The sequence below is a fragment of the Glycine soja genome, chromosome 3, assembly GCF_004193775.1.
Source record: "Glycine soja cultivar W05 chromosome 3, ASM419377v2, whole genome shotgun sequence".
NCBI classification, from domain to species: domain Eukaryota; kingdom Viridiplantae; phylum Streptophyta; class Magnoliopsida; order Fabales; family Fabaceae; genus Glycine; species Glycine soja.
Window position 1 is genome coordinate 2,699,161 of NC_041004.1, and position 72,089 is coordinate 2,771,249.

The 72,089-nt window shown below is 35.1% G+C and overlaps 3 protein-coding genes and 2 pseudogenes across 3 annotated transcripts in view; 3 read left to right on the forward strand and 2 right to left on the reverse strand.

Moving 5' to 3' along the window:
• Positions 1–12,160: 12,160 nt before the first annotated feature.
• Positions 12,161–13,319, forward strand: LOC114405873 (ruBisCO-associated protein-like). Its single transcript, XM_028368389.1, has one exon. It carries the CDS (start codon positions 12,218–12,220, stop codon positions 13,085–13,087), a length of 870 nt encoding a protein of 289 aa, XP_028224190.1. The 5' UTR covers positions 12,161–12,217; the 3' UTR covers positions 13,088–13,319.
• A 6,404-nt stretch (positions 13,320–19,723) lies between these two features.
• On the reverse strand, positions 19,724–21,460 carry LOC114405630 (annotated as a pseudogene).
• Positions 21,461–35,132: 13,672 nt separating this feature from the next.
• On the reverse strand, positions 35,133–57,034 carry LOC114405371 (annotated as a pseudogene).
• A 7,818-nt stretch (positions 57,035–64,852) lies between these two features.
• LOC114405874 (zinc finger CCCH domain-containing protein 1-like) lies at positions 64,853–67,316 on the forward strand. The gene is made up of 4 exons (XM_028368390.1): positions 64,853–65,065; positions 65,588–65,644; positions 65,762–66,594; positions 66,903–67,316. Exons 2-4 carry the CDS (start codon positions 65,590–65,592, stop codon positions 67,005–67,007), a joined length of 993 nt encoding a protein of 330 aa, XP_028224191.1. The 5' UTR covers positions 64,853–65,065; positions 65,588–65,589; the 3' UTR covers positions 67,008–67,316.
• Positions 67,317–69,642: 2,326 nt separating this feature from the next.
• The window catches only part of LOC114405875 (probable protein S-acyltransferase 14), a 4,353-nt gene continuing 1,906 nt past the window's right edge, over positions 69,643–72,089 (forward strand). The window contains exons 1-6 of the mRNA XM_028368391.1: positions 69,643–70,202; positions 70,642–70,858; positions 70,957–71,048; positions 71,399–71,522; positions 71,602–71,687; positions 71,999–72,064. Coding sequence (XP_028224192.1) covers positions 69,993–70,202; positions 70,642–70,858; positions 70,957–71,048; positions 71,399–71,522; positions 71,602–71,687; positions 71,999–72,064 — 795 coding nt within the window. The 5' untranslated portion in view covers positions 69,643–69,992. The remainder of the gene's footprint in view (positions 70,203–70,641; positions 70,859–70,956; positions 71,049–71,398; positions 71,523–71,601; positions 71,688–71,998; positions 72,065–72,089) is intronic.

The following is a 72,089-nucleotide window of genomic DNA, read 5'->3' on the forward strand; positions in this document are numbered from 1 at the left end:
TCATGCTTAATTACAATGCCCAAAATCATATTGGAAAAATACAAATTTACAGGGACTAAAAATAAATATAAAAATTTACAAGGATAAAAATGGAAAAAACACATACTTACCAAAACTAAATATGAATAATATTTTCACAAAGATCAAAATTTAAAGAAAATACAAACTTACAAAAATAAAAATGTATTTAAATCATTTAATATGATGATTGAAATATTTATCATTCAACATTGAGATTTTAGTTAATTGAACTAATTGTATTTAAAAGAGATTTAATTGATATGAATTTACAATTAAAGTGTGAAAATTAAAATTTATCAACTATTATTTATCAATAATCAATGATAATGAGTTAAAATCATGATTTAGACATTCTTAAATCATCTTTTCATGTCAGATAACAGAAAAAATATTTTTTTAAGAAAATATTGTTTAGATTCTTTGAATGAAAATTGATTTTGAGGGTGTAATAACCAAAATGGATTTTAATGTCTATGTACACTCAATTTTCTATTATAATTAGTTATATATATATATATATATATATATATATATATATATATAATTAAAATTAAATGGACATAATTAAAATTAAGATAATATGTGTATAATATGCTAACATGAAGGCAATCGGATTCAATAATGAAATCATCAATCCCAAATCTTTGAGCCATTAGAAGGCTACCAATATGGCTAGGGCCTTCCTTTCATGGGTTTAAACGGGGAAGTGTTAGATAAAGCCATGACAAAGTGTCCTCTATCATCCGTGATACAACAACCAACTTAAAAGAATTTTCTTATTCGCCAAAAGCAGCATCAATATTGCATTTTAATGTCCTTAGAGGAGGAGGTTCCCACCTTACTACCATCAGATTTGCATTGGGTCTTAAGTATGACTTCTAAATCACTCAAGCATTTCTCCGATCGTCGAGAAATTCCTAATCTTGATATACCTCATGCTCAGTGCGCAATCACTTACAACAATTCTATTTTACATACAAGCTTAGTGCGACATGCTAGGCTAACCGTGCAGGCACTTATGCAGAAACAACAGTGCAACGCATTTGACCCTATTTAAGCTCCAAGGATGCAAATAGAAGGTAGATAACTGGTTGGGGGACTATCTAGGGTTTGAGGTTGCAGGTGCAAAGCTCTCCCTTTCCCTCCATGTCTTCCCTACCATTTCTCATCATCTATTTTCTTCTTGTAGTTAGGTTTACCCATTTTAGGGGTTGATGTAGTTGAATCCATCCTGATGCTTACATTTTGATTATTAATGTATGTTTATTGTTCATTATTATGTGCTTTCCTCTATGCATTAATATTTGCTTTGGCTTGACCACCCTTTTCTTGATGTTGTGGTTTGAATTGTTAGTGGAAAATGCTTTGAAATTTAGAAATATAGAGGAACACCTAATGCGTTTTGTGTCTAGAGATAGAACAAAGCTTGTTAGTCATCTTTTAACTCTTGTTTTTAAAAGCAAGTCATTTGGGTAGATTAGTCAAGGGATTGGTAGTTTGGTCAAGGGGCTTAGATTCTTTCCATCTGAGCGATCGGGGTTTGAGTATTTTTGTGAGTTGATTATTATAATTGTGCTTTGAACTAGATTAGTGGTCTTTTTTAGCATGAGGAGGTGGTTTAGTGAAATCAACCCTAACTCTTTTATTCTTTGTTATTTTACTTCTTTTTATCGCACTCCAAGTGTTCATAAAAATTTCCCAAAAAGAGTTTCTTGTTCTTTTTCTCTTGAACTTTATGTTTATTTCATTTCTTATTATTTATATTGTTACAATCAAATTCTAATTGTTGTTTCTGAAAGCCATAGTTAGTCAATATTGCTATTTTTTCGAGTATGACGCAAGTGTCTATGAATACGGGAGTGGAAACAACGAAATAGCGAAGGTTCGAGAGGATGAGACGGTTTCAAAGTGAGTCAGCGCCAGAGGTTTAGAAATACTAAAAAAATAACTAACATCAATTTTATTTAAAAATCGATGTTATCTACTCATTTGACAAATCGATTTTCAAAAACCGATGTTAACTAATTACAAACAACATTGATTTTTTTTTTTAAAAATGATGTTAACATTGTACTAACAACATCAGTTTTCAAAAAACCGATGTGAAGTTTCTGGTAGTAACATCGGTTTTCAAAAATCAATGTTAAGAAGCTCCAAGTATTTAAGGAAATATCACCGCGTATAATTTAACATCTATATTTCTTGTGACCGATGTTAAATTGGGGATGTTGAATGCATATTTTGTTATAGTGTGGGATATCTTAAAAATCTAACCCTTTATGTACACGTATTTATGGGTCATATGGTCCATGGGCATTGCCTTTTTAATTAAGGGAATGTTCATCCGAAATTACATGGTAGTAAGTCCTTGATAATGATTGGATTACGTTAAGATAAACTATATTCTTTAATCTTCACAAAAATGACAAGTATATATGTATTAAGAAAGTTTACGTCTATTCAGCCCTATAGAGGGATAAAGGTCCACTCAGTCTTCAATATGATCGAAGGGTATTCGTCCATACGATACACATGCCCCCTAAGCCTCAATTCATTAAGGGGACAAATCAGATTACTATTAGCCAATATCATACAAAGCATACTCTTTTCTCTAGTATTTTAGAGTGTGTTATGTATTAGCGGGTACTAATGACCATCTGGTCTTTTGTAGGACCAATCATTCATCAAAGGGTATTTGTCCATATGTTACCTTGCTCCCTTAGCCAATAAGTTCTTAAAAAAATGCAGAATCTTGACATAATTGTCTTATGCCAAAAGGTTTTCATCCCTTCTCATGAATGTTGTAGTCAAAGGTGTTTGATTTTCTCTAGATATCTCATGTGTTGTATCTAGAAGCATGTTAGGATGAGTTGCTTCATTTTGCAGGTAGAATCATGATAGTTATAAGTTTCGAAAATGAAGTGACACTATTTTTCTAGACCATTGATCTCACATGATCCAATGTTTGGGAATAGTCACAATATTTGGGCCTCCATAGGCCCAACCTCTATGTAGACCACTTTCTCGTCTTTCTCCTTCCACACTTCATTTTCTCAAACTTCATCTTTCATGCTACCAAGCACTAGTGTCTTTTTAGGATGTAGTTATTCATTTACTCATTTACTTTAATTACTTTTTCATCTATTTATTTCCTATTTTCTATTTAATGAAATGTCAACTTTATGGTGAAGATTATTCAATTAAATGTCACATTTGATTTTGCACATGTTTTAAAATAATTTATAGGTGGTTGAGTAAGATGCGTGTTGTAAACCTCCTGATAAATGTCTTTGATTTCAATGGATAAAAAAAGTCACAATTATTATTTTTATTTCCTTTCCAATAATTTTTTCAGACATTTTTTTATTTATTTCATGATTATTATAATTACATGCTTAAATATGAACATTTGAGTGTTTAGTTTTATTTATTTGTTTAAAATAATAATAATAATTTTAATACTATTATCATGATTTTAACTTTATTTATTTTTTACTTAGTGAATTTTATAATCTATGAAAATATTGTGCATGTGTGTATTTCTAGAAGTAGAAGGGAAAAATGTATATATATATATATATATATATATATATATATATATATATATATATACACACACACACACACACACTAGTATTAGAGCCTGTGCAATGCATAGGCAACCAGATTTATTGTAAATTATCACAAATTATAATTATTATATGATTGAATTTAAAGAAAAACTAATTTTACATTGTATTGCTAGGTTACAGCTGAGACTATTAATCTTGCATCAAAAACATGTTTCTTGGATACTATTGTGTTGCAGCTATATAGAATAGAATTTCTTCTTTTAAACTTTATTTGTTTAAAAAGGGTGTTGCTAAGAGGAGTGAGGAGATTGAATTTGTTGGTATTGCACATTTTCTTGAGCTTCCAACCCCAGAAATGTTGCAAGGACTATAGGTACCATTATCTTGTTGTTATTTCATGTGATATTTAATATATTATCTTGAATTTAAGCTTCTTTGTACAAATTACATACAAATGCAGTTGTTGTATTAACTTGTTTGACAAAATTTGTGCTTATACTCCAAAAATGCAAAATAACAATTTGATATGTGTAAAACTATTTTGAATAATTGAAGTACTAATACATGAGTAATATAATTTACCAATTGAAGATCAAAGTTAACCTGATTATTGAGGATGTATTTCATATTGAGGATGTATTTCATATTCTGCACTATGAAAATTGTATCTATAGTTGACATATTTCTGCCCGTAAATTAAGTATAAATTTTCTTACTTGCTTTAAACATAAATTTCATATTTTTAATTCTATATGTTGTTTCTATCTTTAAAAAAATGTTCATCTCCACAAATTAAGTATAGATTTTGTTACTTGTCTTAAAAATATCATTTTCATATTTTTAGATAATCTATTGGGAGAAGAAGAGAAAAGAAAAACTCCACCTCATAATTTTACATATAAATTCTAGACATTAATTTGACTTATACTTGGTATTTTAAATAAAATAAAATATTCAATGAATTAGTTAAGTGAAAAGAAAATAAGCAAGAAATAAACCAAAAAACATTTCCATTAATCTCATTAGTTATATTTTATTAATCTTGACCTGATTGGGTTTTGTTAAAATTGGTGACTCAAGAATTAGTTAACTTTCAACATCGTTTCTCGCCAGCACTGATGTAGTAACCTGTGCTTTCAATATCGTTTCTTGCCAGCACCGATGTAGTAACCTGGGCTTTCAACATCGTTTCTCGCCTTAGCAATGATGTAGAAATATCCGATTTCTACATCGTTGCTTACGCCAGCACCAATGTAAAAAAATTAGCAACCTGCATAGTAATTAATCAATATATATGCTTGATGTAATAATTGTTTATAGATAAAAACTGAGAATGAGTGGTAAAAATTATCTATATTTTTAATAATTAATAAATATAATAAAATAATAATTAATTAAAACCTAACAATGAGTAATAAAAATTATCTATATTACTAATAATGAATAAATATACTTATATAATATTAAATTAAGTAAAAGCTAACAATGAGTAATAAAAATTATGTATATACAATGAGTAATTGATGTTAAAAGAGGGTTAATTAATTACCTCTGTGTTTTGTTGCCGCACCAAAGTACTAAAAATGAATAATTGACCGAAGGTGATGGCTGAAAAATTCTATGTTAGATTGATATAATTTCATCAAGCATCAATGCAGAGCCATAGACAGACTATAGAGTGGATTCATTTGAGTCTTTCTTCCAGAAGAATCTTCGAATACCCATTTTTGAAAGCTGCAATCTGCAAGCATATACAACAACAACAACAATAACAACGCCTTATCCCACTAGGTGGGGTCGGCTACATGGATCAACTTCCGCCATAATGTTCTATCAAGTACCATACTTCTATCCAAATCATTTAGTTCGAGATCCTTTTTGATAACCTCTCTTATAGTCTTTTTGGGTCTTCCTCTGCCTCGAATTGTTTGCCTTCTCTTCATCTGGTCTACTCTCCTCACTACAGAGTCTACCGGTCTTCTCTCTACATGCCCAAACCACCTAAGTCTATTTTCCACCATCTTCTCTACAATAGGCGCTACTCCAACCCTCTCTCTAATAACTTCGTTTCTAATTTTATCCTGTCTAGTCTTACCACACATCCACCGCAACATCCTCATCTCCGCTACACCTACTTTATTCTCATGTTGGCTCTTGACCGCCCAACATTCTGTTCCGTACAAAATCGCCGGTCTTACCGCAGTCCGATAAAACTTTCCCTTTAGCTTGATCGGTACCTTTGCATCACATAACACCCCCGATGCTTTTCTCCATTTCATCCATCCTGCTTGAATGCGATGATTCACATCCCCTTCAATTTCTCCATCATCCTGTATTACAGACTCAAGATATTTAAACCGTGTGACTTGAGGGATAATATGGTCTCCTATTTTCACCTCTGAGTTAGAAACCCTCCTTCTTTTGTTGAACTTACATTCCATATACTCCGATTTGCTTCTGCTTAGGCGAAAATCATGTGTTTCTAGAGCTCGTCTCCAAGTTTCCAACCTCTAATTCAACTCCTCCCTCGACTCTCCGAGGAGGACTATGTCATCTGCAAAAAGTATGCATCTCGGCGCTATCTCTTGGATTTGTTCCGTGAGGACATCCAGAATTAAGGTAAAAAGGTAGGGGCTAAGGGTTGACCCTTGATGCAAACCAATTGTGATGGGAAAATCGTCTGACTCTCCACCCTGTGTCCTAACACTAGTCGATACCCTATCATACATATCTTGGATAGCTCGAATTTATTAGGGTATATATGTATATATCATTTGTCACCTTAACATTCATAATGTTTGAAGTGGACTTTTCCACCTTATTATATATACCAACAATAATCTCACATGCTGCTCCCAGCTATAAATTCTCTTAAATTTGCAACTGTGCTTTGATATGATTCAAGAGTGGATAAGGAACAATCCTAAGGCCTCCATTTGCACTGCTGAAGGAGTAAACCAGTTCAAATATATTGCAAACTTTCAAGACTATCATGGATTGCCAGAGTTCAGAAATGTAGGCTAACTAATTAATTTGTGACTATATATGATCACAATGATTTGGAACATGTTTTAGCTAGGAAACTAAACTAAAATTGATATTTTATCAATTATCATCATATCATATAATATTAATATATGGATTTCCGTAGTTTTAAGCAGGCTGTGGCAAATTTCATGTCAGAAGTGAGAGGTGGGAGAGTGAGATTTGATCCTGACCGTATATTGATGAGTGGAGGGGCCACAGGAGCAAACGAGCTAATAATGTTCTGTTTGGCTGATGCTGGAGATGCTTTTCTGGTTCCTAGCCTTTATTATCCAGCATATGTGCCCTCTCTTTCATCACGCCTGTTTTCATTCAATGAATCACACTATTTCACACCCATCAAAACGTTAAAAGTGGACACAAATTAAAGCAACCACAAAGAGTAATAACTATTTTGTCTTCATTAAAAGGGTATATACCTGGCGGTGGCTTCATTGAAGTGGTGCTCAGAATTGTAAATTATTCAACAAAATTTTAGTTTTTAACCATATTAAACCTTATTAATCGTGTGGATGAAAATAGTGAATCAACTAATCAAGCCAAAGTTCTGGCATGAATCCTTAACTATAGTACCTGATGTTTGGCTATTATCAACTTTGTTCCAAGCTACTCGCCCTCACTCATCAGGATCACAAATTTCATTAGTGGTTATGCTTGATATGCCCTCTCTTTCATTAGCGGTTATGCTTGATATGCCCACCTTTCATAGCATATGTAATAATTAATACCATAATTTATGATAAAATGATAATATAAAATTATCATGTACATTAAAATCTTTAAATAATTTGTTTCGAAGTTTAGTTTGGAGCAATATTCTTTAGCTAAAAATTAGATTAGACAAAAAGTGTAAAAATTGTAACTACAAAACAGCTAGCAAACTTTGTAACCAAAATAACTTAAATACACACTTCAACATGCAAAAATTGCTTATATACCACATAAAAACACAAACTCAAAAAGAACTAGAGTGATATTAAAATAGTCCCATATAAAAGTTACTTTGTCTTCAGACTAAATGATGACCATCATATATCCAAATTCATTCATAGTATATAAATGGTTAAAATAATTAGTTAAAAAAAATTGTCATCGTGAGACATTGGCTGTTATCAAACAAGGATTCACCAAAGGCTAGGCAGTGATTAGAATCATCATCATTGAAGACTTTCCATGCAACAACCTGTTTAGAAGTTGTATGAGTTCGCTCAATTTCATAAATAATACTATACTTTTTTTTATCTTTTTTTTTATTAGTAACAAAAGATAAAAAGTCACCATAAATTAACGTTCTTGAAAATAATTGAATAAATGAATATTGAGAGTTTCTTTAAACTCTTCATATCATATTCTATGTATTATTTTTCAATCATTCTCACTTTCACAATTTAATTAAGTACCATGCATTAACAACTGCGAAAAAAAAAATAACAAACGTGATCTCCATTCCCATGTTTATGTTTATCTCTAATTCAAATTATACCCATTATTGTGCAACAAACTAGACCAATAAAGTCATAAGAATAAAAAAAGAATTTATAATGCAAATAGATCTAAGATTAATGAAGAGAAAAAATAGCAATCAAATAATTCCGTCGAATTAAAGAATTGTGACGGACTCTAACATTTTGACTATGATAAAAAAAAAAAACTTCTTTCAATGGAAAGTTTTATAATGGGAGGTGAGAACTAATTAACTTTGTGTTTTATGTAAACTAGCAAGTATTTGGTAGAATGTACAAGCTTATATATAAATATATGTGAACTATAAACTATGTCGGGAAATAAATATCTAACGTGTTATCCATAATTTTTAAGAATATTAGTCATTACTTTTGAAATAAGTTATTTCGTATTAATATTATGGTAAAAAAAAATATGAACTATAAAAAATACAAATGTAAAAATTATCTAGACATTATTTTTTTGTTAATATATAAATACAGAAATGATAATATAAACATGAAAACGTTTTAATTTTTGAAAAACATATAAAAAAAATAATTAATGTAATAGTATTATACTGAAGACTTGCAAATTAGTATTTTATGATGCTCGTTGCTTCACATATTAATTTAATTAAAAAAAAGAAATTCAATTTGTTTGCATAACTAATTTGTTCCTCTCTTGATAAACAAACAAAAATTGTTATATCCTCTTTATTTCATTTACAGATTTTATTGTTCATTATTAATGTTATAAGAGATATATTTAAGTGAAAAAAAAAGAAGAAAAAAATTATTTAAGATTTCATTTTTTATTTTTACACGATTATTATAATAAGACAAAATAAATATCCTGAATTGGAAACTACATTTATGATATAAGGGATTGACATAATTAATTGTTTCTTCCACATTTGCTCTTATTTAACATAACTTAGATAAATATATATGGATTATTCCACAACTACTCTCATCATAAATATCAAGTGATGATATTTTAGGTTAAATATATAGTTTGTAAGTACTATTCATTATTTCTTAAACTTTGCATATGAACTTTGAAAATCAATAGTTTAGGTCTAGAGAAAAAAATTAATATATTTTGGATTCAAATGCAAAAGTGACTTAAATAAGTCTTTAAGAACTTCGATAGGAGGACTCTTTCAAACATTCTCTATAATGTGTTATAATTTATTGAAAACTATAAAATTAAAAAGAAATAATTATTAAATACCATGTGAGATTCATAAAAGTTTTCTATTTTTAGTAAATAGCAATCAAGAAGAAAAATTGTGTTAAAAAAATGGTCAAGATCACATTATCTTTTATGGGAAGTAATCATATTGCAAATGTAGAAAATTGATTATAACTATACTGAGTTACTTTTCTACATATATTATAATTACAACCTATGTCAAATCAAAATCATTATTTTTGGTAAATAGTTGTCTAAATCACTTATTTGATATATAGTTTTACGTAATCACGTAATTTGGTAAAATCTTATTTTTGAAAAAAATAATAAGGTGTTAATGGTTTATTATTTAGTTTAAAAAGTTTAAAATATTGATTTATTTAAAACTAGATGCATTTTTACCAATTTATTTAGAGAAAAAAATTGCTAGAAGGAACACTTTCGTCCCTTTAATTATGTAAAATTAATCCACATCAAAAGAACAACAAATAAATTCGTTTCCACTACGCGTGGTAGACTTTTGGTTCTCTAATATTTACATCTCCTACTGATATAAATATATGATAACCAATGTCCAACTGGCTTCATATATTTCTGTATAGGGTATCTTTGGTATTTTCTTTAAATACAATATATTTCCTCAGCCGACAAAAGAAAACTAAAAAAATGCAAGTCAATGATTTTGTAAAAATAAAATAAAATTTGAAGTTATCGATACACACTATTTGGTATATGTTTTAGTTGTTTTTCATAAAAGAAAACGTTTCTGTAATGGTGTCAATAATTGATAGTAGTTTAATTAAAATAAGTGAAAAAATTTAATAGTGCATAAAAGGTGGCGAAAAGAATGCAAGTTTGTATAATTCAACAAGTTTATCAATGGAAAATACAGTGAATTTATCCGGTTGTAATAAAAAATAAAATATATTTTTGCACTCTTGAAATATTTCAAAATGTCAGTTATAATTCTTAATTATAAAAAATAATATTCTTTTAATTTCTACATTTATAAAAAGAAAGTGATGTGATTTCACTCACCCAGAGTGACCAGAAACATATGTTTCTGTGAAAATATAGGGATTAAAACCTTATTTTGAAATATTTAAAAGAATAAAAAAAACATTTTTATCAAAAAAATCACTTGGATAGGATTTGATGATTTAAAAAGATAAATAAATGAATAACAATCTATCTATTCTATTTTCAAATTTAATGGATCATCCAATTAACACTATAGAATAAAACTAGTTAAACAATTTTTTATATATATATATTTCAATTTCCTTTAAATTATTTATAAAAAATATTTTTCCATATATTATTTTATAGTACTTATTCATAGGAGTCTCTATTGGATGGAATAATTCATGTACTTGAATTGACCAAAACCCTTTAATATGAATTTTGTTGTTATTTCGGTAGAAGCCAAAACTGTATTTCAAATAAATAAGAAAGTGTTAATAACCATTATTTAATTTTAAAAAGTTTTAGGTATTAATTTGATAAAATAAAAAAATATTTCTTAAATGTTAATTTTAGAAAGAATAGTCTAAACGAACACTTTCGCTCTTTAGTCATGTAGATTAATTCATCTTAATGACAACTCACAAATTTATTCTGTGGATTTCATACATAAATTAAAACTCCGGAAGAAAAAAAAAATCTATATGACAATGATAATTGATATGCAGAACTAGAAGGATTAATTAGTGTTATTGACCTAAGTTTTATCCCATGTTTGCAAACTGTATGAGTTTGCTGAATTTCATAAATAATACTATAGTTTTTTTATATCTCTTATTGTTGTGATTAGTAACAAAAGATAAAAAGCTATATGTTAAGGTTCTTCAAAATAAATTGTATAAATGAATATTGAGAATTTCTTTAAACTCTTCGCATCATATTCCGTGTATTCTTTCTCAATCAATCTCACTTTCACAATTTAAGTACCACACAAAAAATTGGGGGAAAAAATAAACTTGACCCGTGTATATATTTATCTCTAATTAACCCAAATTATACTCATTAATTATTGTGCTGCAAACTAGACCAAAAAATCGTAAGAATAAAAAAAAAGTTAAAAAGGATATACAATGCAAGCATATGTAGATTGATAAAGAAGAAAAAGAAAACAGTGTATTTGTATATCTTTCAAACCGAACAGCTAGCTAAAGGTTGGAAATAAAATTTAGAGTAAAATATATAAATACTTACTGAGATTTCGTTAAATTTCTCTTGATACTCCTTATTTTAATTTTATTTTTAAAAAAAAATATAAATTTGTTAAGATTTCATATATTAAACATGTTTAATTTTATTATTTATTTATATTTAGTTATGATTAATTTGACTTGTTGGTTCAGTTTAAAGCCAAGATACATAAAAAATATATATATAAAGCCATTATGAACCATCAAATTTTCAGCCAAAGAAAAATTAAAGTTGACCAACATGGTCTAGTTTCACATTCTAGCCTATGCGCTGTCCAATTTGCCTCGTACCTCTAGAAATAATTGCACCAATTGTCTCTATGCATTTTATTTAAGTATGCAACAAAGGCATACGTCACTTTGTTTGCGCAGTGTGAAAACAAAGGCATATATGTCACTTTGGATCCCATGTATATGCTAAAAGTTGTTTCTTCATAAACATCGATCCATAACTTGTGGATCCCATGTATTTAATATAGTAAGACCTGAATAAGATGATTTAATTAAGAAGACTTTGATTAATTAAAATGTTTATCCAAAGAAGGTTAGTTACATGTTCACACACATAAAACAATAATTAACTAGAAATATTGTAGTAGGATTTAACAGATATTTAAAAATTTGATCCAATCATCTATATAAGAGGAAGGAGTGGTGTCCAATATAATCACACCAACCAAAGCCACAAAAGAAAAGCAATAGCAATAGCAACAGCCCATATAAAATATAATGGCCGAAACCTGCGACTCCAACAATAAAGTGATCCGTGAATACCATAGTGATGACTCCTTTATGTCAAGGTGTGACATCTTTACTGATGTTACCGAGTACCAACTGTGTCTGGCATCTGCCAGAGAATCTGGTCAAGGAAAGTTCGAACCTAAGTTGGACACAAAGATAGTCACTCCCCACCTTATCGAGCAGTTCAAGCTAAATTGTGCTGCCTCGAATCTGCCAGTCAAAGTGTTTGTCAGCATTGGAGGAAAACACCCCTTCAAAGTGGTTGCTGGTGGTGCCGATGATTGGGTTCTCAATGCCACAACCACACTCCACCACATGATCAACGAGTACCACATCGATGGAATCGATGTTAAGTACGCCAGAATCCTGTGCAACAAAGATATGTTTGTTAACTGCATTAAGGATCTCATAAGGGGCCTAAGGGAAGCTCTATGCACCACTGGGTTTGTGGCTTCCTTAGCTCCAAATGCTGCCACCAATGAGGCTTTCTACTTGCCCTTGTACCGATCTATTGATACTTCTTGGATTGGAACTGTTGTGTTTCAGTGCTTCGTTGATTTCGAACCTAAAGATCCTAACAGATCAGTTGAAATCTTGGTGCGCCAGGTTGAGAAGATAGTGGAAGAGTATGATTATTATGACTCTAAGATCTTGCTTGGCTACAGCGCCATTAAGGAGGATTGGAATAAAGTTTCACCACCCCTCTTCTTTCTTGCTCTCAATCGCCTAGTGCATTCTTGGCCTAGGGTTAAGGGCGCATCTGTCAAGGTTATTAGTGACAACATTGCCTTCATTCCCCCAACGTGGATCCCTAAACTCCTGTCTTTGGCCGTCTCCGATGTTGGAAAATATCCTTAATTGAAGATCCATAATTATTAAGTTCTATCTATGCATTCATGGCTCTAGCCATACTATATATGGAATAAGACCCGTATCTATTAATTGTATGTGTGTGTTCCTTCTCCCTATATCTATATATGTTGTGCGTGCATTTGAAAAAACAATGCATGGCATGCATATTTCTGGTGTGTTAATGCCTACGTGCATCTTTGTCTCATCAATAAAATACATTATATGTCTTAGTGCTTCATTTGCTTTCGATTATTGTATATATACATCAATAAAATATATTATCACTTAAATTAATCATTTTCTTTAATCTCGATGAGTTAGGTAATTCAATCTTATATACAGGAAATTTTATTCATAATAATGTGTATGGGCCTATTACTATGAAACAAAGTTGTAGAATCATCTATGGTTTGATCCCGAATCAGTGTGTAAACCAATTTGAGTTAGTATTTGAATGACAATTCATGCTGCTCAAATCCACCAACGTTGACCACATTGGATTTTGTTAAGGTCGGTGACCCAGTCCAGGTTGAGGAAGCTTTTTAAATGTTTAATTGATATGCTATATGTATTTTGTTATTATTTTTATATGAAGTAGACTCTTATGAGTCTACGAGTCGAATCCATTAGTCGAGTTTTTAGAACTTTCACAAGTTTATGCAGACAGGATCGAGTTTGATAACCTTAGTGTCAAGTTTATCTATGGGATGACCTCATGACCACCCATTAGTGAAGATCTCTTTCGATGTTTTATCCCTCTCAATTTATCAACAATTATACTTCTCCTAAAATAAAATAATAAATTCTAATTCACGTTTAGTAAAATTTGAATAAGAAATATATTAAAAATTAATATACTTGCATTCTTCCAAAATATTATATGATCTTAATAGGTTTAAATATGTTTTTAGTTCCCGAAAGTTGTTATTTTTCAATTTTAATTCTTATAAGTTTTTTGTTTATTTTTAATCCTTGTATTGTAAGTTTGTTTTTTTAACTTTTGTCCCTTTAATATTTTAATTTATTCATTTGTAATCTGCATAAGTTCATGCTTAATTACAATGACCAAGATTATATAGTAAAATTACAAATTTACAGGGGCTAAAAATTAAAAAAAAATTATAAGGACCAAAATTGAAAAAAACACAAACTTACCAAAACTAAAAATGAATAAACTTTTCACAAAGATCAAAATTTTAAAAAAAAATACAAACTTACAAAAATAAAAATGTATTTAAGTTATAATCAATGATATTGAGTTAAAATCATGATTTAGACATTCTTAAATCATCATTTCATGTCTGATATCAGAAAAAAAAAATTAAAAAAATATTGTTTAGACTCTTTGAATGAAAATTGATTTTGAGGCTGTAATGACCAAAATGGATTTTAATGTCTATGTACATTCAATTTTCTATTATAATTAGGTATATATATAATTAAAATTAAGACAATATGTGTATAGTATGCTAACTTTTGAAATAGAACCACATCTCTTATAAAAATAATTAAATTGAATGAAATAGATAATAAAAGTATTAACTCGACATAAGCATCTTAAAAATTGTTTTTTACAACACACATTCTAAGATGATTATAAGAAATCGTCTTAGAATGTGTCTCGGTGACAATTTTGTAATTAGAGGAAAAAATCCACGACGGTTTTGCATGATTACCGCCATCATTTTAATTCTCTCTAATTACAAAATTGTCACTGCGTTCCCTTTGAAATCTTAATCTAGTTAGACCATTCGTCCCTCAACCACTCTCTGTCATACCCACTGTCACTCAATCTCTGACGTGCCCTCCGAGACCCTCTTTCCTTTCCTCTACTCAGCGGCCATCGAACGTGTGTCACGCCACCATAGTGTCCTACCATTGCCATCCAGGTAAGTACCCATGTTTGTACGAGTTATCAATTTTGTATATCCATGTTATTTCGTTCTTCTTTTCTATACCTTGAGCTGCTAGCTTGGGATTTTTCTTTTCAGTGTATAATCAATGTCATTTTCATCATGATTTGATGGTATTTGGTTCTTGCTCTCATCATCATTTGTTTTTGACCTTGTAAAACTTCAACACATGGACAAATGACAGTCCGGTTGCGTCTGAAGTATCTGGTTACCAAACTCTTACTAATATGCAAATAAGAGGTACCCTTCTAACTTTCAACCATCTTTTTACCCTTTTATATAAATATATCAATACTATTAATTAATAATTACACTGTTTTTGTTATGTTTATGTGTATGTGCTGGTGTGAAATAGCTATAGGCATGTACAACAGTTTGAATACAATATGGAATATAATTGAAAACTTTGGAGCTAGCATTCAATCGTGCCGCCTTAGTCAAGATATGAGCAATATGATTGATTTGTCTTCCAACAAAACTAACCACTGACTTTGACAAAGATGTTAAAGCATCTAAACATTTTCCTAGAATGACATATTATTTGTTACTCCCGCTGAGGAAGTATTAATGTCATATGTTATTGTCTTACAATCCAATTCAAACACAACGTAAATTGTCAATTTTGGTTTTGGGATGCCTGATTGAGCTTTGTGTTTTTGTTGCTATAAAACTTTCTTGGTCATTGTGAATTATCATACCCACTCCAAAGCTTTGATTGTCATTGAAAATGGCGGCGTAGACATTACATTTGATCCAGCCTGCTTCAGGTTTCATCCAAGATATTATCTGTCAAGTTGAAAGCTTGTTGTGTCTTGATATTGATTCGTTATTTGTTGGATTGCACTCCATTCATCAAAGTATTGATATGCTAACAAAGATGCAGTAGCTGAACTCACTTCCTTTGATTCTCAAATCTTTTCATTCCTACATCTCCAAACGCACCATAGAATAACGACAATTTTTTGTTTGAAATCATCTGTCATTGTGTTGAGAACATTTAAATTTAGCTCCTTCATTCCATCTGCATGTTGAATCTTGGAAGCTACAGAATTTCATAGTCTCGCGGCTGTCTATATGGCACGAGCTTGATGACATTGAGCAAAGATATCTCATTCATTTCCTGGAATTGAGCTGCAATAACAGCACGAATTATCACTCTGCACTCCTTTCTTCTGGATGTTTTGTTTACAAGGTAGACAACCCTTCAATATAATCCAAAGAAAGTGCTTGAATTTTGGTGGGATCTTCAATCTCCAAATTTGCATCCAGCCACCTTCCACCTTTAAATGTTCATTGTCCAACATATTCTCCATAAGGTGATGATAAGCACTAAGAGAACTAAGTAATCTCCATTGTTGCCAAGCCTCCAAAAGATTTTATCTTGTCCAACAGCGTTGACTAAAGGCATTTGTTGTATCTCTTTGACATCTTCTTCATTGAATTATCTGTTCGAGAATTTCATTTCTCCAACAATTAAAATCATGGTCGATGAGAGTGTTTACCTTGTGTTGTTCGAGGCCATTTGGTGGGATAGATGAAGGTCTAGAACTGATTCTAGAAGAGCAAATCCATGGTTGATTCCAAACAGAAATTGATTTGTCATTCCCTACTCTCAATTTTATTCCCTCTTTAATCAATACCCGTGAAGCATGAATACTATGCCAAACGAAACTAGGATTACAGTCGACATGGGAATTCACAAAATCACAATTTGCAAAATATTTAGCTCGAAAAACTTGTAACCATTTGGTTGGTAGTTAATTTTCAGCCTTGCTTGCCTAGCATGGCTAGATTGAAACCATGAAGATGTCTAAAACCCATGTCACCATTTTCATTTTTCATACTCAGCTTCTCCCAAGATAATCAATTAATTCTCTTTCTTGCATTTCCATTTCACCAATTATCATACTTTCAACAATCCTCATACTAATCAATTGAAAGAAGAAACACATGTACAACTAGGACAGAAAATGCAAGAAGAGCAAACAAGGAAAAAAATGGACTGATCATAAATAAAAATGGTTGGTAGTGCTATGGCTAGCTTAATTGTGTCTGCACTGTGATTCAAACCTGTTGCCAACCCATGAAGACTTATAATTAACTTTTCTTTCAGGTCACAAACATGCCTTTTTTTGCACATCCCAAACCTAAAGAGGTCACATAATATTATGTACCTGAGACACCAACCGTTTCCATTGTATAATAGTACTGTGTAAGCTTTAAATATTAAAGAAAGAGTTAGGAACATATTTAGTTCAACAACAATGGAGTTTCTGCCCTGAAGGGAAAGATGATACTATCTGTCAATAACAACAATTAAAAATACAACAGGATGAAGACCGTCTTAGATTCCATGTTTCTTCTCGTGTTACCCTTTAGTCCAAAGTATGGATAGTTTGAAGAAGTTAGGGGAAAGAATTGTGTGAAAACACGAGCTTTGGGGAAGGAATCAAGTTGCAGACAATCTGCCCCAGTTTGGCCACTCTCTAGAAGGACATCTTAAGATCTTTGAGTTTGTTCCTTCCTCTTTGTTTAATGCCTTTTTGGCAGATGTAATCTCGACGGTTTGTTGTCTTTGTTTTGGGGTCTCTCCATTACTTCACCAAAAAAAATATGATGAACTAACTACTATTATCCATTTGCAGTTTTGGTCTTAAGGCACTAAACAAACCCTATTTCAAGAAAACCATGTAACAATATATGCAAATCTTTAAAGCGACATACGTCATGAGACAATTTTATTATGATCAGATCAGTTCATTGAAACATATATATATTGTTTATTATAATATCAGTCATTCACTGACACAGTTCTTTCAAGAGGATGTTTATGTGAAGAAGTTTTATAAGAAATATCCGGAATCCAAATACCATGATGCCATAAACTATTGCCCTTTTTCCTTGTCTCTAGTTTTTGTTCCATTTGCAGTGTTTGAGCATCTAGTTCTTGTTTCTGCATTGCTGAATGATGTGTTATCTTGTTATGTGTCTGGTCTCTGATGTAATATGATGTGGCCACGAGAGAAAATTGGAGGTGAGGTTCTAAGTTTTGATTCATGAAGGAGGGAAATCAGAATGCCATGCCTATTTGGTTTAGGGAAATGATATTTTTCTACTAATAATTACAAAAATGTCATTTTATTTTTAGTTTGTTTCCTTTTTTAAAATCTTTATATGAAATGGTAAAAACAATGAAATAAAAACTCAAAATTATTTTCTTAAAATAAACAGGCTCTTATCTTTCAGGTTCCATTTGATTCCTAGTATAGTAGTAAGTTAGGAAGAACTTGTTTCCTTGTTCTGTGACTACCCTTAAATTTATCAGTAGCCACATAATAGATTGCAACAGAAATTCCTAAACAGTATAAAATGTGTATCTAAATCAGTGCAACAACTGGGAAGAACTGAAATCCTAGTCTAGCCAAACAGAATACATCAGAAGGCAATACAAGAGAAGACAAAATCTGACAGTATTCGTATTTTCCTGATTCTGTTACTATACCTAATACTAACAGAATAACTCAACATTCCCTCAGTCACCTGATCAGCTGCCACGTGTACAGCATGTAGCTCGCTACCTCTTTGCTGTAATGTAGCACTAGCACCTTGTTTACTAGCTATAGTACTTTTGGATGGAATTTTTAGATTGTGTCCCACTCTTCGCATGATTATTTATGTGAATGTGTAAATAAGCATGTAACATAAACTGCTTAGTTCAGCATAATATCCTGTGCTAACAGGCAACTACAATAGTTAGCTTTTGTGCTGTGGTTCTCCTTCATTAGGTCCTTATATTTTTTTAAATGGTTTGAGATACTCAAGTGTTCTTTTTCCAACGAATGGGTTTTGATTTTCTTGATTTCTTAAAACTTATTTTGGATTTTTTTTTCTTTTGTATTATACATGTTGCACGCCAAAGGGAAAAAGAAAAATTCAATATATGCTGGTTTTGTCAAGAAAAGCTCTCATGTATGAAGACAAAGACAATACTTAGGTTTTGGGATTCTCCCACTAAGCTGGAGCATGTAAGACAAAAATCTCTTATATGCTCTAGATTGAGGGGGACGGTTGGAAATAATGTAATTTTATATTAATACATATAATAAGGCAGAATTATATGACAGTTAGAGTAATGCTATATTCTTGTAATTCTGTGTAATCATCCTTGTATTTATAACACTTAATATAAGTATATGCTCACGTCTCTTGTTTTCTCTCTCTAAACAGTGTCTTTGTCCTCAGTACCAATTATATTCTTCACTGATGTTTATTTATTTTGTTGATTCACGTTTGTGTTAGCCTTTTATTTCTATGTAATAGATCTCTTATAATGTTTTTTAATTAGCATTTAGAATCATCTGCTATTAGATTTCATGGGTCAAAGTTGTTAGTAGCATCTTTAATTTCTTCTAATGAGGAAATGCAGTATGGTGGGACTGCAAGAACTGGTTGCCACATTGGCAGAGGATGACGTCCTATTTCCACAGGAAAAAAAAACAATTAATGCATTAGTTAAATAACTGATCTAAAAGGGCTTTACAGAACTAGTGCTTGCAAGAAGGGTTGGCAGGAACCTTAGAAATGAAATTCTGCCAACTGCAGCATCTGAAAAGTCAAATAGTAGTGTAATAGTTGCATGTATTTTGTCAACAGAGAACCCCTGACTTTTCTTCCAAGTTTCCCGTGTCATACAATGACAATAATATTATGAGTTCTCAGATTCTCATTCTCAATAGGTCAGTATCATGATAGACGAGTAGTTCTGAAACACAACAACAAACACAACTTGCATCAAAAACTTTTTTTTTTAAAAATTTCCATATGCTGTTAGATTTTTACATTGTTTATTATAAAAAATAACAAACTTACCACATGACCATTCACAATTCAAATGACAGATTTTTACTTCATTTCCCAATGGGAGGTGGTTTATGAGAAGGATATCTTTGGCTTAAGTTTTTGTAGAAGTGTGAATGTATAATTGGAATTGCTTGTCACAAACCAACTATTCCAATTACTGATCTTGACAATAGAATTGACTAAATCTGAACTAATAATTGGAATTGCTTGTCACAAACCAACTATTCCAATTACTGACCTGACAAGTCACAATTTGTAAATTGCTAGACATGAAAGTAGAGATGTTATAAGTTACGTACCCTAAGTCTATGGTCACTGCCAATAATCTTGACACTAAGTTTATGATGATTGTCATCAAGAATCTCCAATCTCTCGGTACTAGTAGTTGCAGGGAGGCTGGACTTAACACCAACCTCTCTCAAACTTCCAATCTCAAGGTTTCCCCTCCCCACCCACTCACAAAAGGTTTATACTTGTGTGGCTCATCAAATCTCCTCCACAACGACCACACCTAAAAAAGATAAATTAATGATGAAATGAAAAGAATATAAAATAGAGAAATGGGAAGGAATTAGTACTTGCAATGAGAGAAAGTAGGGCCCTTATATGCTTAACGAGAGAAGAGCCACACTGATTGTCCTCTGCTGCCTCCTGCCTATGGTGTCTCCCTATGTATTCCATCTCTGTGCTGCTCAATTCTGTTGAATGTGTGTATCAACAGTTGCTTATCATGAATGTTTAGGACTGTTTATTTTCAATTATAATTGTTTTTTATGATTCCTTTCAGTTACAATAGCTATTATGTTAGTGGTTATTGTTTAGGAAGTCAGTTATTGTTTTTTATAATTTCGTTCAGTTACAAAAAATCTTTATTTAAACATATTATTATTCAATAAAATGTGTGCATTCATCTCCCTTCATTCTGTGAGTTAAGTTTTTTTTCCAACAGATTGGTATCAAGAGTCTTCTTCTTAAGAGGGACCTGTGAGTGAACCGAGTGAAACCCACCATAAAAAGCCAAAACACCTTGCTTCAATTCATCAAATAGATGGATTCTGAAACACCGTACACAACACTAGCACCACCTGTGTTTGATGGTGATAATTATCAAATCTGGGCAGCAAGAATGGAGGCACATTTGGAGGCAAATGATCTCTGGGAAGCTGTTGAGGAAGACTACGAAGTTCTTCCTTTACCAATCAATCCAACAATGGCTCAGATAAAAAATCAAAAGGAGAGGAAAGCAAGAAAGTCAAAGGCAAGAGCTTATTTATTTGTTGTTTTCTCAAAAGAAATTTTCACTAGAATAATGACCATCAAGTCAGCATATGAAATCTAGAGTTTCCTCGAATGAATATGAAGGAGATGAAAGGATTAAGGGAATGCAAGCCCTGAATCTTGTTAGAGAATTTGAGATGTAGAAAATGAAGGACTCTGAAACAATTAAAGAGTATGCTAACAAGCTTCTTAGCATTGCCAACAAAGTAAGATTGCTTGGAGAATACTAAGGATCTGTCAAAACTTACCTTGGCAGAACTTGTAAATGCTTTGCAAGCCCAAGAGCAAAGAAGAAGAATAAGGGCTGATGATTCTGTGGAAGGAGCATTGCAAGCTAAATTGCAAATTAACCAAGGAGAGTAAAACAAGTGAAAGAAATACAAGAAGAAGAATTCTAACACACAAGAAGCAGCGACTAACACTAGCAACAAAAGTGGAGACAACAACAAAGGATTTCCTCCTTATAAGCACTGTGGCAGAATGGGTCATCCTCCTTTCAAATGTTGGAGAAGACCCGATGTTAAGTGTGAAAAGTACAACAAGTTGGGGCATCATGTGAGAATTTGCAAAAGCAATCTTCAACAAAAGAATGAGGCTCAAGTTGCAGATCAACAAGAGGAAGAGCAATTGTTTGTAGCAACTTGTTTTACAAGCAGTAGCTCAACTGAATGTTGGCTAGTGGATAGTGGTTGTACCAACCATATGACCCACGATCAAGAGCTTTTCAAAGAGTTGGACAGATCACAGGTATCAAAAGTTAGAATCGGAAATGGTGATCTTATCACTGTTGAAGGAAAGGGAATTGTACCCGTTGAAAGTTGCACAGGTACAAAATTAATTTATGATGTTTCGTATGTACCTGAGATTGATCAAAACTTGCTAAGTGTGGGACAATTGGTTGAGAAGGGGTTTAAAGTCATCTTTGAAAATAAGCACTGTTTGATTAAAGATGTCAATGACAAAGAAATTTTTAGTATCAAAATGAGAGATAAAAGTTTTTCATTTGACCCACTGAAGGAGGAGCAAGCAGCCTATCCAATCACTATAAACAGTATAGAGGCTTGGCACAAAAGGTTAGGCCATTTTCATCATGTTGTTATGCTGAACATGCAACGAAAGGAGTTGGTTCATGGCTTACCTCACTTAGATTCTAAATTACCAAGCTGTGAAGCATATCAATATGGCAAACAAGCAAGATTACCCTTCAAACAATCAACCTGGAGAGCAATAGAGAAGTTGCAGTTGATTCACACTGATTTGGCCGGACCTCAAAGGACTGCTTCGCTTAAAGAGAGTAAATATTACATCATCTTTATAGATGATTTCACCAGAATGTGCTGGATTTATTTTCTCAAGTCTAAGTCAGAGGTTGCAGGTGTATTTTGGAGATTTAAGCAGTGGATTGAAAAGCAAAGTGGCTGCATGATTCAAGCTTTGAAGTCTGTTAACGGCAAGGAGTACACTTCAGCATAATTCACCATGTTTTGTGAGGAAGCAGGCATTAAGCATCAATTAATAGCTCCTTACACCCCTCAACAAAATGGGGTTAGTGAAAGAAAGAATCGGACGATAATGGAAATGATCAGATGTATGCTTCATGAGAAAAGGTTACCTAAGGAATATTGGGCAGAAGTTGCAAATTAAACACTGCATTATTCTTGCTAAATTGACTTCCCACCAAAGCAGTAAACGGGAAGACTCCTTTTGAGACTTGGTATGGTTATAAACATTCCTTGAAAAAATTTAAAGTATTTGGATGCTTGTGTTTTACTTATGTGCCACAGATTAAGAGAAACAAGCTAGACAAAAAAACTGAACTTGGTATCTTTGTGGGATATAGTTCAGTATCTAAAGCTTATAGAGTTTTCCAACCTCATACAAGGAAAATTCTGATAAGCAAGGACGTGTACTTCATGGAGAATGAGAAATGGAGCTGGAATGATACTGAAAAGATGTCAATAGTTGACCCTTTGCAAAATCAAGATGAGTTAATTGATGATGCACCCGTGAGAGGCACTAGATTGCTCTCAAATATTTATGAAAGTTGCAATGTAGCAGTTCTAGAACCTGTAGGATATTGGGATGCAAAGGAGGATCCAAAATGGAGTGCTACAATGCAAGAGGAGCTTGTCATGATTGATAAAAATCAGACTTGGGAACATCCTTGACCAAAGCTCTTCCAAGAAGCAGATTTGAGTTACTAAGAGAAAAACTTGGACTTGTCAACCACTGATACAAGGAGTAGTGTTGAATGTGTGTATCAGCAGTTGCCTATCATGAGTGCTTAGGACTATTTATTTTCAGTTATAATTGTTTTTTATGGTTCCTTTCAGTTACAATAGTTATTATGTTAGTGGTTATTGTTTAGGAAGTCAGTTATTGTTTTTTATAATTTCATTCAGTTACAAAAAATCTTTATTTAAACATATTATTATTCAATAAAATGTGTGCATTCATCTCCCTTCATTCTGTGAGTTAAGTTTTTTTTTCCAACAAATTCTCCATCATTCCATGCTCCCCTCATTCTCAACGCCAAACGACACACCGTTTTGACATTAATCAGATGACATACCAAAAAAGAACATCGCAACAATATATAGTATGACATTAAAAAATATTAGTACCTGCAGCATGGAACACCTGCACTAATAAATAATTCAGACGACGTCACTGTGGTTTTCACACCAAGAGTAACTGCTGAAACGAAACATGACCCGTGTAAGTTTGCAACCCATGGATCCACATATAAATACTAAAATCAAGTATCATCCTCTAAACATATGCAAGTATTTGAATTCCCATGAACCTCATATGTATGAAAACTCATTCACTGCATTGTTATTATAATTAATGTTTTTATGGCAATAGTTTTTAATTTTCAATGTTTAACAATTGGTTTTGGTTGTAGGTACAAGTATTTGAATGCCATAGGAAGTTAATTCACACTTTTAAGTTGTTTTGCTTTATTGAAGAGAAACTCCTATATACCACTGCCAGCATCGCACTCTCTATAATTGTTTGTGAGCATCTTTTGAGGTATGTATGTCATTGTCTCACTTATGTTTGCATTACTTGTTTATTCATGTATGAGTATTGTTAAATTTTAAGCTTATGTGTATTGTGAGTGAATCATAGTTTCCCGTTTGAGATTCAAGACAATGGTTAATACAGGCAGTTAAATTAATCATTGAATTGAATCTTGAATTGTCTGTTTGGACAATTTGGGAAGACTTTTTTAAAATAATTATTTCATACTTATAGGTTATCTATGTTGCATTAAATTTGATGCAATTTTGGTTTAGTGCATATTGCTTTGTTCTCCGAGTGCATACTTGATGGTGGTAAGTACATCTCAATGCTATCATGTCATGTACTTGGAGATCAATGCGAAATGCTGTCGAAATTTCATCAAATTTAACGCAACCTACTTAATTGGTGTGCATCTATCAAGTATTAAAAATGTCTTCCTTAATGGGATAGGGCCACACCTATTTTATAAAATAAAAAAAAAAGAGAGAGATTTTCATGCATATGGGATAACATTGTCAGTATCACAAAACACGAAACATAGATCGAAGTTGGATGAAAGCATCACGCGTAACTAACGAGTATGAGAGTGGGATTGAAGAATTCTTGCAATTTGCTGAATAAAATGCACATGTAATGGGTGGCAAATATTTTTGTCCATGTGTTAAATGTGGGAATGGGATATGACAGTCAATGAATGACATAAGATCTCATCTTATATGTGAGGGGATCATTTTGATTTATACGAAACGGATATGGCATGGTGAATTGTCACACATGTCAACAGTCCCTCACACTGAGGCGGTTGATATACAAATCGCGATCTTGGACAAGAGGGTTTTCAACAAGCTCATGCACCTTATTATGAAAAACTACAAACTGATTCTGAGAAGCCATTGTATTCAGGATGCACAACCTTCACACGATTATCGACGATGTTCGCTTTAGTGAACTTGAAGGCAAGATTAGGGTGGAGTGACAAAAGTTTTGCTAAATTGCTTGTGTTATTGAAGAATATGTTTCTTGAAGATAACAGGTTACCCAAGAATCACTACAAGGCGAAGAAAATATTATGTCGTGTGGGTATGGAGTACTAGAAAATGTATGCATGCCTTAATGATTGTATTTTGTACAGAGATCAATTTGTCAAAATCCGGCATTGCCCTATCATGGTACAAATTGAAGGATGACACATGTACTAATGATGCAACCACAAACAGACACTGTCCAACAAAGATTTGTTGGTATCTTCAAATAATTCCAATTTTTAAGAAATTATTTGCTAATGGGAATGATGCAAAAAACTTAACATGACATGCAGTTGGTAGAAAAAGTGATGGATTTGCTCCACCATCCCACCGATTCTCCCCAATGGAGAATCATTGATCGTTTGTATCTGGATTTTGGAGAGGACCCAAGAAACCTAAGGCTTGGTCTTACTTCGGACGGAATGAATCCTTTTGGTAACTTAAGCACCAGCCACAGTTCATGGCCTGTTTTTCTTATGATTTGCAACCTTCCTCCTTGGTTGTACATAAAGCAAAAATACATTATGTTGTGTATGATGATAGCGAGTCCAAGACATCCAAGAAATGATATTGATGTGTATCTTACTCCCTTGACTGAAGAGTTGAGAAAATTATGAGTAGACGGGGTTGATGTGTATGATGGGAATCTCCAGCAAACCTTCAAGTTGTGTGTAATGATATTTTGCACCATTAATGATTTTCCAACTTATGGGAATTTGAGTGGATATAGTTTCAAAGATACCACGCATGTCCTATCTGTGAGACAGAGACAAGTTACATCCAACTGAAACATGGAAAGAAAATAGTATATACAAGGCATTGAAGATTTCTGAAACCTTATCACCTATATCAACTACTGAAGAAAGCATTTAATGGAAGCCAAGAGATTGAAAGTGCGCCGAAACCCTTAGCTGGACACCAAGTTTTTGATCAGGTCAAGGACATCATAAATATCTTTGGGAAGACTCAAAAGAATGATGTATTTGAGAAGAACATTTGGAAGAAAAGGTCAATATTCTTTGATCTTCCTTACTGGAGCGATTTAGATGTACGACATTGTATAGATGTAATGCATGTCGAGAAAAATGTCTATGATAGTTTAATTAGCATCATTCTTAACATTAAAGGGAAGACAAAGGATAGTTTGAAATGTCATCAAGATTTGGTTGACATAGGCATACGAGAGCAATTGCATCTGATATCACAAGGTCAGGGAACGTATTTGCCCCCATCATGTCACACAATTTGAACCAAAAAGAAAAAAAGATTTTGTCATTGTCTAAAAAATCTAAAAGTCCCACAAGGATACTTTTCAAATGTCAAAAGCCTCGTATCCGTCAATGATCTGAAATTGGTTGGGTTGAAGTCACATGATTGTCACATGTTAATGTAACAACTCTTGCCTGCAGCCATTCGCAGTATCTTGCCTGACAAAGTTAGGGTTGTCATTACTCTTTTGTGCTTTTTCTTTAATGCTATTTGTAGCAAAGTTATTGACCCTCGACAGTTGGATGATTTGGAGAACGAGGTTGCCATTATCTTGTGTCAATTTGAGATGTACTTTTCACCTTCATTTTTTGACATAATGATTCACTTAGTTGTTCATCTTGTGAGGGAGATTAAGTTGTGTGGGCCTTTTTTTACAATGGATGTATCCAGTTGAGTGCTACATAAAGGTCTTGAAAGGTTATAGGAAGAATCAATACCAACCAAAAGCAAGCATTGTTAAAAGGTACGTTGCTAAAGAAGCTATTGACTTTTGTTCAGAGTACATAGAAACCGCTTCCCCTCTTAGGCTTCCTCAAATTCGTCATGATTACACACAGGGAAGTAGGGGTACACGAGGATACAATGTTGTAACAATGGATCACCAACAGGTCTCACTAACGCATTTGTATATATTAAACAACAAATTAGAGTATTCCATACATAGATACTCAAAAACAAAATATGTTAGTTACTCACCCTAAAATGAACATGAAGAGGGTGTTGCAAGAGTATAATAGATCTTTCATCAACTGGTTTAGAGAAAGAATCCTTGCTGATGACAGTACTTCAAAAACATTAAGATTGTTAGTTGTTGGGCCCAATCTCAATGTCCTCGCTTGGAAAGGATATGATATTAATAACTATTCTTCTACACAAAGTCATAGGATGATAAAAGTAGCGTTCAAAATAGTGGGGCGAGTGTTGATGTTGATTCGGATCACTTTTGTAGTGCATCAGATAATAACCTGATTTGAGCGTTCATACCTTACTTTGGAGTGATTGAAGAAATTTGGGAGCTTTCTTATAATGAATTTAGAGTGTCTGTCTTCAAGTGTCAGTGGGTTAATGGAAATACTGATGTTCATTGAGACAAAATGGGATTTACTTTAGTAGACCTTCAAAAGGTGGCTTACAAGGACAAGCATTTCATCATGGCAGAACAAGTTAGACATGTGTTTTACGTCCAAGATCCTTGTAACTCAAGATGGTCAGTGGTTCTACAAGGAAGAACTGGTGGTATCACTCACCAAAATGATGCTTCAACACTTAATATTATTGACACAATAGAGTTCTCCCCACACATGCCTTCCATAAATTAAGAACATGAGGTTGATGATGCACATGCAAATCATAATGATCATGATGAAGGTTTATAGGAGAACATTCCTACGTAACTACGTTTAACCAAAGTAATGTACATCATTTTACATTAATTGTAATCTATTTTTTTAATGTGAAATTTTACAATTTTATACCTATATGTTGTTTGTATTTGTTCTACATTAATGAATTTGTTTTATTTGCAAAGAGTCATGGCAACACCCGTAAGGTCCCCTCTGCATTAAGATGCTCATTCGAAGGCTACTTCTAAGAGTAGACAATCTGCCCGGCTAAGAAGGTTGACTGTCAGAAACTTGGATCAGTCAAGGCTCATGGTTAACGTCAATCTTGTCACTAGCAGAAGATCAAGGCCACCTAAAGAAAAGTTCCACAATTATCTGGGGGTTTGTTAACTCGTTGGCAAGTGTACCAAATTGTCACAAGTAGTAAAGTACTTGGAAGTCCGAGTGTTGAATCCACATGAACTTTGTTTGTACTTAGATTAATGCAAACCCAATTTAAAAGCAATAGATAAAGAATTTGAAATACATATAAGAAAATAGATAAGATAAAGATTTAAATATCAAAATAGAAGATAAAGAAAATAAGAAAATAAAAGTAAAAGATAAGAAAAATAAAAGAGTAAGATAAAGATAAAAAAATATAAGATAAGATAAGAAAAATAAAAGATAAAAATAAAAGAAAATCAGAGCGTGATAATGTTGGGACCTAGCATGCCTTGTTTGCCTAGGATGTATGAGTTTATGATTTTTTTTTATCAATTTAGGTGATTCTATTCTACCCACATCTGTTCATTTACTTGCCTCTGATTCCTCACAATGACAAGCTTATTTTACTTACCTATTTCCCAAATGTCTTTGAAAAGATTCAATAAATAAAATGCATGAAGATTTAATTCTAGATGTTTGCTTTGACGCATGGGCATAATGCAATCATTCTATGTCTAGCAATGATTTTATTAAAATATTATTTCTTCTTATTCTATTAAAGGTTGCCCTCTCTCGAGCATCTAACCCATAAAACTGATACATGCATAATCTCCTTAAATCTTAATTAAAGGTTACTCTCTCTCGAGCACCTAACCCCTAAAAGAATATACAGATGAATAATGCAAGATAAAAGAAGAAAAGATAATAGAATAGAAAACACCTAGTATTGCATTGATAAATAGTGAGTACATCATACATCGCTTTGGCTTTTATACATGTCAGGCTCTAACTAAGGGTTTAGCCTCTCACGGCCATTGAGGGCTTTACACTGAATGGGGTATAAAAACTGATAGAATAAGGGGGGTGAAAGAAAGAAAAGGAGAAAATGATTTCCCCTAAAGGGGATTCTGTAGTGGTGTCCCTTATCCCTTGGCCTGACTCTCTATTTATAGCTGCTGAAGTGGATTTGGGCCTTCGTATGCTCGCTTAGTGCGTCCTGCCTCGCTTAGCATGCGTGCTTAGCGAGCTCCTCTCGCTTAGCGTGTGTTGTTCTAGCGTTGTGCGCCTAGCGCATGCTGCGTGCTAAGTGCGACTACTAATTCTCGGTGTGATTAGTGCGAGCTGCGCGCTGAGCATGACATTGGGCTGGGCCTTTTTGATTCCTTCATTTTTTTGTTATTTTTCCACCTTTTTGCTTTTTGTCACTCCAGTTTTTATATCTGCAGCCAGGATTTAACAAAACATCAATTCTTAACAAATTAACACAAATAACTGCTAAATAATTATTTTTTAAAGGAAATTTTACTTAATTTTGGAAATTTTACTTAATTTTCTATTATCAAAGTACAATTATTTAGCAGTTACCAGGGTAATAGCACGAGAAAAAATCCCAATTGTCCATTCCAATTAGAAAGTAGTCCCAAAATCTCTAAAAAACCTAAGATGGGATGACATTTTGGTATGTGTAGTTGACAATAATACATTTGTATTTCATTTGCTTAATTTAAGTTGAAAAGGTCGTCATTCAATAACTATTACATAACAATTTATGATTGTAGGAAAAATTTGATATCCCTGAAGGTTCAAATGCCAAGAAGAAGGTTATGTCAATGGTCGCCACTAGATGGAGGCAATTTAAGTCTTCCCTGACCACTAAATATGTATATGTTGCCAATAACGGTCAAGCTAAATAGGATCCTTTTGGTAAGTATGGTCTGCATCCACAAAGTTGGGAGGAATTTGCAAAAAGTCGTCAGACCCCTAATTGGCAGGTTTGATCTGGATTGGTTTTTATTTAAGTTTAATTTAATTCATCTAGATGTCTTGTGTTTAATTTGTTGAAAATGGTTGTAATTTATGACAGGGCATACAAAAAATGGCACAAAAAATTTAAAAAATACAATGACTGCCCCCACTTACTATCTCGTGGGGATTATGATTTGCTTGAAAAAAAAAACTCATGGAGAAGAAAATGCAGAGATGACAATAGGACACAATCAATACTGAAAATTTAGATATGATCATCAACCCTCCATCCTCGATTGCAAGATGACCTCTACAAAGCGATATGGGCAGATGACATCTTTGGCAGCACAAGAAATATTTGATAAAATTGTGAGTTCTTGTTAAGGCTTAATCTGAAGGCTTATTTTTTGTATAATAAGAAGGACCTAAGTTGAAATCTAAATCCATGTTGTGCTTGTTAGAGGACTCTTTACAAGAATAGACGATGCAAGGTAGCTTTGTTCCCCATGGTCGTGACGACATATTAAATACTGCTATTGGGCGACCAAAGCATCCAGGTCGTGTTCATGCAGTAGGGACTGGTGTCACAATCAGTCAATATTTTGGACAAGTGTCATGTGGGTCCAACACTTCCTCTGCATCAATCAGCCAACAAAAATTGGTTGACATAATCGGAAAGCTGAAGGAAGAGTTGAGGAGAGAAGTTGAAAAGGAAAACAAAAATCTGAAGGAAGAGTGGAGGAGACAAGTAGAAGAAGAAAACATACAAAGTTTGGAGAAAATGAAACAAGAGTTGAAGGAGACAATAAAAATTGACTTATCCCAAATGGTGTCGCACCACTCACCCCTGTTGAGGTGCCAGATATTCAACTATTAGCTGCACGTGTCAACACCAAGGGGAGTTGTTTTGAAGACGTTGCCAATCCATCAGGGGAAAATGCAGGTTTAATTATGCCACCTACTATGGGGTTGTATGTTGAAGGTGATCATTTTACACACTTTGTTGCCTTAGGAAAAGTATATGACAGGGCGTCCACCATATGCAACGTGCCTTATGCAAATGATGTGGTGAAGGTGAGTGTTGTAGAAGTTTACAACGGTGACGCTCAAGTACTTTTACTAATGTCAGAGATTTAGTATGTCAGGCAAGCCATTGGCACATTCATTGCATGGCCGACACATCTTGTGAAACTTGTATCCCATAAGGTTTTTTTTTTGTTTAATAGTATTAAGACAATGTTAAATTGTTAAAAACACCAAGTCAAACATAAGGTTCATTATTATTTTCATTAACCATTTAGGATTCACATAAAAGTCCAAAGAAACCTATTTAAACATCAAAGACCGTTGTTGAAGTTGATCCCTTGGGTGAATTCATTAAGTGCATGTATGATGTTTACCAGAAGCCTGTTGAATTGTTGTGGGATGTGACTAAATTTGGGATTTCAGATGTCGAAGCATCCTTCTTCATAACACATTCTAATGTAACTGAAATAATATCAAATTACAAATGTTTGAACATGTCTATATGACAGTTGTGGAAGATGTAAGTGAATTCAATCTCAATGTTTCATCTAATTAACTAATAATTAATTAATATTTGTTATGATGTATATCATTAACAATTTTCATGTGATATGTAACAAAATAGGTTTATGGATGAGTGGAGTACGACGTTGGGTCATGGTTCGGTGTATGGATTCCTTGAGCCTCAATTCATACACAATGCAAAAGATAGACATGAAGAATGTCAACATTACATTGAAACATAGGTAAACAAAATCACAACGAGAGGTCTACCTAGGAGCTTACTTGAATCAATAAGTAAAATTTTTCATGTGCTTTAAAAAAAATGTTTGCATAATATGTACCTACTAAATATATTCTTGTATTTTTTATCCATTGGCAGCTTCTGTTGCCTGTCCTAAGGACAATATTGTTGTTTGGTTTTGTTTGTTGTGTAAAAAGTCCGATATTCACATCAAAGTTGCAATTAATAAGTATTAAATTATAACTTGTTTAGTGTATTATGAGCCAGGAAATGTAAATACATTGATACTCGTACATGTCTTATTTTTTTTGGTAATCAATGCAATGAAGACATTAAAGACAAGTTCCACTGATAAATCTGATCACTCTGCACCACACTGGATTGAAGTCAAGGTAACTTGTTTAATCAATGCTTCTTTCGGACTTCAAACATTTTGTAACTTTGTTATTCTAGGTTGTTAAATATTTTTTATATTGAATTTAGAGTCATGTTCAAACCGGAGGCTATGAGTGTGACTATTATGTCATGCATTGGATGTGAAACATAGTCAACGATGGTTTGAAAAATGAATGAAGCATGGTATACTTTTTCGATTTTCAATTGTTAGTTGACTGAGTTCTTAATCATTTTACTTGTGCGTCACTAATTGGTTAATTTTAAATTTGTAGTGGTTTGGTGGTGGAATACCATTAGACATCAAGGTCATAACAACAATTCGCAAAAAATGGGCATGTCATGTAGAAAAGTTTAGATGATGTAGTACGGAATTCTATGGTGTTTTTCACATTAATTGTAAACATTATAAAGAACTTTGTTAATTTAATGACAATTATTTTAGCACTAATATATTTGTTTATTACAATTTGTCTACACCAAATGCCCGTACAATACTTTGTATTTGCAATGTGTAATTGCGTCAATTGGATAAGTGTATTTTGTGCTGCTAGTCAGGCCTTTTTGCAACTCATTGTCAGCATGAGAATTTGAGAACTCCTAGAGAGAGCCCTATTCATAAGTACAAAAAATAGGTTGGAGAATTACATTAATGCATTTTGATCTGAATATTTATTTTTGTTATATGTTTTTTTTTAAAACGTTTAAGTAATTAATTATTTGTTTTATTGTTGCCATATGTGTAAATTTGTGACAAGGCATCAACACGAGAAAAGCTTGCTGACTAAAAACAGTGAATCACGGGGGAAATTGTTCCAATTCCAACAAAACGGTTAATGGATTTTGTGTTCCTTTTCTCTGAATTGTTGGCATTGGAGTCACATTACAATCTTTGTAACATTAAATTGATTTTTTGTTTATTGTTTAAGGTCGTTTGTTCAAACTTGCAGTAAGCTGCAAAATGCAAAATCTTAAGTGCTCTCTAGGCCTGCTGATTCTGAGAGGGATGATCTTGTTCACCTCTCATTTAAAGCTACTGAAGTGGTTTATCCTGTAAAGACCCTTGGCTGCTTTTACTGATATCATTTTTTGTTTCTACTGGGATTTTTGTCATGGTTGTTTTATGATTTATCGTTGGTGCATGTTTTGCTCTATTGACTCTTTAAAAAAGGAACAGAACAAGGATAACATATTAAGGTTTTTCAAAATCTAAGTTTTTAGGTTGTAGCAGTGAATTATTTCAGTTTGCAATGCCTTCTATCACTAACTATGTTTCCTTCACTTCACACTTTTCATGTCAGATTACTTTCTTTTGTGAAGGATCAACAACAGGCTGCATTATTTTCTCCAGAGCATATAAAAGAGGTGATGTTTAATGTTAACAGGATTTTGGAAGTCGTTAGCCTTGTATCCTTATAATCTTCAATTTAGAAATTCAAACATGGGATAGAATCTGAAATGTGGTTGTTTCTTCCTACAGATTCAGGCCGTAATGAATGCAATTGATTCTTTTGGTGCTTTAGTAAATAGTGAGGCTATTGGCTAGGAGAAAGAATTGCAGACCACTGTGCAGACCCATGAGAGTCTGTGGTTAGATCTGGGTCTGGTGCTGCTAAGACGGAGTCTGGAAAGATGGAACTTGATATTGAAGGTTCCAAATTTTATCTCTGTGAAACTGATGCTTTGAAAGTTGTTCCACATATCAACAAAAGTTTAGTCGAAGTTCCCTTTTACAAATGATAAAATTCCAAGTCCAACTCCTTCGAGTGACTGTGAGGATGAGATTGTTGATACAAACGAGGAGGTCTCTAGTGCTTCTACTGGTGATTTTTTAACAAGCACTAAGCCAACTCTTTTGGATCAGCCACCTGTTTCTGCTACTTCCATGGATAGGTCCAACTTCCATGGATTCATTAGTTCTAGAGTTGATGCAGTAGGTCCTGGGTCTTTGCCAGTGAAAAGCTCTGCAAAGAATAGAGCTCCTAGGCTTCATTTCACTAATTCTGATGCAAGTGCTGTGGATAACCCATCTACATTGATACATAATATGCCTAAAGTGGAATATGTCGGAACAACAATCTCGAGGAAACAAAAGGCTGCTGAAGAACCTTCTTTGGATGTTTCTGTATCACAAAGACAAAAAAGTTCATTGGAAAATACTGAGCATAATATGAATGAAGTAAGAACTGGAAGTGGTGGTTGGTTGGAAGAGAATACTGGGCCTGGAGCTCAGTTTACAGAGAGGAATCATTTAATGGACAAATTTGGACCTGAACCCAAAAAGACTTTGAATACAGTCAGTAGTTCCTGTACTAGTTCTGATAATTTCAATGCAACAAGCATTAGAAATGAGCAAGCACCAATTACAAGTAGTAATGTGCTAGCTTCCTTACCTGCTCTATTGAATGGTGCAGTTGTAAATCCAATCATGTTGGTTAACTTACTTAGAATAGCAGAAGCCCAGCAGAAATCTACTGATTCTACTTCAAATATGATGCTGCATCCAACAAGCTCAAATTCGGCTATAGGAACAGACTCAACTGCGAGTATTGGTTCATCAATGGCCACTTGTCTTCTTCAAAGTTTTGTTGGAATGGTTCCAGTTTCATCACAATCAACTTCCACGGTAAAATGTTGTTTGTCTTAAGTACACTATTGAAGTCAATTTTTGAATATTGACTTGTTGCTATGGTCTTAATATCCAATTATCTGTTACACTTCTATAAATTGAATTGAAAATTTTAACATCATGATCCTTGATTATGAATGAACTTTGTTGTGGAATATGAAAGTCACAATTTAGTGTTATGAAAATCCTGTCAAGCTAATTGTAGTTTACATTTTTGCATGTTGTTGGCACAATCAGACAAAAACCAAATTATACAATGAAGAATCATCATACAATATACAAAATGAACCATCTAACTGTGTTTATTCATTAAGTCTACTACAATACAACTACTACTAACTACTAAGTGTTGCCTTCAAGCTATGGAATCAGCCCTTTAGAAGTAGTTTGACTATGGCCGAAGCCATATTCACAAGCTTCTGCACAATGTCATTTCTGTCCCCTAAGGGTGCTTGTGTCGCACCAGAGAATTTCTTGTCATAACTACTCACTTCTTTGAGAACATCATAAATGCAGTAACTGGCAAAGCCAAAACGACCCTGGCTTATGGCATCAGCAGCTTGTGGGAGAATGTACTTGACAATTGGGATATAAGACTCAGCACAAAAAGCCAAGGATTGCTACAACTCATGGTCTGGGGCCTGCTTGATCAACCCCTCAATGTATCTCAGTGTGTCAGTTGCATTTGCAAGAATGTTGTTCACCACCAACAAAGCCACCCCTTTGAGATAAGTGATAACTGCTAAATAATTGCAAATTAATAGTAGTTAAATAGTCAAATTTTGGCCTAGAATTAATTATTTGGCAGTTATTTATAATTAAAAGTTGAGAAATTAATTAAGTTGAATTTCTGGTGGCAGATACGAAAAATGAGGTAACATTAAGCAAAAAGGGCAACAAAAATGAAGAGAAAGAAAGAGTTCTAAAGCAGGCCCAGCCCAACACTCGTGCTAAGCGCGCGTCAGGCGCTAAGCGAGCAAAGAAGGCAGGCGCTAAGCGAGGCGTTAAGCTCGAAGAAGCAGAAACCGTTATGCGCGCTAAGCCCAGCTACGTGCTAAGCGCGCGATCCAACAGAATCACAGGCTAAGCCTGCAAGGCGCGCTGAGTGCGCGATCCGAACGCGCTAAGCGCGAGGTGTCGCACTAAGCGCGAGGTGTCGCGCTAAGCGCGAATATGAAGGCCCAAAAGCCCACTTCAGCAACTATAAATAGAAAGCCAGTCCCAAGGAATCAATCATCTCGCCTCAGAGCACTGTTCTCAACACTCCAAGCCTGAGCTCTCCCTTCTTTCTTTATATTCTTTGTTTTTATTATCCCCATTCTTTCTTTCACTCCCAGTTGTAAGCCCTCAATGGCCATGAGTGGCTAATCCCCTAGCTAGGGCCTGGCAGGCCTAAAAAGCCAACGATGTACAGTGTGCTTCAAGAATTATCAATGCAAAGGGAATTTATTCCAGGTGTAGATGCAATTGGCTTTGATGTTTTGATGATGATCATGATGATGTGTTGCAATTGATGCAAATGGGCTTTTCAAGATTAAAATTCAAGACAATACTTCAATATTACAAGGCACAACATCAAGATGATCACTAGAATATTAGGAAGGGAATTCCTAATTGAATTAGCAAAGGTTTGGCCAAGTGATTTAAAATAAAAAGTGTTTTTCAAAGGTTTTACTCTCTGGTAATCGATTACCAGAGGATGTAATCGATTACCAGTGGCCAAATACGTTTTATAACAGCTATAAAAATTTGAATTCGAAATTTTAAACTGTGTAATCGATTACACAATTTGGGTAATCGATTACCAGCAGTTAGTAAACATTTTAATTCAAATTTTAAAAGCTGTAATCGATTACACAATTACTGTAATCGATTACCAGACAGGAATTTCAGAAAAATAATTTCAAGAGTCACAACTTTTCAAAGGCTTTACTCATGACCACCAATGGTCTATATATATATGTGACTTAAACACGAAATTGCTCAGAGATTTTCAGTACAACAAAGTGTTTATCCTCTCAAAGAGCAAATTCATTTTATCCTCTTAAGAATTCCTTGGCCAATTCAATTGCAATTCATTAAGGAATTAATTGAGTGCTCAATCTGTAAAATCCATCTCTTTCTAGAGAGATTTGTTCCTCTTCTTCTTCTCATTCTCTAAGGGATTAAGAGACTGTGAGTCTCTTGTTGTAAAGGATCTCTAAACACAAAGGAAGGATTGTCCTTGTGTGTTTAGAACTTGTAAAAGGAATTTACAAGATAGTGGAACTCTCAAGCGGGTTGCTTGGGGACTGGACGTAGGCACAAGGGTGTGGCCGAACCAGTATAAAACTGAGTTTGCATTTTCTCTTCCCTTAATCTCCTTTATTTATTATTGCTTTATATTCATATTCAAGTTGCTTCGTTTGAATTAATATTTAAGAAGATTGTCATTAAGGGAATTCATAACTTGAGTAAAAAGTGAAATAGATTTTTAATTAGGGGAAACAGTTTGGAATATCTTAATTCAACCCCCCCTTCTTAAGATATCTGAGGCCACTTGTCTAACAAGTGGTATCAGAGCTTCATTCTTGTACAAAGTTTAGAAGCTTCAAGAAAAAGATGGCCTCAGCAAATTCCTTATTTCCAGAAGGGAATTCTATCAATAGACCTCCAATCTTTAATGGAGAGGGTTACCACTACTGGAAAACCCGAATGCAAATTTTTATCAAGGCAATAGATCTAAATATCTGGGAAGCCATTGAAATAGGGCCTTATACACCCACCACAGTAGAAAGAGTTTCAATAGATGATAGTTCATCAAGTGAAAGCATAACCATAGAAAAACCTAGAGATAGATGGTCTGAAGAGGATAGAAAACGAGTACAATACAACCTAAAAGCCAAAAACATAATAACATCTGCCCTAGGAATGGATGAATATTTCAGAGTTTCAAATTGCAAGAGTGCTAAGGAAATGTGGGACACTCTTCGATTAACACATGAAGGAACTACAGATGTTAAAAGATCTAGGATAAATGCACTAACTCATGAGTATGAATTATTTAGAATGAATACAAATGAAAATATTCAGAGTATGCAAAAGAGATTTACACATATAGTAAATCATCTAGCAGCCTTAGGCAAAGAATTTCAAAATGAAGATCTTATAAACAAGGTGCTAAGATGTTTAAGTAGAGAATGGCAACCCAAAGTAACGGCTATTTTTGAATCAAGAGATTTGTCTAACATGTCTCTTGCCACTTTATTTGGTAAGTTGCAGGAACACGAGATGGAACTATTGAGATTGCACCAAAATGAAGAAAATGACAAGAAAAAGAAAGGAATTGCTCTTAAAGCATCATCCTCAATTCAAGAAGAAAGTGATCAGGATAATGATGCAGATGATGATGATGATCTAAGTTTCTTTGTAAAAAGGTTCAACAAATTTCTTAAAGTAAGAGGAAATCAGAGGCGACCAAATTTTAAATCAAAGAGAAGAACAGAAAATTCATCCTCTACTCTAAAATGCTTTGAATGCAATCAACCTGGACATCTGAGGGTTGATTGTCCCATCTTCAAGAAAAAGATGGAAAAATCTGAAAAGAAAAATCATAGTGAGAAGAAACTAAAGAAAGCATACATCACATGGGATGAAAATGATTTGGAATCCTCTGATGATTCTGAAAATGAAGAGATAAATCTTTGCCTTATGGCAAAAAGTTATGAAAGTGATGAAGAGGTAACATCTTCAAACAACTTATCTATTTCTTTTGATGAATTGCAAGATGCATTTGCTGATTTGCATAAAGAATCAATTAAACTTGCAAAATTAGTTTCATCATCAAAGAAAACAATTTCAAATTTAGAAAATGAAATTTCAAAATTAAACAAAGAATTAGATCTTCTTAGAAATGAAGTTTCAATCTCTAAAACAAATGAAAAAGTTAATATCTCCACAATTAATGACAAGAAAATAACAGATTCTTGTAGTTGTTGTGATAAATATGTAAAAGAAATTAAAGAGTTAAAAAATTCACTTGCAAAATTTTCATATAGTAGAAATAATTTAGATGTTATATTAAGTAAACAAAGATATGTGTCAAATAAAAATGGACTAGGGTATAAATCTGAAAAACTACAAAAGGTTCATAAAAACTTTTCCACTTCCACACAAAAATGCAATTCTAATTCTATCACTTGTTTTTACTGTGGAAGAAGAGGACATGGCATATCAACTTGCTACTTCAAGAAAAATTACAGTAATATTAAAATGATATGGGTCCCAAAAGGATCCTCAGTTTATACTAACATGCAAGGACCCAATAAAATTTGGGTACCTAAGTCAAAAACTTGATTATGCAGGTATCTTTGAGAAAGAAGTGGTACATAGATAGCGGATGCTCAAAACATATGACTAGAGATGCATCAAATTTTACACACATATCTCCAAAGAAAAGCGGGCATGTAACATATGGTGACAACAACAAAGGTAGAATTCTTGGAGTGGGTAAAATAGGTACAAATTCTTCAAACTCCATTGAAAATGTTCTACTTGTTGAAGGCCTTAAGCATAGCCTGCTTAGCGTTAGTCAACTATGTGACAAAGGCTATCTAGTATCATTTGATTCTCAGAAATGTCTTATAGAACATAAGCATGACAATAATATAAAGCATGTAGGACATAGAGTCAATAATGTTTACATGATAGACTTAAGCATAAAACAAGAAAACAATCATTGCTTTCTTAGTAAAGATGATGATCCATGGTTATGGCATAAAAGAATTGCTCACATAAACATGGATCACTTAAATAAATTAATTTCAAAAGATTTAGTAGTTGGTTTGCCTAAATTGAAATTTGAAAAAGATAAATTATGCGATGCATGTCAAAAGGGCAAACAAACAAGAGTCTCATTCAAATCTAAAAATGTTGTTTCAACCACTCGACCATTACAGTTATTGCATATGGATCTATTTGGTCCATCTAGAACCATGAGTTTTGGAGGAAATTACTATGCTTTAGTTATAGTTGATGATTTCTCTAGATATACTTGGACATTATTTATTACACATAAAAGTGATTCATTCCATGCATTTAGGAAACTTGCTAAAGTCATACAAAACAAGAAAAATCTCAAGATTGCATCCATTAGAAGTGATCATGGGGGTGAATTTGAAAATAAAGATTTTGAATTATTTTGTGATGAACATGGTATTGAACATAATTTTTCTGCACCAAGAACTCCTCAACAAAATGGAGTTGTTGAGAGGAAAAATAGGTCATTGGAAGAAATTGCAAGAACTGTATTAAATGATACTTCTCTTCCAAAGTATTTTTGGGCTGAAGCTGTCAATACTGCATGTTACATCATGAATAGAGCCTTGATAAGACCTATTTTAAAGAAAACCCCATATGAGTTATTTAACGGTAGAAAACCTAATATTTCTCATCTACATGTTTTTGGGTGCAAGTGCTTTGTACTTAATAATGGTAAAGATAATCTAGGAAAATTCGATGCAAAATCTGATGAAGGCATTTTTCTTGGATATTCTTTACAAAGCAAAGCATATAGAATATATAATAAGAGAACTATGAATATAGAGGAATCCATTCATGTTACCTTTGATGAATCTAATGCTATATTGTCAACAAAGAATATGCTAGATGACATTGCAGATTCTTTAGAACATATGAACATTCATGAACAAGATTCCAAAGGAAATGACAAAGGAAACAATGAAGATCCTCCAGAAGAAGGCAAATCCAATGATGCACTCCCAAGAGAATGGAAAACTTCAAGAGATCATCCCCTCGACAACATTATTGGTGATATCTCAAAAGGGGTAACAACTAGACATTCTCTTAAAGATTTATGCAATAATATGGCTTTTGTATCTATGATTGAACCTAAAAATATAAAAGAAGCCATAGTAGATGATAATTGGATCATTGCCATGCAAGAAGAACTAAACCAATTTAAAAGAAACAATGTATGGAAATTAGTAGAAAAACCTGAAAATTATCCTGTCATTGGAACAAAATGGGTTTTTAGAAATAAATTAGATGAACATGGTATAATTATTAGAAATAAAGCCAGATTAGTAGCAAAAGGGTATAATCAAGAAGAGGGGATAGACTATGAAGAAACATATGCTCCTGTTGCAAGATTGGAAGCCATTAGAATGCTTTTGGCATATGCATCCATAATGAACTTTAAACTTTATCAAATGGATGTTAAGAGTGCCTTTCTAAATGGATTAATTCAAGAAGAGGTATATGTTGAACAACCCCCTGGTTTTGAAAATTCTGATAAACCAAACCATGTTTATAAATTACAAAAGGCTCTTTATGGTTTGAAACAAGCCCCTAGGGCATGGTATGAACGATTAAGTAATTTTCTTCTTGAAAAAGAATTCTCCAGAGGTAAAGTGGATACCACATTATTCATAAAGAGAAGGCATAATGATATTTTGTTGGTTCAAATATATGTTGATGATATAATTTTTGGATCCACTAATGATTCATTGTGCAAGGAGTTTTCCCTTGATATGCAAAGTGAATTTGAAATGTCAATGATGGGAGAACTAAAGTACTTTCTGGGATTACAAATCAAGCAAACTCAAGAAGGTATATTCATCAATCAATCCAAATACTGCAAGGAATTGATCAAAAGATTTGGGATGGATAGTGCAAAACACATGTCTACACCGATGAGCACTAATTGTTACTTAGATAAAGATGAATCTGGTCAGTCTATAGACATAAAACAATATCGAGGTATGATCGGATCTCTTCTTTATTTATCTGCTAGTAGACCTGATATTATGTTTAGTGTATGCATGTGTGCTAGGTTTCAATCCAACCCCAAACAATCACATCTAAGTGCAGTAAAGAGAATCATGAGATATCTATTAGGAACAATCAATTTAGGATTATGGTATCCTAAGAATTCAACATGTAACTTAATAGGATATTCTGATTCTGATTTTGCCGGATCTAAAACTGATAGAAAAAGTACAAGTGGAACTTGTCAATTTATTGGATCGGCTCTTGTCTCATGGCATAGTAAGAAACAAAACAGTGTTGCTTTATCTACTGCTGAAGCGGAGTATATCTCTGCCGGTAGTTGTTGTGCACAAATTTTATGGATGAAGCAACAATTATCTGACTATGGCATCATTCTTGATCGCATACCTATTAAGTGTGATAATACCAGTGCCATAAATCTATCCAAAAACCCAGTTCAACATTCAAGAACTAAACATATAGAGATTAGACACCACTTTCTTAGAGATCATGTCTTAAAGGGAGATTGTGTTTTAGAATTTGTTGATACTAAGAATCAACTTGCTGATATTTTCACTAAACCTCTCCCCAAGGAAGTGTTTTTCTCTATTAGAAGAGAATTAGGTCTCTTAGATGTAAGAGATTTAGAAAAATAGGAATTGATTGGTTGATTGATTGGTTGATTGATTGATTGATTTACTTTTTACCTTTTGATTGTAGATTATTTTGTTTGATCTTGTTTGAATTCTTGTTTTTATGATAGAATTTATGATTTCTTGTGTATATAGTAATTGAATGATTGAATTTAGTGTATTAGTAGTGAAAATTAGTCATATAGGATGTATTTGAGCCTAAATATAGATATTCTCTTAGAAACTAGCCTAGGATAGGCTCTGGTAATCGATTACCATCCAGTGTAATCGATTACACATAAACAGGCAGCCTGTAATCGATTACAACATCCTGTAATCGATTACCAGAAGGCTTATTGGGCATGTAATCGATTACCAATACCTGTAATCAATTACAATGCGTCATCTTCTATAAATACTCACGAAATCAGAGCTGCTGCGCAGCCAAAGCTTCCTCCACGCTTTCCTCCATACCTAGAACTTCAAACCTTCGATTCTCACTCGATTCTTCACCAAATCACGTCCCGTAAAGCCCAATCTTCCTCTTTTTCACTCCTCTTTCACTTCCACCGATCAAAATCCAGAAAAACTTCATCAAATGGCAGAGCCATCAAAGAAGAGAAAGGGATCATCTTCCACCGCTACCGCTGCTGCCCATCGCCGTCACGGCCCATCCGGAGCACCCACAGCACCTATTCCTCCTTCTTTGTCATCTCCAAGATCATCAACATTGTTTTCATCCGATGATCAACGTCTACGGTACCTTTCTCAGTTTTCTTCTAGAATAATCTTAGACCCTAAGTACCTAGACGTAAAGTTCTTTAATGATGAAACGTTTGATTGCTATCAAGTGTTTCAAAATTCTGGTCTTGTTGATTTCATGTCATTTAAATTGCCATATTATCCTGAACTTGTAAAGGTCTTCTACTGCAATTTAAAAATTCAGGATGGTATTATTATGTCTGAGGTGCATGGTACTTCTATGGTCATTGATCAGTCACTTTTCTTTTCTTTGACTCATTTACCCAGTCAAGGTGCACCTTTTGAGGGCACCATTGTTGATGACTGGAAATTCGATTATTCGAGTCATGATGCTCGTCGCATGGTCTGCAATGATCAAGCTGACATGACCGGTAGATTGTTGGCCGGGTCATTAACTTTTGATAATCGCATCATGCATTATATCATTGTTAGAATTTTGCTTCCTCGGTCTTCAAATTTAGCACAAGCCTCTGAGGAGGATTTGATTCTTATGTGGGCTTTTCTAACCGGTCGTCAGATCGACTGGGCCCATTTGGTTCGGTACCGAATGCATAAGGCATTACGGGCCAATGCACCTCTTCCTTATCCACATTTGATTACTCTGTTTTTGCGTCATTTTCAAATTCCGCTTGATGATGAACCCTTTGTTCAAGTCAAGCGTTCCTTTGCAATTGGTGCTGGAGCAGTGACCTCCTTTGGGTATCGTAAAGATCGGAATGGACAATGGCTGAAGAAGGATGCACTCCCTCCTCAAGATGAACGTACTCCTTCACCTCCTCCTCAACGTGAAGATTCCGCACTCATGAATGAAGTCCTCTCCGAATTACGGGGTCTTCGTTCTTATGTTGGTGACCGCTTTGACTCGTTAGATTCACGCTTTGCCGGTATGGACATTCGTCTTACACAGCTTGAAGAGGATGTCGGATACATTCGTCAGAGTTTCGATCTTCCACCACCTCCTCCGTCATCTTAGCTTTTAGATTCTGATTATTTATCGTTTATAAGCCGTGTATTTTGGCTTTTAGTTTCTTAGACTTTACATTATTATGCTAAGTACTTTGCTTATTTATCTTGTGTTTTAAAATTTCAGTCTTGGATATTTTGTGGTTGTTGACATTTTATGTTATTTGAATTCTGGTTTGATTATTTCTTGATTATGAGTTTGACTTATTGTATTTAATACTCTGATACTTATATCTTGCTACTCCATTGTTATCACTGTGTTGATTTCTGAGTTCTTTGGCTTTTTGATGTTGCCAAAGGGGGAGAAAAAGGTTGTAGCAAAAGCTTAAGAAAAAGCTTAACAAACTTAGAAATCAAGTGATCATGTATTCCGAAATATAGGGGGAGAAAACGGATGCATATTTTATCTATATACAATTGTTTGTTGCTTGCTTGAATCTTGATTTCAGGTATTGTATTGTCATCATCAAAAAGGGGGAGATTGTAGATGCAATTGGCTTTGATGTTTTGATGATGATCATGATGATGTGTTGCAATTGATGCAAATGGGCTTTTCAAGATTAAAATTCAAGACAATACTTCAAGATTACAAGGCACAACATCAAGATGATCACTAGAATATTAGGAAGGGAATTCCTAATTGAATTAGCAAAGGTTTGGCCAAGTGATTTAAAATAAAAAGTGTTTTTCAAAGGTTTTACTCTCTGGTAAAGGTTGTAGCAAAAGCTTAAGAAAAAGCTTAACAAACTTAGAAATCAAGTGATCATGTATTCCGAAATATAGGGGGAGAAAACGGATGCATATTTTATCTATATACAATTGTTTGTTGCTTGCTTGAATCTTGATTTCAGGTATTGTATTGTCATCATCAAAAAGGGGGAGATTGTAGATGCAATTGGCTTTGATGTTTTGATGATGATCATGATGATGTGTTGCAATTGATGCAAATGGGCTTTTCAAGATTAAAATTCAAGACAATACTTCAAGATTACAAGGCACAACATCAAGATGATCACTAGAATATTAGGAAGGGAATTCCTAATTGAATTAGCAAAGGTTTGGCCAAGTGATTTAAAATAAAAAGTGTTTTTCAAAGGTTTTACTCTCTGGTAATCGATTACCAGAGGATGTAATCGATTACCAGTGGCCAAATACGTTTTATAACAGCTATAAAAATTTGAATTCGAAATTTTAAACTGTGTAATCGATTACACAATTTGGGTAATCGATTACCAGCAGTTAGTAAACATTTTAATTCAAATTTTAATAGCTGTAATCGATTACACAATTACTGTAATCGATTACCAGACAGGAATTTCAGAAAAATAATTTCAAGAGTCACAACTTTTCAAAGGCTTTACTCATGACCACCAATGGTCTATATATATATGTGACTTAAACACGAAATTGCTCAGAGATTTTCAGTACAACAAAGTGTTTATCCTCTCAAAGAGCAAATTCATTTTATCCTCTTAAGAATTCCTTGGCCAATTCAATTGCAATTCATTAAGGAATTAATTGAGTGCTCAATCTGTAAAATCCATCTCTTTCTAGAGAGATTTGTTCCTCTTCTTCTTCTCATTCTCTAAGGGATTAAGAGACTGTGAGTCTCTTGTTGTAAAGGATCTCTAAACACAAAGGAAGGATTGTCCTTGTGTGTTTAGAACTTGTAAAAGGAATTTACAAGATAGTGGAACTCTCAAGCGGGTTGCTTGGGGACTGGACGTAGGCACAAGGGTGTGGCCGAACTAGTATAAAACTGAGTTTGCATTTTCTCTTCCCTTAATCTCCTTTATTTATTTTTGCTTTATATTCATATTCAAGTTGCTTCGTTTGAATTAATATTTAAGAAGATTGTCATTAAGGGAATTCATAACTTGAGTAAAAAGTGAAATAGATTTTTAATTAGGGGAAACAGTTTGGAATATCTTAATTCAACCCCCCCTTCTTAAGATATCTAAGGCCACTTGTCTAACACCAGGTTTTTTTGTTCTAATTCTTTTCTTGTTATCTTGCATCTGTTCTTAAATTTCTTTTGGGTTCTATTCGCTCGGGAGAGGGTATTTCCTAATAAGGATTTAAGATCTAATGCATGCATTAGTTTTAGGGGTTATACACTTGGGAAAGGGTAACACCTAATAGAACAACTTAAGAAAAGAATCCTTGAGTTAGCATTGCTAGGCATAGAATGATAACTCAATGCCCATGCATTTAGCAACATCTAGAACTTAACCTTAATGCATTTTAATTATTGAATCTTCGCAAAGGCATTTGGGAGATAGGTAGTTAAAATAGGCTTGTCAACGTGAGGCATCAGGGGCAAGTAAAATTAATAGATGTGGGTAGAACTAATACCAGTGCATTGGTAATGAATATCATATTTACATGCATCGTAGGCCAATTGGGTTTGTCTGGTCTTGGAATTTTTATTAATTGTCTCTCTTTTTAAACTATTTGATTTAGTAATAGCAATCTATTTCTGCACTTATTCCTGCTTTTATTATTTCACTCTTACTTACAAATTGAGAAGTATATAATAAAGTGCAATAAAATCCCTGTGGAAACGATACTCGAACTTCCGAGGTTTACTACTTAAGAGCGACTTGGTACACTTGCCAAAGTCTCAACAAGTTTTTGGCACCGTTGCCGGGGATTTTGTTTTCGCACTTAATTACCATACTATATCAGTTTGTAAGCCCAACTCTTCTTTTCTTGGCTTATTCTCTTAGTATTTTCTCTCTTCGCTTCTACTCTTTCTTTCTTCCATAATTGCACGGGTAGTGCCTTTTTGTTTTTATGCGACTTAGAACTGCATCTGGAGACATTGTCCCTATTAACTTAGAAATTGAAGCTACTTGTCGGCGTAACAACGCTGCAAGAAGAAGGGAACAAGACACAGAAGGAAGCAGTTACACCTCACCTCCTCTTTCTCCATATCACGCTGAAATGGACGGGGAACCGGCACGAAGAGTCACCCTAGAGGACTTCTCCAATACCGCCACTCCTCAGTTCTTCACGAGCATTGCAAGACCGGAGGTACAAGCAGCCAATATTTCCTACCCGCACTCCCTTATTCAGCTAATCCAAGGGAACCTCTTCCATGGTCTTCCAAGCGAAGATCCATATGCTCACCTCGCCTCGTACATAGAAATATGCAACACCGTAAAAATCGCTGGAGTCCCAGAAGATGCGATACGCCTTAACCTTTTCTCCTTTTCCCTAGCAGGAGAGGAAAAATGATGGTTGCATTCTTTCAAAGGCAACAGCTTAAGAACCTGGGAAGAAGTAGTGGAAAAGTTCTTAAAGAAGTACTTCCTAGAGTCAAAGACCGCCGAAGGGAAAATGGAGATTTCTTCTTTCCATCAATTCCCGGATGAATCCCTTAGCGAAGCACTAGACCATTTTCACGGGCTGTTACGAAAGACACCGACACACGGATATAACGAGCCGATACAACTGAACATATTCATTGATGGCTTGCGGCCTCAATCGAAACAGCTACTAGACGCATCCGCAGGGGGGAAAATCACACTGAAGACTCTCGAAGAAGCGATGGAGCTCATCGAGAACATGGCGGCCAGTGATCAAGCAATCCTTCGTGATCGTAGCTATATTCCCACAAAAAGAAGCATCTTGGAACTTGGCACGAAGGACGCGACGTTGGCACAGAACAAGCTGTTGACGAGGCAGATAGAAGCCCTTACCGAAACCCTCAGCAAATTACCTCAACAACTACAAGCGGTAAGTTCTTCCCACTCTTCTGTTTTGCAGGTAGAAGGATGCCCCACATGCGGAGGAACCCATGAGCCTGGACAATGTGTAAGCCAACAGGATACCTCTCGAGAAATAAACTATATGGGCATACCAAATCGCGGATTCCAGGGTTACAACCAGGGGAACTCATCCGGATTCCACCAAGGGAGAGCAGGATTCAATCACGGACCACCGGGATTCAATCAAGGAAGAAACTTCACGCAAGGTTCAGGGTGGAGGAATCAGGGAAACCAGTACAAGGAGCAAAGGAACCAACAACCATACCAACCGCCATACCAGCATCCCAGCCAAGGTCCAAATCAGCAAGAAAAGCCCACCAATATAGAAGAACTGTTGCTACAATTCATCCAGGAAACACGATCCCATCAAAAGAGCACGGATGCAGCCATTCAAAATTTGGAAGTTCAAATGGGCCAATTGGCACAAGACAAAGCCGAATGGCCCACTAGAACTTTCGGGGCTAACACGGAGAAAAACCCAAAGGAAGAATGCAAGGCCGTGCTGACTCAAGGGTAGAAGAAAGCACAGTAGGAAGGTAAGGTTGAAGAAGAAGACCGGTCAAAGGAAGAAAGGATAAAGACACCAGAAGAAAGGGCAGAAGAAGAAGAGAAGGTGGCATCACCACCTAAAACCAAGAGCCAGAAAGCAAGAGAAGCCAAGAAAGAAGAGTCACCAGCCCTACCACAAGATCTCTCATATCCTGTCACCAAGAAGAACAAGGAACATTATTTCAAAGGTTTCTTGGAAATATTCAAAGGGCTGGAGATCACTATGCCATTCGGGGAGGCCTTACAGCAGATGTCCCTCTACTCCAAATTTATGAAGGACATCCTCACCAAGAAGGGGAAGTACATTGACAATGAGAATATTGTGGTAGGGGGTAACTGCAGCGCTATAATACAGAGGAAGCTACCCAAGAAGTTTAAGGACCCCGGAAGTGTTACCATCCCGTGCACCATAGGGAAGGAAACAGTGAACAAGGCCCTCATTGATTTAGGAGCAAGTATCAACCTGATGCCCTTGTTAATGTGTAAAAGAATTGGGAATTTGAAGATAGATCCTACCAAGATGACGCTTCAACTAGCAGACCGCTCGATTACAAGGCCGTACGGGGTGGTAGAAGATGTCCTAGTCAAGGTACGCCACTTTACTTTTCCGGTGGACTTTGTCATAATGGATATCGAAGAAGACACAGACATTCCCCTCATCTTAGGCAGACCTTTCATGCTGACTGCCAACTATGTGGTGGATATAGGGAATGGGAACTTGGAGTTGAGTATTGACAATCAGAAGATCACCTTCGACCTCTTCAAAGCAATGAAGTATCCACATGAAGGTTGGAAGTGTTTCAGAGTGGAAGAGATTGATAAGGAAGATGTCAGTATTCTCAAGACACCATAGTCTTCACTAGAGAAAGCAATGGTAAATGCTTTGGACTGTCTAACCAGTGAAGAGGAGAAAGATCTGAAGGCTTGCTTGGAAGACTTGGATCGACAAGACAATATTCCTGAGGGAGAAGCCAAATTTGAGACGCTAGAGAAGAAAGTTCCATCCGAGAAGAAGAAGATAGAGTTGAAGATATTGCCCGATCATCTAAAGTATGTGTTCTTGGAGGAAGATAAGCCTGTAGTAATCAGCAATGCACTCACAACAGAGGAGGAAAACAGGTTAGTAGATATCCTCAAGAAACACAGGGAAGCTATTGGATGGCATATATCGGATCTCAAGGGAATTAGCCCTGCTTATTGCATGCACAGAATAATGATGGAAGAGGACTACAAGCCAGTTCGACAACCCCAGAGGCGACCAAATCCAACAATGAAGGAAGAGGTAAGAAAGGAGGTACTCAAGCTCTTGGAGGCTGGGCTCATATACCCCATCTCTGACAGCGCTTGGGTAAGCACAGTACAGGTGGTTCCCAAGAAAGGTGGAATGACAGTGGTACGGAATGAGAAGAATGACTTGATACCAACACGAACTGTCACTGGCTGGCAAATGTGCATCGGCTATCGCAAGCTAAATGAAGCCACACGAAAGGACCACTTCCCTCTACCTTTCATGGATCAGATGCTGGAGAGACTTGCAGGGCAGGCGTACTACTGTTTCTTGGATGGATACTCAGGATATAATCAGATTGCGGTGGACCCTAGAGACCAAGAGAAGACGGCCTTCACATGCCTTTTTGGCGTCTTTGCTTACAGAAGGATGCCATTCGGGTTATGTAATGCACCAGCCACATTTCAGAGGTGCATGCTGGCCATTTTTTCAGACATGGTGGAGAAAAGCATCGAGGTATTCATGGACGACTTCTCGGTTTTTGGACCCTCATTTGATAGTTGTTTGAGGAACCTAGAGATGGTACTTCAGAGGTGCGTAGAAACTAACTTAGTACTGAACTGGGAGAAGTGTCATTTTATGGTTCGAGAGGGCATAGTCCTAGGCCACAAGATCTTAGCTAGAGGGATTGAGGTTGATCGGGCAAAGATAGGCATCATAGAGAAGCTGCCACCACCATTGAATATTAAAGGTGTCAGAAGTTTCTTAGGGCATGCAGGATTCTACAGGAGATTTATCAAGGACTTCTCGAAGATTGCCAGACCCCTAAGCAACCTGCTGAATAAAGATGTGGCCTTCAAGTTTGATGAAGAATGTTCAGCAGCATTTCAGACACTAAAGGACAAGCTCACTACTGCACCTGTGATGATTGCACCAGACTGGAATAAAGACTTTGAGCTAATGTGCGATGCCAATGATTATGCAATAGGAGCAGTTCTAGGACAGAGGCACGACAAGGTATTTCACGCCATCTATTATGCTAGCAGGGTCCTGAATGAAGCACAGTTGAATTATGCCACCACAGAAAAGGAAATGCTAGCCGTTGTCTTTGCTTTGGAGAAGTTCAGGTCATACTTAATAGGGTCGAGGGTCACCATTTTCACAGATCATGCTGCCATCAAGCACCTGCTCGCCAAAACAGACTCAAAGCCAAGGTTGATTAGATGGGTCCTGCTATTACAAGAGTTTGACATCGTCATCAAGGACAAGAGAGGATCCGAGAATGTGGTAGCCGATCATTTATCTCGATTAAAGAATGAAGAAGTCACCAAGGAAGAACCAGAGGTAAAAGATGAATTTCCTGATGAGTTTCTTTTGCAGGTTACCACCAGACCTTGGTTTGCAGACATGGCAAACTACAAAGCCACAGGAGTTATTCCAAAGGAGTTTAATTGGAGTCAGAGGAAGAAATTTCTACACAATGCACGCTTCTATGTGTGGGATGATCCCCATTTGTTCAAGGCAGGAGCAGATAATGTATTGAGAAGATGCGTCACAAAGGAAGAAGCACGGAGCATTCTTTGGCACTATCACAGTTCACCATATGGTGGACATCACAGCGGGGACAGAACAACAGCAAAAGTGCTACAATCAGGTTTTTTCTGGCCCTTTCTTTTTAAAGATGCTTACGAGTTTGTGCATTGTTGTGATAAATGCCAGAGAACAGGGGGGATATCTCGAAGAAATGAGATGCCTTTACAGAATATCATGGAAGTGGAGATCTTTGACTGTTAGGGCATAGACTTCATGGGACCCCTGCCTTCGTCATATGGAAATATCTACATCTTGGTAGCAGTGGATTATGTCTCCAAATGGGTAGAAGCCATAACTATGCCAAAGGACGATGCCAGGGTAGTGATTAAATTTCTAAAGAAGAACATTTTCTCCCGTTTCGAAGTCCCATGAGCCTTAATTAGTGATGGAGGAACACACTTCTGCAACAATCAGTTGAAGAAAGTCTTGGAGCACTATAATGTCCAACATAAGGTGGCCACACCTTATCATCCTCAGACAAATGGCCAAGCTGAAATCTCTAACAGGGAGCTCAAGCGAATCCTGGAGAAGACAGTTGCATCATCCAGAAAGGATTGGGCCTTGAAGCTCGATGATGCTCTCTGGGCCTATAGGACAGCGTTCAAGACCCCCATCGGCTTATCGCCATTTCAGCTAGTGTATGGGAAGGCATGCCATTTACCAGTGGAGCTGGAGCACAAGGCATATTGGGCTCTCAAGTTGCTTAACTTTGACGACAAAGCGTGCGGGGAAAAGAGGAAGTTACAGCTTCAGGAGTTAGAAGAGATGAGACTGAATGCCTATGAGTCGTCCAGAATTTACAAGGAAAAAACGAAGACATATCATGATAAGAAGCTGTAGAGGAGAGAATTCCAGCCATGGCAGCAGGTATTACTCTTTAACTCGAGGCTAAGGCTATTCCCAGGTAAGCTGAAGTCCAAGTGGTCAGGGCCATTTATCATAAAAGAAGTCAGGCCTCACGGAGCAGTGGAATTGGTGGACCCTAGAGAAGAGAATTTCGAGAAGAAATGGATCGTCAATGGACAGCGCTTAAAGCCGTATAACGGAGGACAACTAGAGCGATTGACGACCATCATCTATTTAAATGATCCTTGAGAAGGCCTACTGTCTAGCTAAAGACAATAAACCAAGCGCTGGTTGGGAGGCAACCCAACATATATTGTAGAAATGTAGTTCTTTTATTTTTGAAAAAACAAAGCCAACAGGTGCAAACAGCAAACAGGGGGTACGAAAAGCAAAGGCCCAACAGGTGAAGTCAGTAATAGGAGGGGTGCCAATAGCAAAACTCAACAGGTGAAGTCTTGCAGAACCTCATTTCTTTTTCTTTTCTCTGCGCTCTTACACACTCTTCTTCTCTGCATCCTCTTCTCACCTACACATTCCCTTGTGCTTTTTCATGCATTCTTCACGAAACTAGGTAAGATTGGGTCTGGATTGCTGCTGTTACATTTTGCAGGTGGTATCACGCTAAGCCTATGTAGAGGCTTAGCGAGTGCAGCTAACATAAAAAAGAAGGGAGGAAGAGCGCGCTAAGCCTCCATAAAATCAGTCAGCAGAGAAGCACCCACGCGCTTAGCCTGCCTACCACGCTAAGCGCGCTTGTGCATCTGGATGCACGCGCTAAGCGCCCACTCTTGGCGCTAAGCGCGTGCCAGTAGCAGCTTGGAAGGGGTGCTAAGCGCGAGGCTGGGCCTTAGGGCCCATCAGCCCTCGCGTCGTACTCTTTGCACCCCTTTTCTACTTTCCTCACCCCCCTGCTACTTACTTTTTGCACCCCCCTCTTTACTGACTTCACTCCTATTATAGTTTCTTTTCACACCCCCCCTAATTGCTAACTGCAGTCTGTTTTGCTGTTTTTGTTTTTTTTCAGATGGCTTCTCGCAAGCGTCGTGCCGTGCCCACACCAGGGGAAGCGTCCAACTGGGACTCTTCCCGCTTTACGTCAGAGATCGCTTGGCACAGGTACCAAGACAACATTCAGCTTCGGAACATCCTTCCGGAGAGGAATGTTGAACTTGGGCATGGGATGTTCGATGAGTTCCTCCAGGAACTCAGGAGGCGCAGATGGGACCAGGTGCTGACACACCTACCAGAGAAGAGGATCGACGTGGCTCTGGTGAAAGAGTTCTATTCGAACCTTTATGATCCAGAGGACCACAGTCCCAGATTCTGCAGGGTGCGAGGACAGGTCGTTCGCTTTGACGCTGACACGATTAACGACTTCCTCGACACCCCAGTCATCTTGGAGGACGGGGAGGAGTACCCAGCATACACCAGATACCTCAGCACTCACCCCGATCCTGACACCATCGTCGCCACACTATGTACTCCAGGGGGGCGTTTTGTTCTCAACGCCGATGATCTCCCCTAGAAGCTGCTGAGGAAGGACATGACGACACTCGCTCAGACATGGAGTGTCCTTTCTTATTATGATCTTGCACCCACTTCTCACACATCTGATGTTAATCTTGACAGGGCACGCTTGATCTACGGCTTGGTGAGCCGCATGGATATGGACGTAGGCAGCTTTATATCTCAGCAGATCAGTAAGATTGCCCAGTCCAGCACCTCGAGGCTCGGGTTCCCGGCATTGATTACAGCGTTGTGTGACATTCAGGGGATGGTTTCTGATACCCTGATCTTTGAGTCACTCAGCCCTGCGATCAACTTGGCCTACATGAAGAAGAACTGCTGGAACCCCGCCGATCCATCGATCACCTTTCCAAGGACCCGCCGCACACGCACCAGAGCCTCGGCGTCGACATCTGAGGCCCCTCCTCCTACCCAGCCTCCGCCTCAGCCTTCTTCTCAGAGACCGCGACCTCCACCTACCTCCACCTCAGCATCCCTGGACATGCATGGTCAGATGTTGAGGTCCATCCACATCGGACAACAGCTTATCATGGAGAACATGCACAGGCTGTCCTTACATATGCAGATGGACCCACCGCTTATCACTCCAGAGGCTTATCGTCAGCAGGTTGCCTGGCCAGGAGACTAGCCCTCCACTGACAGGGGGGAAGAGCCTTCTGGAGCCGCTGAGGATCCTGCGGTCGATGAAGACCTCATTGCTGACCTAGCTAGCGCTGACTGGGGTCCATGGGCAGACTTGGGCAGAGGCAGTTGATGTTTTCTTTATATTTTGATGTTTTCTCTTATGTTTTGATGTTCTTTTATATTTTGATGTTTTCTTTTATGTTTGATGTTTCTTTTATGTAGTCTGTTTGGGTATTTAAAAGAAGTAGTAGTAATAATATTAGTATTTCAGTATGTTTTTTCTAAGTAATAATTGCATGGTAAACTTGAGCAGTCATAATTTTTTAGCTTGTTCTGGAAGGTTCAAACACTTGAGATGCCACTAATCTTTGGAAACACTGGTTCTGGAAGCACAAGTCAGGTCAGGAAATGGAACATGAATAGTACAAGGTGGGAAGGTTAGTCGGATGGAACAAGGTCATAACTGGTACGCCGTATACTTGCTTAAATTCCGGTGAGAGTGTGAACTTAATTGTGAGAGAAAATGCCTGTTTTTAAGTTCCTGGTTTTGCATCAGTCTTAGATTGTTAGAATAGTTACTTAAGGTGGACATGATCAAGGCAATGTTTGTTATATTTAGCTACTTAGCCAAAAAGCCAACCCGACATGATTTTTTTCCCCTTGCACCCATGATTGAGCCTATATATTATTTTGAATTAACCCTTGAGCCAATAAAATGATAGTCCTACCCTTTAGGATGATAAGAGAGCAAAAATGGGTTATAAAGGTCTTAATTTGGGGGATTTTGGGAAATAGGTAGCTAAGACAGTAGTACAGCACATAGTAAGACACCTTTCACAAACTGGAGGCCCAATTAAAAAAAAAACCATGAGTGTAATAAAGGGCAGAAACAAAAGAGCAAGAGAGGTGTCAAAAGCAAAGTGTTGTGGGGAAATAAAAGGGTTAAGAAAAAGCCTCAGAAGTATTAGAAATTTTTGCTCTCTTAATCCTAAGTTGAATTCTCAAGAAAAACCATGATTTTTTTGTAAGCCAAGCCCCAATACAAGCCAATAAAGTCCTTAGTGATCCACCTAAAGGTAATTAAAGATAACTGTACTTAAGATGAAATGCAAAACTTTGGAGTCTTACTTGCAGGTTGTTAGTAAAATTGCAAACACTGAACCAGACACTTATGAGCAGAGGGAAACACCAGCCTTGTGAGGAAAGTAAGGCAAGCCAAATTTGATTAAGATTCCAGAGGACTGACTAATTCCACTCTTGTGTTTTATGCTTTCATTTTGAGATGTTGACAAATGCGGAAAGGACCACTGAAAGAAGGAGGAACTAAAGCCATTGATAGTGTTGGAACACTCAGAACTTGCTTGAAAATTTATTTGCTTTATTCTTGGTTTGCTTGGGGACAAGCAAAGTTTAATTTGGGGGATTTTGATAACTGCTAAATAATTGTAAATTAATAGTAGTTAAATAGTCAAATTTTGGCCTAGAATTAATTATTTAGCAGTTATTTATAATTAAAAGTTGAGAAATTAATTAAGTTGAATTTCTGGTGGCAGATACGAAAAATGAGGTTACATTAAGCAAAAAGGGCAACAGAAATGAAGAGAAAGAAAGAGTTCTGAAGCAGGCCCAGCCCAACACTCGCGCTAAGCGCGCGTCAGGCGCTAAGCGAGCAAAGAAGGCAGGCGCTAAGCGAGGCGTTAAGCTCGAAGAAGCAGAAACCGTTACGTGCGCTAAGCCCAGCTACGCGCTAAGTGCACCATCCAATAGAAGCACAGGCTAAGCCTGCAAGGCGCGCTGAGCGCGCGATCCGAATGCGCTGAGCACGCGATCCGAACGCGCTAAGCGCGAGGTGTCGCACTAAGCGCGACTATGAAGGCCCAAAAGCCCACATCCGCAACTATAAATAGAAAGCCAGTCCCAAGGAATCAATCATCTCGCCTCAGAGCACTGTTCTCAACACTCCAAGCCTGAGCTCTCCCTTCTTTCTTTATATTCTTTGTTTTTATTATCCCCATTCTTTCTTTCACTCCCAGTTGTAAGCCCTCAATGGCCATGAGTAGCTAATCCCCTAGCTAGGGCCTGGCAGGCCTAAAAAGCCAACGATGTACGGTGTGCTTCAAGAATTATCAATGCAAAGGGAATTTATTCCAAGTTTTTCTGTTCTAATTCTTTTCTTGTTATCTTGCATCTGTTCTTAAATTTCTTTTGGGTTCTATTCGCTCGGAAGAGGGTATTTCCTAATAAGGATTTAAGATCTAATGCATGCATTAGTTTTAGGGGTTATACACTTGGGAAAGGGTAACACCTAATAGAACAACTTAAGAAAAGAATCCTTGGGTTAGCATTGCTAGGCATAAAATGATAACTCAATGCCCATGCATTTAGCAACATCTAGAACTTAACCTTAATGCATTTTAATTATTGAATCTTCGCAAAGGCATTTGGGAGATAGGTAGTTAAAATAGGCTTGTCAACGTGAGGCATCAGGGGCAAGTAAAATTAACAGATGTGGGTAGAACTAATACCAGTGGATTGGTAATGAATATCATATTTACATGCATCGTAGGCCAATTGGGTTTGTCCGGTCTTGGCATTTTTATTAATTGTCTCTCTTTTTAAACTATTTGATTTAGTAATAGCAATCTATTCCTGCACTTATTCCTGTTTTTATTATTTCACTTACTTACAAATTGAGAAGTATTTAATAAAGTGCAATAAAATCCCTGTGGAAACGATACTCGGACGTCCGAGGTTTACTACTTAAGAGCGATTTGGTACACTTGCCAAAGTCTCAACAATAAGGTTTTGGACTTAGAGGGTTTGAGTGAAGGATCGAGCTGCAAAGATCATAAAAGGGTGTCTTTTTGCACACTTGATCTACCAAATCGCGGTTCTCATCTTTCCATGGGAAAGAGGGTTGGGATAGTGTGAAGGGAATAGAAATAGAAGCTAGAAGAAGAAAAAGAATGTGCAAAAGAAGACACACTGGTTGGGATCCTCCTCATTTTTCTCTTGTGATGGATAAGGGAATAAGAATGGTCTAGGATCTTTCTTTGGCTCATAACAAACTGAACCTGATAGTGGTGGAAAGGTCCATGTAACATGGGGTTTCAAACTCTGAGGCACTTCTTTCCTGGTTTTATATATCGAGCAAATGAATCATTCCTATATTAAATTTTAAGACATTGCAGTAGTAGAAATCAGTTTGGACTGCCTGGCCCTTCCCTTCTAGAGATTGATCATGATTAGAGACCTGAAGCTGGAACTCTGGCATCGTCTTTGGCAGTGAGTATATATTATTATTTTATTTTTAATTTGGTATGGCCTGTTCAGCTGATAATTTGAATACACTATCCAGTGGAGTATTGTCTAGAGCTTTTGACTCAAGCCTTTATACTTGTGTGCATCTATTAAACTCCGCTGAAACTCTTGTAGTTTGAACTGGAAATGGTTCTCTGAGGTGAAATTAATTCTTTGTTTTGAATGCCATTTCAATCAGATATTTAAAAAATATCTCGATGCCTGCCAACTTTTGAATCTTTGTTGTACTGTACAGGTTCATTGATGTTGCTTATGGTCAAAAGCTTTATAACTGGAGAGGCGAAACTACTGAATGTAGTTTTCCTTCAGTTATTTCTGCCATTTGTTCCACTGGCTCTGACAAGATGCAAGCAGGTGGAATTTCCGCTTTGCCATCTTTTATTGCAGCTGGACTAAGTTCTGGGCACTGTAAATTATTAAGAACGAGATTAAGGAAGATTCTGTGATTGTATACATATTGTTGTCCATAACGATCTTTAATTGAAATTTTTATTTTGAATTTTAGAGATTTAGGGCAAGAGATCTATCTTAGAATGTTAGCTATGACATTTTCAATGTCACAAAATCAAAGCTTGAAAGCTTCAAAGTTTCTGTTTCAGTCCATTGGATATTTTTAATTTTTATCATTTTTCTGTATGTGTTGCAGATGGCACAGGAAATATCAGAAAACAAGAGCTTTTTCAGGCTTCTGTAGCCCTCAAGGTGATTTACAAAATGTCATAAAATAGTTGTTTTCAAATATAATATCAGAGCTTCTCTATACATATTAAACATGGCTCCTGTCAGAGAATTGTTTTAATTTTTGTTTTTTTCGTTAGATCACTTAGTGGTCACACCTTTCCAATCTTAGAACATAAATTTCTAGAGAAACCTAGGTAGACTTTCCTTGATAATGTTGTACACATAAGTTAAAGATGACAGTCTCTGGCCAAAATTTAAGAGGGGTATTCTTTGTTCCGATGCAACAAGTGATTGTCAATCATCCAGATCTGTAGGTTTTGCACCAATAGGTCTATGGAAGTTATAATATTTACTATTATGAATATTACTGTTAGGTCCTTATATTGCCGTAGTTTGACTTTTTGTTCCTCTAAGTAACATTTCTATCTTTGCTGCTATTGTATTCAGGTGGTCTGCTGAAAATGGAGTAAATAAGAATGGATCTCCAGAGCTGCACATCATGCTCGCTGAGTACATAATTTCTGAAAGTCCTGAGGTGGTGAGTTTCGCAATGGTTTTTCTTGAATTTATTTACTTACGAAGCTTTTTCTTTTTAAATCAACATCTGTATGAAACTTTTCTTATCTTTGAGTCTTTTTGTAGAAGAAAAACATGATTGGTGATATGTAAAGGTTGTTCTGTTTCAACAGTAAATAAACATTGATTTAGTTGGCTAACTTTAGGTTTTTTGGGTGGGCTGGTTACATGAAGATAAGAGGAATTTGGAAGCCATGGCGTGGATGTTTGGAGACTCAAATTGTTAATTGCTTAGTTGCTATATAAGATTTTGAATTTGAAGGGATTAAGGAAAAATCAGGCTAGGAACATTGTGGTTTTAATGGGAAGAGTTTTTAATAATGTTGGCCAAGTAAATTAGGTAGCTGTTAAAACATGAAATTAAAGAAAACTGGGTATGAGATGAGAAGAAGAAATTGCCAAGGTTCTCTGGGTTCAGAATTGATTTATTTGCAAAGTGTAGCAGACTAGCAGGTCATCTCTAGTCAGTTGCACTTTTAAATCTTATAAGGCATTAACGATACGAAAGTAAACACTTGGAACTCATTCACGGTTTCATTTTGAACCACTTTTTGGGTGCAGATGGCAGGAATATATGTTTGATTGCTTTGGTTGGTGCACTTAGGATGCTTTTTTTCAAAATGTTAATCCTCAGGGAATCATTGATGGACTCAGGAGGTCTTTTCATCTGTTCATTGTAACAAAAATTTAAGATAGTTGATAGACTAAAATTTCTGACAAACTCAAATGATAAATTATCTTAAATATAATTCACAGTCAACCATTGATATTTGAGTAACAACAGAGCTATTTTCCATTTCATCGAAGTTCATCATTTCGACTCTTAATTTCTTTCTCATTTTACTGCTATGTCATCCCTCATCTTGTTTTTTTATTACTTCTTTAAGTTCTAAGGACTGGTGAATAAAAACCTTCTCGATTATATTTGTATCTCAGTTTATGTGGCCCGTTAAATTCCAGTTTTTTCTTGTACCAACTATAGTGTAAATTATATTCTTTGGGTTAAACCTTGTGTTTTATTATGATAGCTTCCTTCTAGTTATGACTTCTGCAATAGGAAAACACTATAAATAAAGGTTGATTGGGGGAGGTATGCAAGAATTTGTGTCCCAATTGATACATATAACTAGTCATTGGAATTTAACTTTTGGCTATATAACAATTAATTGGGACAAGGTTTTGGAAGAAGGCCCCCATGTTATTTGTGCTTCATGTAGATGGATTATCAAAATGTTTCCTATCTAATATTTTTGGCTAAAAAAACCACATCGGTTGTGCACAAAAACCGTCTTAGAAGAGATGATTTTTTAAGACGGTTATCAAGTCAAAATCATTTTAGAAGAGTCTACTTCTAAGATGGTTTTGACGTCAAGTTAGTGGAAATTTAGTGATTGTCAAGAATTAGACGTAGTCTCGGGATTGAAACGAATCAATAAAATTCTGTCTTTTTGTTGTTTAACTGGCAAAAGATTTGAATTTGTTTCTAGATCTTATATCACCTTTTGCTTATCAAAGAATATTGTTTTTCTAATTGTCTAATACATTCTGAATCAAAACTTCTCTAAGTGTTTCAGGTTTATATTCATTAGATAATAAACGTGTTTTCAGTTTTAAGAAAAATTTTAATTTCTAAAAACACAATTCAATCCCCCTTCTTATGTTATTTGCTTCTACAATTTGATATCAGAGCTCAAACTCTAAGTGTGGAGCACTTAACAATGTGTAGAAGAAAAATCCAAATGGCAGATAACCAACATCAGTTCGTCACTAAGGGAACATCCCTCACAAGGCCACCAAACTTTGCTTGAGAAGACTACCCCTACTAGAAGGACTTAATGGAGATGTACATCAAGTCCACCCAGTATAGAATTTGGCTTATCATCACCAATGGGATATTCCCATTCCTAAACCTGAAGTTGAATGGACAAATGACAATTTGTCCATTATGGAGCTCAACACAAAAGCCAAATACACTGTGACATGTGCCCTTTCAAAAAATAAGTACAACAAGATTTACAGACTAAGAGCTGCTAAAGAGATCTGGGACTCATTAAGTATAAACTATGAAAGATGGAGAGTTTGTGGATGACATTTTTGGAAGACTCCATGTTCTTCTAAAAAAATCTAGAAGCTCTCGGACAGATATACTCAAAAGCTTAGATAAACTTGAAGTTGTTGGACAACTTTCGTTAGGTATGGGAACCAAAGACCACAACCATCCAAGAAGCAAGAGATCTGAAAAAATATGGCATGGGATGAGTAGTTGAGAGTCCATGGAGTCCACGTTCAAAATAGGGAGCATCTACAAAAGAAGAATTTTGCTACCCTCAAATCTGAAGAGACAAGCTTCAAAAAAGAAGAAAAAAAAAGCTTGACCAAAGCTTTAAAAGTGCAAATGCAAGAATATGATGGATCAAACAACTCTAATGGATTTATGAATGATGAAGTGGCTCTTATGTCCAGGAAGTTCAAATAGATGATAGAGAAGAAGGGAAAGTTCTAACACTCCTCCGGGTGCAAAGATTATAGATTTAAAAAGAAAAAACAAGGAGGAAAACCATGAGATAATCTATTTTGAGTGTAGAAAGTCTAGACATATAAAGGCTTAATATCCCCAACCAAAGAAGAAGAGATATTCTAGGAACAGGAAGAAGAAAATTCTAATGGTCACTTAGGATGACTTAGACAATGAGAATAGTAGCAATTCAGAAGATGAACAAGTCAACATTTGTCTCATGGCAGATACAAATGATAAGATCGAGATAAAAACTTGTTCTAAATTTGATACCTCTTCATGTACTTCATCAAACGATAAAAAGGATATGCCCTATGATGTTCTTCTTCAGAATTGTCATATGATTTCTCTTCAGTGTAAAAATTTTAAAGAAAAATTCAAAGCTTTTGTTTATGAAAACATTGAATTAAAGAAATCAAATGAGGATCTGAAAATGATCCAAACTCTAGAAGATCATTTTGTGAAAAGAATGGTATTTCCACAACTTCTCTTCACCAATAACACCTCAACAAAATGGGGGTAATTGAAAGAAAAAAATAGAACCCTGCAAGAGATGGCTATAACCATGCTCTGTGAGAATTCACATCCCAAGCACTTACGGGCAGAAGCATTTAATACAATATGTTATGTTCATAATAGAATATTGATTAGACCTTTGATAAAAAAGACTCCCTATGAATTATGGAGAGGAAGAAGACCCGATATTTCATACTTTCATCCATTTGGATGTGAGTGCTTTATCCTGAACACTAAAGATCAACTAGCAAAGTTTGATTCTAAAGTGAATAAAAGGATTTTTCTTGGCTTTTCCGATACATCTAAAACATATAGAGTTTTTAATATTAGAAATTTAGTAGAAGAATCCATCTATGTTAAAGTAGAATGTAGAAGGCATGAGACTTACACTATCTCTTATATTTTACCTTGCCAAACACAACATAAAAGGATTTGATTTGAACAGGTTAAAGGGAATAAGAGAGATCACTGATTTGAATCTTATTGTTAGCAAAATAAAAATAACAAAAAAAGGTAACAATTTTCTCCATAAGTGTTATAAGGAAGGAGAAAGATACCAGGGGAGTGTATTTATGAGGGTAGTTAACGAAAAAAATTTCAAAAAATAATAGGAAGGGTGAGTTTATTTAGTTTGGTACAAGAGTGTAAATAGTAAAAGCTTTAAACTTTTAACCCAATCTCAAAGCCCAATCCAACTTAGGTTTTTTGTTCTAATGGTGGAGACATGGTTCGGGATTAGGGATTTGAAAAAACAAGAATAGTCTCTAAAGAAAAAGTGATAGGAACGATCAAGAAAACAACATCACCCAACTGTCAATCTCTTCTCACCGGTAAGAAAAGAGTTTTTCAGTAATACGTATTTTTTTCATTCTTCAATTTTGGGTGCGGTGTTGCTAAGTCGCAATTGAGAAGGTTTATTGCGTGTCCCTTGTTGTGTTTTTTGGTTCAGAATTTTGTAGCTAGTTGCATTCAAGATTGGAAGTACCAATACAGTGCCTTTGAAGTTTGAAGTGGTTGGTCACTAGAGATAATTATGTGATTTGTGCCTTGATATTCGACCAACATCAGACTAATTTAATTTAAAACTTTTTCATTTTTTGACTCAATTTTATTTACCCTTGATTTGTTTATAAAAAACTTTAATTACTTGGTTTTGAGTTTAGTCACGTTTAACATTCCTCACTCCTTCTTTATATTTTGCTGTCGAATTCAGATTTTTCCATTATAAATTCAGCATGCACCCATTACATTTTACCCTTAAATTTTAAGTCAAAGGTTACTTTGAATCCCAAATAATATGTAATGGATTCTTAGTTTATGCTATATTATTGTTATTATTATTAGCATTTGTTACTAAATTGATGTCCCTATATTTTTATTGAAGTCGATTTCTAAGAATAATGATGCATTTTTACAATAAAGGACATGATAAATAAGGTTCAGTGAGTCAACAATGCTGGAAAAACAACTTGTGTACTAATTTAACACAATGCATCCAAATTAACAATGAAAACACGTCACTCTACATTTTGGAGGCATTCTGCATAATTGTAAATGATAAAATGAACAAGTTTGAGAGAATGCCTAGATTAGAACAGATTCCAAATTTCCAAGTTATTTTTGTAACAGAAAGGGTATCTTTGAAATGTAGGTTTCCATGTGATAAGGCAAAATAGTACATGATTTTTTTGGTTGTGTTAAAATAAGAGAAACAAAGGAAAATTGAATGAAAATCGTGTGCTAAAGTACATAATAAATGCCTATTAGGTTAATTACATAGTTGTCAATCATGTCATTGTGGTCCCTAAAGTAGGATAATGGATAGCAGAATGACAGATATTTTAGTCTTTTTTTTTTTTACCTATTCTGAATTTATATATATATATATTGTTTGATTTAGAATTTTTATTATTATTTAGTTACTTATATTATATATTATGTTTAATTTAGTTTTTATTACTATTATTATTTAGTTGATTATATATTTTTATGTACTATAATTTTTTATTTATTGTATCATATATTATGCTCTATTTAGTTTATTATAATTTGTGTTATTATAATTATTTAGTTTATTATATTAATAGTTTACAGATTTATTTTACCACATAGGAATTTAGGTAACAAGTTAAAAAGTCATAATTGTAAAACACAATTATTATTTCCACTCCCCTTTTTTCTTAATACACTTCTCGCAATCACCCCCTTGTGAGGTAATAATTTGTCATTTATTCATCTTCCTCTCCAATTACAAATCAAGTTATTGTAAAAGAAATATCCAACACGTTGCTATTGAAAAGAGTATAAAATACTTCCCAATCAAAACTCTACCCAAAGATATCATTCATTAAAATGCCAATAACAAGTACCAAATCTCAAAGACTTAAACTTTGCAAATCCTCATGTCATTTATTTACACTGCCAAATACAACACTTGCAATTAACCATTATCAGACTATGCTCCCCAGCATCTATACCAACATTTGTTATTTCATCATTCCTAATCACGTGCTCAAAAGGCCGAATTGCTAATATATATGCAAGGTACACCAGCACCATATCATGATTCCTCTGCATAGAAACCAGTAGCGGATCCAAGACCCTAACTCAGTGGGGGCAAATTATAAAAAATAAAATCAGTGAGTTCAATTATATAAATATAAATAAAATAAAATACAAAAATATAAGATTTTATTTACAAATTTAATGAATTTTAAAAAATGAGGGGTGCAAGTGCACCCCCTAAAGGCAACGTAGGTCCGCCGCCACTGATAGAAACAACAACCATATTTCCTTATATCAGAAATCACCAAAACACCAAATATAACCTTTATCCAGAAGCTTAACATTATTCCAGACGTTGACCTGGAGCATAAACCCAGCACGACAAAGGATATGATAACTTTTGAGTACACTGCCCAGAGAGAAAACACATGTATATTTACATCAATAATTGTAATGATGTCTCAATATAATCCTAATCAAATCACGTAAAGGTGAGTGTGAATAATTTCAAGAATAGGTTTTCTGGTAAGAGGGTATTTTGGGTAAACAAATTTCAAAGGGGAGTGGATTAGCAAAAGGTGGGGTAGAAATAGTACTTTCCCTCTAAAAATATCTAGCAGATAAATGGTGGACTTGGCCCAAGGCCCAATTGATTAGAAAAGAGGGAAAAAAACACCTAAACGGTTAAAACCCTAACGACCCGATCCATCTACCCATGTTTTGTTAGCTCAGCCGTCACTGTTAAAGTGAAAATCACGACACTCAAGTGGAAGAGGGAGGTCGGCGACGGCTGCTACTTCAATCGGCGCCGCTACCGAGGTCTCCGTCGCGGCGGAAAGGGGCATCTCCGCTCCACTACGGCGGCTATTGACTACTATGGTTAATTGCATTAATTGTACATAAATAGACCTCTAAATCAAAGGTAATGTGGTTATAAACCGCTATTATTAATAGAATTAGAATGTAATATTCTGATTTTCAAGTTAATTGTAAGAATCATTTAGCTAATGTTTAAAGGAATTTAGCATCATATTCCTGTATATTTTGTTGAATAAAATTGAAGTAAAGCAGGCTCTCTGCATGTGGGAGCAAGGCTATGTATATCTTCCCTAGATTTCACTAAACTGGATCTCAATTAAGTTAATCATACTATATCCATGTCTTGATGAAACAGATAGATCTTATTCCTGTTGGCTTTTTGGCCATATGAGATTTTTCCTTTTGTTGGTCATATGTGCTTTTGGCCCTTACCAACATGGGCTATGGCTGGGTATGCAGTCTTTTAGAGGATTGGTTGCCTTTTTTGTTGACTAAATTCTATCTAACTATAATTGTTTTAAATTGGTTTATACAATTTGCAATAATAGATTCATAAATATGATATAGTCTTGTTCCTTATTTTAATTTGGATGTTTATCTATGGCTGCTGTATAAATCATTCTAGTTATGGAAGATTCTGATCAACCTGCCAAATCTGCTGAAAACCAGCAAACTGAACAAGGTATGTCTTCTTATTTTATCTATAATTTGTTGCCTTTGCATTGGACTCAAATGTCCAATCATGTTTGCTTTTGTTCTCTGCATTAATGCTTGTTACTTGTAATATGTTTATTTTCAGTGTGTAGTTTTTTCAGAAAGCCGGTTAATAAAAAGAATTTAAGGAAGCGAACTATTGAAATTGAAGATAATGAGGAGGACTCAAACAATGAAACTTCTCTGTTGCATATTCAGAAGAAAACCTTAAAGGCTGACAATAAGTTGTACTTTTCCACCGGCTCTTCAAAAAGCTCTGCATCTGCTGAACCAAGTGAAGAATCTGGAAAAACAGTCTTTCAATTTGAGTCTTCAAAAGAGATTCAAGTTCAACATGATAGCAAAGCAACAGCAATTCTAGAGACCGAGACTGAGTTTTCAAAAGATGCTCGTGCCATCCGCGAAAGAGCTCTTAAGCAAGCAGAGGAGAGTCTGAAAGGGAAAAGTGCAAGCTCTGAGGATAAAAAATTATATAAGGGAATGAACAGTTACAAAGACTACAAGGCTGGCTTTCGTAGGGAGCAAACAATTGCTAGTGAAAAAGCTGGAGGGTCACATGGTCCTCTTAGGGCTTCAGCTCATATTAGAGTTTCAGCAAGGTTTGATTATCAGCCTGACATATGTAAGGATTATAAGGAAACTGGTTACTGTGGATATGGTGATTCATGTAAGTTTATGCATGATCGAGGGGATTACAAGTCTGGGTGGCAGATGGAGAAGGAATGGGAAGAAGCTGAGAAACAAAGGAAAATGAGATTGGCTGCAGGAGAGGATGCAGATGAGGAGGAGGGTGCTAATTTGACTGATGAAGATGATGAGGATTCGCTACCATTTGCCTGTTTCATTTGTAGAAACTCTTTTGTGGATCCTGTAGTAACCAAGTGCAAGCACTACTTCTGCGAGCATTGTGCATTGAAGGTATAGACTTACAATTGTTGCAAATAAGTTTTAATTAGTAATAGTTAGAAGTTATCTAGTGTTGAGTATGTGATTAAATATTTATAATTAAGATTTTATGTTACTCATTTTAGTTTGATTATATTAGGTTGCAGTTGTTCTATGACTGAGTAGTTGCTCTGGTTGGTTAAATTTTATTAATGAATACTATTGAATATTTTCTTTTTATCTTTGATGTGTTCCTTTAGACTTCTGACATTGTTACTGTAGTAACACGTAATTCCATTCTATTTAATTATGTCTAACTTTCTGTTTGGTTTTATTTACAGCATCATTCAAAGAATAAGAAGTGTTTTGTCTGCAACCAGCCAACACTTGGCATTTTTAATGTTGCTCATGAGATACGCAGGAAGATGGCCGAGGATAAATCATAAAAATGTCTCTGTAGGATACATGGATCTCTTTACTTCAAGGAAGTTATCTTTTCTCCCTCATTTTAGTTTCATGTTTAAGTTTGATGCTATGTAATGAGTTGAAAACATACCATAGGTCTGCACAGTGGAATTAGGTCTCATTCGTTTTGTTGTATTTCTTTGACATATAGATCCCAGAATATCTAATGGTGAGAGACATTTATGGATTTACCCATTTGTATATAGCATGTCAGTTGGGCATACTATGGTTCTTTTTGCAGTAGTTTGTTACCAAATTAATTTTGAATACAACGACCTTTACTTCCATAATTCTTATCGTTGAACTATATTATTGTCATTGTTAGCTAGATTTAAATCAGATATGTGGTCCTGTTAGCCGATATGTTGACATAACCTGGTGGACAGATTAGATGAATGAAATGACTTTATGATTCTCTATAGGAATAACAGGAAAGGACTAGACGGCTTCACTGAATCTAACTTACATATGGATTCATTTCAAGTTGAGTCATTGATTTGTTTATTGGCCTTTGGTTAGGATATTTGCAATGCTATCTTTCAATTTAGAATTGGATCATTGCACCTTCAGAATGGAACCGATTTGTTGGCAACCGATACTATATAATCCGGGGTGTAACTTTTTCCTCACAATTTGAACACATGTTGGCCCAGCGGAATGTCATGCAAGAAGTAAGATTTGACTCTTGGCTTTCATTTTTATGAAGGCTTGTCTTTATCTTTGTTGTGAAATGACCCTGTGGAATTTGCATATAACGAGCTTGTAGAAAAATGTAGTTTGAATCTTAAATGGTTTGATTTAATTTTGATTTGAAAATTTTAAAAATTTCAGGGACATTTTACACTATTGCTATTAATAGGCTTAAATTCAAAAAGGTTTATTGGATGAGTGTTTTTCATGATAATTTGTTGGTGGAGGAATATGTAAAAGTTTGGAAAAGGTTTTGTTAAACAATCATAACCTTTTGACTCCTATTTATTATGAATCATTAATTCCATTCTATTTAATTACTGTAGTAACATCTTTGCAATGGTTATAATGTACAAATTTATTATGAATCATTAAAACAACTTAATCCTTAACCAAGATGTAATGCCTCCTTAAAATCACCAAACTACACCTATAATATCAGCACGAGCATTCTCACAAGTATTTTGGGGGACACCAAGATCAACCTATCATTGTTCTGAGGTTAAACTTCCAAGCATCCAAGGGCTTTCCACTTTTCATGTTGAGATGTGGAGATTAGGGAATAACAACCGTCATTCTCACTCTCAATTATAAAATTTTAGAGTTTCGCTCGCAATCAGTTATAATCTCTTGTTCCCAAAATTTGTTAATATGTTAGAATTCTTATTACATTTCGAGGTAGAGTCTCTCATGGTATTACTACATTTGTTCATGCTCATTCAACTATGCTCAACAGCTATTGAGTGGCAATTTACCAAAAAAACAACTTATATATAAGTACTTACATAATAAACAAATTCAACAAGTGATCAATTAAGTTTTTTACACCCAAACACTCAATATTTTAAGAAATGATTTATATTTTTTTATGCAAAATTAACTATAAATTAAGGTTTAAATACATTTTTAGTCTTTGTCATTTAGTGTTTCTATTTTTCTTTCTTGTAAATTTTTTTTTTATTTTTAGTTATTGTAAATTATTTTTGTTTTGTTTTTAGTTTTCAAGACAATTTTGATAACGCTTTTAAAAAAAACAAAATTTTATAAGAACGAAAAATAAAAAAAATACTAAATTGCAGAAACTAAAAATATATTTAAATTTTAAATAATATAATCGAATTTGAAAATCAGTCTTTTTAGTTTGATAAAATAATTAGCGGATTCAATCTCTTTAAATAAATGAATGTTTAAGTCCAACTAAGTTTTTATTAATTTTCTAAAAATAATACTTAATAATATTACATAAACTAGCTCGCATTTAAAGAATAATTTACCTTTTTATATATAAAATTTAATATTGCAAGTAATTTATGCTTGAATTAAGTGTGTGACTTTTGTTTTTGGTGAAATGAATTAAGTATGTGATGTGTCTATTCTTTTTTATTTTATTTTATTTTCACCAGTTATATAGATTTGATTCACAATTTTCAAATTTAATACAAGAAAGACTTGTTAACTACTCCAACGATAATTCACACCATCCAATAATCAATATCTATCCTTTTCCATTCTGTTTGGAAGAATTCACTCTGATAATATGAATCTGTCAAGTCCTATTTCTCTCCTTCTAGATATTTGACCAAAAATAATGCAGCTGTTAGATATAATATTCCATCAGCCATTTGTTTATTAGTCACTAATAATGGTATCAATCAACCACAGTTAAGTAATGTACCGATATTTTAATTAGCTAATAAACTAATAACAGTAGTAATTATTAAAAAACCTCCAACAACATTTTATCCAAAAAAAAACCTTCCAACACTTACTACTATTACAACCTTATTAGCCAAAATCACGCAATAGATATTTATTATTATTTTTTAAAAAAAAGAAAGTAAAATAATACTATCCTTTAGAAGAAGAAAAAAAAAAACAAAGCAAGCATGCATAAAAACAAAAAAAATAAAAATTAAAAGATAAAAAAATAAAACCAACATTTTCATCCCTCTCGGTGCTGTGTTTAGCTTCCTTCTTCTTCTTCCTCTTTCTTCTTCTTCTGCTGCACCCACAAATCAAAACCCCCCTTTTCCAACCCAATTTTTCTCCATAAACCCTAGATTCAACGAACCCGCCGACCAAGCTCGAACCTCACGTCGCAAAAAAACACTTCTTTTCCCCTCTCCGAGGTTGTCGTGTCGGAGCATAGCCATGTTGTTCCCTCGAGGAAATTGATGATTTTTCATAACATTGGGGTCTCGTTTTGCTTGTGGGGTCACCTTGAAGGAGGGAAAAGTAACGAGCTTTGGGGCTGAATCGTGGTGGGTCTGTTGAGTATGCATAGATCTGGAGCTACGATGGCGTGGAACGTGTTCAAGTTCTGCACTGCTCTGCGTGGATTGGGCTCGATCATGATCCTGTTGGTTCTTGGCGTTGTTGGTGCCACTTACTATGCTGTTGTTTTGACCAATTATGGCCCTGCTTTGTATGCTGGAGGACTTGATTCTCTTGTTGCCTTGGCAGTGTTGATCTTGTTTCATAGCTTGGTAAGCTTCTAGAGTTTCTTTTTTTATCTTGAATTTTGTGACTTTTTAGGTTTTTTGAGTTTTTCTTATTTGTTTTTATAGGAAATTCAGTGTAAGAAGGAAATTTGTTTATCAATTTGTTTGACTTTAGCTTTTTAATTAAAAGTAGCTGCAAATAGTTGTTAGTTAATAGTTCGGGATCATGATCCTTTATTTGGTTATGTGATGAGAAAGAGTGTGTTGTTTTAATGATGATACTGACGAGTGAGTTTTCTGAGAAGCAGTTGAGCATGAAGTTTGAAATGTGTATGTGGAAATTCATTTTGACTTGTGCCTAATGCTGGATGCTGGAATGCTGTTTGAAGTTATATAGTTGGTGTGATGGATTGATGAGGTGTGGTTTTTTGGTGTGTGAATGGAGTGATATTGTAATTTGGAATTTTTTCTCTTGATTTCACAGTTGGTTATGCTGTTGTGGAGTTACTTTTCTGTTGTTTTTACCGATCCGGGGAGTGTCCCTCCAAACTGGAAGCCTACAATTGATGAGGAAAGGGGAGAGGCTGATCCGTTGGTTGGGACAGAGTTTAGTAATCTGCCGTCTGATCCCAATCCACGGGTTCGGTACTGTCGGAAGTGCAATCAGCTCAAGCCGCCTCGATGCCATCATTGTTCAGTTTGTGAGTGTTGTCGCACACAGAAGTTTCTATTTTGTGTATTGCCACGTTGAGATCAAGTCATCGTAAGTAAATTTGATGTTATTTTGGCTTTATACCAGGTGGGCGCTGTGTTTTGAAGATGGACCACCATTGTGTGTGGGTAGTCAACTGTGTCGGGGCTCTAAATTACAAATATTTCCTTCTTTTCTTGGTATGGACGCCTTAGCTGAAGTTATTGTTTTATTATCTAGTTATTAGTTGTGTGAATTGTATTATTTCTGGCTTACAATGATTTTATTTGATGTCTCTGACTCACTATAGAGCTGTGCTAATAATCTTGTGATATACCCTATTTTATATTACTCACTGGGTTCAATTGTTTTTAAGTTAGAAAGTAAAAGCATTCACATACTATATTATTGCTGCCAATTGAACCAACTGTGAAATCAAGAGAAAAAATTCCAAATTATCGCTGGGTTCAATTGTAAATTTGTTCGTTTTATTTATTGCTGCCTATACAGAATCCCTTACCTTTTCTAATATGATTAAATCTTGGTGCAGTTCTACACTTTTCTTGAGACGACTCTAGTGACTGCATCCTTGCTGCCTCATTTCATAGCATTCTTTAGTGATGGAGAAATTCCTGGAACACCTGGCTCTCTTGCTACAACTTTTCTTGCTTTCGGTAGGGTCTCAGAACATGGTTCTAGGCTAGCTGTTGGTTCCATCTGCAAATTTCTATAACAGTTTTGGATTCCGTGCAGTTTTAAACCTGGCCTTTGCACTGAGCGTCTTAGGATTTCTCATCATGCACATATCTTTGGTGGCTGCTAATACGACCACTATTGAGGTAAACTTCTGCATAAAAATAAGCTAGAGAAAATTGTGATACTTGTTTGCTCCTTTGATTTGGGAAAGTAGATCCTAAATACCTTTTTAATTTACACCTAAAGAAATTGTTCCGCTCCTAGTTGAATGACACTATTTTGTTGTATATGGATTGATGAATATTTTATGATACATAAACTGTACCCTCTAGTGCAGATGTAAATACTTTGTATATGAGTGTGCTATGAAAATATTATTGTATTCTTCAACATGATGCTTTCATTGTGGTATGGCTTAGGTTAAGTCTGATCAAATTTTGTTCCTTGTGAGCAGGCATATGAGAAGAAAACTACTCCAAAATGGCGTTATGACCTTGGTCGTCGAAAAAATTTTGAGCAGGTTATATTGACTGACTTTTATTTTT

Coding starts and splice junctions, on each gene's coding strand:
- LOC114405874 (XM_028368390.1), top strand. CDS start 65,590: ATGGAAGATTCTGATCAACCTGCCAAATCTGCTGAAAACCAGCAAACT. Junction 65,645..65,761: donor AAACCAGCAAACTGAACAAG/GTATGTCTTCTT, acceptor GTTTATTTTCAG/TGTGTAGTTTTTTCAGAAAG. Junction 66,595..66,902: donor GCGAGCATTGTGCATTGAAG/GTATAGACTTAC, acceptor TTTTATTTACAG/CATCATTCAAAGAATAAGAA.
- LOC114405873 (XM_028368389.1), top strand. CDS start 12,218: ATGGCCGAAACCTGCGACTCCAACAATAAAGTGATCCGTGAATACCAT.